General features: G+C 32.4%; 3 protein-coding genes and 2 long non-coding RNA genes across 5 annotated transcripts; 4 read left to right on the top strand and 1 right to left on the bottom strand.

Moving 5' to 3' along the window:
• Positions 1-13,867: 13,867 nt before the first annotated feature.
• LOC132748514 (uncharacterized) lies at positions 13,868-30,325 on the top strand. Its single transcript, XM_060738164.1, has 14 exons — positions 13,868-14,335; positions 14,502-15,865; positions 20,887-21,075; positions 21,225-21,726; positions 21,999-22,115; positions 22,976-23,301; positions 23,498-23,605; positions 23,762-23,918; positions 24,126-24,309; positions 24,453-26,092; positions 26,282-27,213; positions 27,382-27,721; positions 27,936-28,475; positions 28,734-30,325. The coding sequence occupies exons 2-14, from the start codon at positions 14,651-14,653 to the stop codon at positions 29,021-29,023; spliced, it is 6,540 nt and encodes a 2,179-aa protein (XP_060594147.1). The 5' UTR covers positions 13,868-14,335; positions 14,502-14,650; the 3' UTR covers positions 29,024-30,325.
• A 1,430-nt stretch (positions 30,326-31,755) lies between these two features.
• On the top strand, positions 31,756-35,353 carry LOC132748513 (uncharacterized). Its single transcript, XM_060738163.1, has 2 exons — positions 31,756-31,937; positions 33,975-35,353. Exons 1-2 carry the CDS (start codon positions 31,881-31,883, stop codon positions 34,638-34,640), a joined length of 723 nt encoding a protein of 240 aa, XP_060594146.1. The 5' UTR covers positions 31,756-31,880; the 3' UTR covers positions 34,641-35,353.
• A 2,991-nt stretch (positions 35,354-38,344) lies between these two features.
• LOC132748512 (uncharacterized) lies at positions 38,345-40,590 on the top strand. Its single transcript, XR_009628267.1, has 4 exons — positions 38,345-38,445; positions 38,816-38,873; positions 40,004-40,051; positions 40,481-40,590. It is a non-coding gene; the product is annotated as an uncharacterized LOC132748512 (long non-coding RNA).
• Positions 40,591-51,265: 10,675 nt separating this feature from the next.
• Positions 51,266-70,825, bottom strand: LOC132748517 (uncharacterized). Its single transcript, XM_060738165.1, has 10 exons — positions 70,729-70,825; positions 69,425-69,547; positions 58,894-59,030; positions 58,322-58,550; positions 57,554-57,847; positions 56,811-57,098; positions 53,271-53,573; positions 52,872-53,018; positions 52,284-52,317; positions 51,266-51,962 (listed from the first exon to the last, which is right to left on the bottom strand). Exons 1-10 carry the CDS (start codon positions 70,823-70,825, stop codon positions 51,812-51,814), a joined length of 1,803 nt encoding a protein of 600 aa, XP_060594148.1. The 3' UTR covers positions 51,266-51,811.
• On the top strand, positions 60,597-62,099 carry LOC132748511 (uncharacterized). Its single transcript, XR_009628266.1, has 4 exons — positions 60,597-60,744; positions 61,281-61,358; positions 61,526-61,625; positions 61,854-62,099. It is a non-coding gene; the product is annotated as an uncharacterized LOC132748511 (long non-coding RNA).
• Positions 70,826-72,089: the final 1,264 nt, after the last annotated feature.

The following is a 72,089-nucleotide window of genomic DNA, read 5'->3' as shown; positions in this document are numbered from 1 at the left end:
GGACGATGTCATTGTTCGTCGTGGAGATCTGGGAGTTGTTGTGACAGTATGAACAAGAGAAAGACCTTTTAAATTCTATTTTGAAGATAAGATAAAAAAAAAAACCTTCCAAGCCTTTACATTTAATATTCATAAGAAAGTATATTTATATATTAATTGCGTCTTATTAAAACAAATGCACATGGTTAAATTTAGGAACTGCTGTATTGTCTAAAATGTGAGATCTTAATGCGATTTCCTGCAATTTTTATGTTATTTTGTTGTAATTAATACTTCCGAGGGATCACCAATCTTTTTTTTCCATCTTTCTATATTTGATCAATAATTTTACTTGATGTATATAACATTAATTCATAATTTGTTAAATTCTGTTTTAACTAGCATATTCCAATAAAGCGAATGGAAATAAGACAAGACTGATATGCCCACCCTTTTTTTGATTTCGAAACAAAAAATGATACATACCCTTATTTATTAATTTAGGTTGTAGACACATTGATATAGCCCATTGTAAATCTGGAAAGAAGAGTTGTGGAGGATATCCTGACAGTATTAAATGTACGGATTGCGAAGATAATTATTACAGTGGTGGATATGGAAATGGTTGTAAAGGTAAAGATCTCTTTCCTACTGTTAGTCTTGAGATAATTGTGACTGCATTGAATGGTCATGTCTAGTTAATCATATTTTATGGATTAACTAGTTACAACCAAACATTGTGAGGCTTCCATTTCAAATGTTTATTTTTACTTTAAAATAATTGAATAATCAAGCACCAAAGAGAATGTTATCGAAAAAGTATTGTTAACACTTGATAATGAATTACGCATTCCTTCTAAAGCTACAATAGCACCATGTAAGTATATGCACTTTAGCTGAATATTGCAGTACATTGTACTTAATTTTAAAACTATAAAAAGATTCTCGATGAAGTGTTGAGACAAAACATAATTATTCACTATGTTAATAAGACGTTTAGTGAAATAAGATGTTGTATGAAACATTTGCATATAATAAGTATGGTTTGCATATAAATATTATAGGTATAATTGAATACATATTCAAATTCATATCGACGAAACCTTTGTCATTCTGATTATATACACTATAACAAATTTTCTTTTGAAAACTATCTGATACATGATAATAGTGTATAAATCCTTGACCCTGACACACTGTTACAGAAATAAAAGATATGTTTCACACTTATAGTGCAGATTCGCAAATATTATATAATTATTATGTATAAAATGTTTATATTATGATAATGTACACAATGTTTTTGGAAGTTTACTCACATACCGATTTAATGTAATGATATATTTATTATAAGAATTATAATACATGTATCATAATGTAAGGAAATTAATTCTCTTACGAATTATTGAAATTATTTTCCCTGTGAATGTCCGTCCATCTGTGTATAAGTGTATTCATGTGCTAGCACGTTGGTATAAAACTTAGGCCGTTGCAAGGAAGCGCATTACATTGTATTTCATGAAGAGACTCATACCGAATTTTTCATAGGGATCTCTCATATGTTCATATCGCGCGCAGCTAATAGAGTCTTGTTTATTTGATAATGTTCAATGGTGAGTTATGAACTTATCTATAGTTGTGGGGGAGGGGTTGTTGTTTTAATTTTATTTATTTATTTATTTTTTTTATTTTATTTTTTTTGGGGGGGGGGGGGGGTATGGAACATTTACCTTCTTATATAAAAGATGATATACTATACGATAAATAAATGCAATTAAATACATCTCTGTATGTTCATCCGCAATAGGACGTGAAAATAAGTGTACATTTGAAATTGAAAAAAAAAGAAAACAAAACAAAAAACGCGCGATGTGCAAAACGGCGTTGTCTTTTACTAATGACTTTGTTTGTTAATTTATTTTAATCAGTAAGTATCCACCATTCCATAAGGACGGGCGTGTACTTTTTGATAAATAAATGTTATTAAAAATATCTCTGCCCGTCCGTCCTTGTACGTTCGTACAAATTCATATTTATATGAGAACGGGTGTATAAAATTGTTTTTTCTTACTGATATTCAATTTTGAATTTTAACTTAAAATTTCTATATTTTTCATGATAAATTGGTTGTATCATTTACGATGTATATATAAAAATTAAATATATATCTGTTTGTCCGCCTGTACGTAAAAATTCATGCATATTTGAGGTGGGACGCCGCGCGAAGTTTAAGATCGTTTTGTGTTTAAAGTTTAAGTTTAAATATGATTTATGACTTTTAATAACATTTACTTTGGATGTGCATACTATGTAAGTAAGTCGATAATAAGATATACTATACTAAAATTTTATATTAGAAAATATTGACAATTGCTTCACAGTCTCTTTGAAAATATACAATAAACATGTTTTGTGTTCACATAAAGTAGATCTGTTATGTTTACCAAATCCTAACCACTATATATGATCACAATAGAATTATATAGTGTCATTAAATGTAACGATGCTAAAAACGCGATGTTATATCGCTTTTTATCATCGTAACATCGATATTTTACCATCGAACCGTCATGTTTTCACCATTGTACCATCGCTTTATTGCTTCATTACGCCATCGTGTTTTCACCATCGTGCCATCGTATTTTCCTATCGTTCCCTCGTGTTTTCATCATCGTGTCATTGTGCCATCGCGTTTTCACCATCGTACCATCGTGCATTGCGGGTAAGGACGAAATTAAAACACTATTGTCCAAACGAATCACCGTATAAGTTAGTTAACTCTCTAACACAATTGCTACGAGGTTCTTGAAATAACCAGCACGATGAACTTACTATAGGTAGAATAGGTCTGCCTAGTAATTACAAATCAGGATGTTTTTCAATTAAATGAACTGTTTACTTTTGTAATATGAAATGTTTGAAATATTTTGAAGTTTTAATAACATTGTTTAATTATTTTTATGACAACTTTATTCTTACAGACATTTAAACTACACATTAAAAATATTGTTCTCAAATTCCATATCTGCTGTGTTAAGCAACTGTTAACATCCTTGTTTATCTGAAGATTTTAAAATCTTATAATTCCATTGGTTGCTACAGTAGGTCAAAAGCGATATGTATTCAGCTACGTCGAGTACTTTGGATTGTTGTTTTATCCAGTTGATAATTTAACATGCACCAAAGTTCTCCATATTATTGAGGATGATATTAATCTTTCATACCATTGTTTTTACCGTTATTCTTTTTACATCTACAAATGTCGAAGCGGATTGCCCTGGAGGTGTTAGCAAATGTAATTGGGTACCCTGGGAATCGTGGTCAGAGTGTAGCAGGACTTGTGGTGGGCAGGGGGTAAAAAGGAGATCTAGAGACTATTGTTGTAAAGCAGACTTAGACTTTTATGATTGTCTTGTTAAGGACTGCGGTAATCCTTGGTACTATTTTGGTATGTACTCAGATGACATGGAATTTTGCAACAAAATTTGTTATAACGGCGTTTACTCGAATGCAAATAATAGGTGTAACTGTTATGATGGATTTTATGGAACGTGTTGTGAGAATGGTGAGCAAATAGGGCTTAATTTTAAAACTTGGTTTCCTTTAGGTTTGGAATTTCATATTTTTCATGAAATATTTTTAGACTAGAAATGAAAATGATTTAAATATGTACTTTTATTTATGTAACAATGTTCATTGTAGAATGCACATGTATAAAATGAATAATGATGAATAATGATCATTATCAGAATCCCTTTGAATCAATATTAAAATTTAAACTCTAAAAGTAACAAATAGCTTCTTGATTGTTTTTCAACGCCATTTTTTGCATGTCTTGCCATACCAAAACAATTTGCCATGGATTTTTTAGATTAATTTTGTAATCACATTTCATTATAAACTCATTTTTACAAATGTATTGTATGTAACTTATCAACTTTTCTTTTTAAACATAGTATTTGAGTCATTGATATGCTTTATATTAAAAATTCTGACCCTAATTTTAATTTTCGCTAGATCAGCGCAAAAATTTGGCAAAACAAATCAGAAAAACAACAAAATAAAGCATACACTTGAAATTTTCCGAACTGAAAGTCATCATCATCATGAGCATCATCAGCAACTATATCAACATAATAAATATCATCCTTCCAATCATCATTTTCATCATCATCATCGTCGTCGTCGTCGTCGTTATCATTATCTCAATCACATCATCATCATCATCATCAAAATCATCATCATCAAAAAAAATAAAAACAAAATAATAATAGTCAATATCTCTACCATCATTACCCCAATCGCCGTTATCATCTTAATCTATTTGCTTCATTTAAATCAGCATCATCAGAATAATAATAATTAACAACAGCATCAAAACCACCGCTACCAAAATCATCATGCCAATCATCATTCCAATTATCATACTAGTTATCATAAACTGCATCATCCTCATCGACATTATCGACATCATCTTTATCTGCATCATCAGTATCCTCATTATCACCTCAGCAGTGTCCTTATTAGCATCAGTATTATTTTTATTGATTATATTATTAGGATTGTAATTATTATAAGAGTTATTGTTGTTGTTGAAGATTTAATATTTACCATATTGTAGGAACGTGTGTATACTTTTAGAAAATAAATGCATTTATACAAACAAACGTATCGTAATAAAATCGGTGTTTATACTTATATTAAATAATAAATAATGACTTATTTATCAATATTTTTCATGACATATATATACTTAATTGCAGAGGTGATGAATTCTTTAAGATAAATAAAACATTTTTAACAAATGTGTAATGTCTACAAATATATTGTTACTAATTTGTTTCATTTGTTTATCATTACTTTATATATAAACAATTTTTCATGAAATATACACAATATTGATAGGACGGATGAATAACTACGACAAATAAATACATTGAACCGTATCTCTGACCGTCCGCGGTAGTACAAATTAGGAATAAGAACAATTCCGCCACGTATTGAATCAGGATTTTTACCAATTTTCAATTATAAATTATAACATATTCCATGAAATATTCACAATTTTGTAGGGAGATCGTATTCTTTAAGATAATAATTGCAATTAAATGCTTTTCATGTCCGATCATGGCAGTACTTATAACTACATGGATATTTGAAAACAACCTTTCAGGGTAAAAATCTAGGTGATTTTCCTTTTTAATAAAGTTAAATAAAGTCCTATTATGAATTATCTCTACAAATATTTATAAATATGTACGCGTTTTTTGCCTTCGATGTTAACTTTTGGCAGATAATTGCTTATTGGAGCGGAGTCGATTTGGTTTGGGGCGGTATAATGGTTAACAGAAAAACAAATTTTGTCGTCAGTCCTGGTAATCTTAATGTCAAAGTCATATTGACACTGTTCTCCGGCCAGTGATCTTCTTTTCTCTGCGTAAGTATCAAGATTAACTGTTACCAATTATGCCAGATCACACACAAATAGGCTCACGCAAAATACCCTCGCTAGGTACAAAGTTAACGTGATACAATGGCGGCTTGCTCACCGGACATGACTCCCATTGAGCACATATGGAATCTTCTTGGATGAAGAGCAAGAAGAAATTACGTTATTAATATAATTCGTGACAAGAATGTAATTATATTCTCCAAATTACGTCATTCGACGTCACATGGAGTTGATCTGGTTGAAAATCATTGATTTGATTTATAGAAAGGCATTATCGGTATTGAATAAATTTCAGAAACTGAAACACATTTACAGAAAAGATGACACTTTTAAACATTTTAGTTTTGATCCCTGATGCGTGAAAAAAAACAGCGGCGTTTATCCTTCATTATAATGACAGAAAATACTGAATCATGTTGGCTGCAATTATTCATTACATGTGTTGCATCTTATGTATGTGTAATTGTATACAAAAAGTAACGGCTTATGGCTTAAATTTATTGTGAAGTATGATAACATAGTTTTAACCTTTAAAGATGGTCCTATCCTCCAAAGTCAAACTAAATATCAAGACCAATAACTTGACGTAAGTGTGTTAAGAGGTTTCAATTAAATGCTTAACTGCTTGAGATTATGAGATGGCGAATTAAGTGTAAAGTTTATCAAGGACTTGGACATAGTACATTATCTTATGAAATATAACAAGTCAAATAGATTTATCATAAGACACTTAACATAAAAAAGTTTATATTTATGTTTACGTATATTAACGCTAGGGAAAAATACATTGACAATACTTTATTGTTTTTGTTAAAAAAGAGAAATTGGTTATTCTCTTGTCATGTTTATGAAATAAAGGTTGATATAATCCTAAATTAGTTTAAACATAATAATATTTTTCAGAGTGTTCCAATATTTATCAGTGTAGAAGAAGAAGATGTTCTTCATATTCGAATTCGAGGTGCATAGAGTGCTACGATAACAAGATATTCTACAAGCCTAGCTACGATGGCAGTCAATGTGAACGTAAGTTTGACATATCAAATAGATAAATATAATTTTTAATGTTTGATTGTAACTACCAGGACCGATTGAATAATCAAGGCAAAGGCTTTATTAGTGCCTAGCTTACCTCAAGTTTAAATTTGGACGATATAAAAAAATATCAAGATGGATATAGCTATGATTATGTTATTTATTCGTTTATTAAATACCGCTGAAGTTTGCCAGAACAACTAGTCTTAAATGGATTCCACTGAGGTCCAAAATCATAAGAGCACAACAATTAAACTTTCACATAATTATATCAAGTAAGACACTTTAAAACAGAAAGATGTGCAAAATATTATTACGAAATATACTTGGATATCAACAGCTAATTGTTTGGGTTTTTTAGCTATTAGTAGCCCAATTTTCATGAAACGTGTTGCAATGCGTGTTGGTCATTTTTCGTGATCGGAATAATCGGGAAAACGCAGTGAGCGAAAGAGCTGAAATTTTGCACAAACGTTATTAAACAAGATTATTTGGAATAAAAATCTCGAAACGTTATTCAAAGTCCCGTCATGTTTAGAAAATTGGACTTGTGAAATATGCATTGCTTTTATAGTAAATTATAGTAAATAAAGTCTAAGCAAATACGAATGATTAACTGCTGTCTTCAACTAAACACTAACCAGTCTTGTACTCAGTTTTGTGTAATGATGTAACATAGTAACTATGAATTTACATTTATCTTTTTAAAAGAGGTTAATTTCACCTTTAAGAACTTGAACGTACATTTTGAAGTGGTTTGAAAATCTGGCTTCGGAATTTATGACTAAAATTTCATTACATACACTTGGTAATATAAAAACGTAATATTTGCATCCTAAATATTTTTATCTAAAGATGCCTTAGAAATCATTGACAATATTTAGCAAACAATACATATATACATATAGTTCAATATAATTTCTTTAAACTTGGAATTCTGTTAGAATATGATGACAGAAATAGTTTAAACGAAAGAAACTTGGGGTTCACCTATCTCATTTTTTACTTATCTGCCCTTGAATCAGAATTATTTCCTTATTTGAAGTCATACCAAGCGCAGAACACTTATACATACGACTACAAACTCTTGCTTTTATTTTTGGGTTTCTTTTATAATTGATAATAATACATAAAATCATGAAAATCCATAAAATTATTTCTGTTTATCAGTTTGAATAAAGGGACTTGAAATTCTATACAAATATGCAGTGTTGTAAGAAAAAAATGGCACAAGTTCTAAAAAGAAAGGACAAAAACAGTCTGCTCTTTATTTGTACATGTACTTGAAATGACACAAACCGCGGCAAGCTAAATGAAAATAAGAAAAGTAAAAAGGTATTGTTTACCTTTACCGAAAGGTATCAGTTCTTAAATGAAGCAAAAATGCCCATTCAAGGGCAGATAACTCAAACACGATAATGGCGAATCCCCATCTTTCGATTAAGATGTTTCTGTTTCCATATTTTAACAACATGCCAAGTTTCAAGAAATTCTGTTGAACATTTTAAATATTGCCTATTTGTCTGTATGTAAACTCCCAAAAACGTCTGGAGCAAAATTACTGACTTATTTGTAACCAGGTCCATAATAGGCCTTTGATTACAAGGACTCGGAAGAAAATTAATTCATTTTCAATTGAGTCAACTTTTTTTCCGAAATACATTTCAGATTATATATTGAGGTGCTCTTACGCATTTATGCGATTGTAAGTGCACAGGAAATAAGTGTTTACGAGTAATACAATTACTTAATTAAGTTACATTATTGCAATGTGCAAACTTCCTGATTTCATATAGTCCCCACTTATAGAAGTGAATGATTAAAGTGGTGTGTAACACGAACAATGTGAGAACTCTACTTCATTTTAATTATTGAAATAATAATGAGCTAACATTTCACTTATAATTACAAGGCTTATTCAGAAAAATATACATTCAGAAAAATATACATACTTGATTTACACTTAATATACTTACAGACGTTGCTAAGACAGGGGATGTTTTGGTCTTCTAAAGGGTTTACCCTTAGACATAAGTTCAGTTTAAACGATGGTCACATAACGGACACTATATGCCAGTCAAAGCATATAATCTGATTTATGATATGTTTTTATGTAAACTTTATATTTTACTGCTTTTCTGGACATCAAAATTGTTAAAAGTAAACAGATAAGTAGTATAAAACACTCTGAATTGTAATTCTATGTCAATTGGTTGTTCCATTTATATAATCGTATAAACGGAACAAAGATAAGTATTTTATCACAAAATCCCCCAAACTTCAAATATCAACAATAAAGACATGTTTCGCTTGTAATCTTTGTAAATATTTTTTATAGTTATAATGTGCATACAGTTTTCAGTAAATCTAAATCCTCACACACAAAAAACTTCAAAGTTATTACATTTTAGATGACAGTGTTATTTAAACAGGTATGTGCGCTTCGAACAGTCACTATTGTTGGCCCGGATATTGCAGTAACGAACTGACGAGAGGCTGCTCGTGCGCGCCAAATTTCAAAAGTATACGGCATAGTGGGGAAACTTCCTGCCAGCCAAATAAGCTACCATCTATTCTGACATGTGGAACGGTTGTGTTTGGTCGTAATATGGAAAAGAAGCAGGCTAGAAGCAGCACAAATTCCACAGCGTGTCAATATCTTACTGATATGTATGGTAACTTCCAGCCTTCGAATTTCAAATTTGATTTTGCTGCGGAATATACCATCGATACCAGTGGCTACACGAAACCACCTTTCATAAGCGAATCCCATTTTGGTATAACAGACTTTGCAACAAGTGTCGTTAAAATATCTGTTGATGGTAAGAAACAATTACAAATAAAGTACTTTTACCTTATTAAAAATGAAATGGATATATTTTTAAGAGGTCCAAAATACCGAGGTAAACCTAATATTTTATCTTTTAAGGCAGTGAAAACAAAGCGTTTTATAAATTCTTTAAATACTATTCATAAAGTGGGGTTTTACATTTTTGTTAATTGTCTGTTATCAAAGGTTTAGGTATTAAATATTGAACTTCCATGTTTTCAATTGTTATAATCTAAGTCATTCAGAAGCATGTTCTGTGCGTTGATCCGTTTTAAAATTCTACCTACAAATATCAGAGACGAAAAATCAAACGCAACCCTGTGCTTCAGGCTAAACTTTAATTTATATTAGCTCACCTTCGGTAAAACATGTACAGAAAATTCGCTAAATAAATCTAAATATATTTTTTAGAGTTTTTATTAAGAAATGTATAGTTCATTTGTCACACTTATACAGAAGGTAGGAATACTTATTGTTATTAGGGAAACGTTCCACTGAAAGTTCCACCAATCATTTAGTGGACAGATCATCCAGCGTTTATTGTAAGCCGACACTTTTTGACTCGAAAAATGTATCAGTTTCATCTGAACTTCAAGACGGCCAAGCGTAAATATTCTTCATATTATTTTAACTATTTTATCTTTACATTTGCTTTTTTTTATATAAATCATAAAAGCAACCACAAATTTGTTTTTATAGGCATTCGTGACCGCGTGACTTCAAACCACTAGGTCTTTATTGCCTTTGGTTTAAAGTCCGCCATTGACATTGGATTGTATCATGATACAAAATTATAAAGCTAGCTTACGATTATAAGTGGTTCTACTCAAGTTCACGCTAGTGCAGTCTGGTATAATTCATGGAGAGGTAGCGTAAGTCATTCTGCACTAGTAAAACTGGGAAGTCAAAATTTGACCTTTACAGTGTGAATGAAAGAGCTTATAAAATATTCTAAGGATATAGTCGACCGACTACAAATACACTAAGAAAATCATAATAATTTATTTCTTATTCAAAGACAACACATCTAAATATTATATTGTTTTATTTACATATTGTATATCATACGGGAATATCTAAAGTAATTATAATTAATTTTGAAGCATAATAAAGAAACATACATTCAAATTTAATGAAAACTTCTTAAATGAGAAGATATTCATTAAATCAAAACAGACAGTCAAATTAAACGTAAGTGTTGGTTTTATATTTTAAGACCCTTGGGTGTTTTCATTGTTTAAATTTACGTGTACTCCTATTGATGTGTTTGCAGTTTATTGAACATGTACATTCCATGTCGTTACTGTTTTATAACTTTTTTGTTTTAGATTATGTCTTCAATTTTGCGTAGATGCAGGAGGATATTTGAAGAGCAAAGATAGGGTCTCACACCGAATTTCGTCCGCAGTACCTTATCGAAAAGTTCATAAAACACATGAGCTTTGCTACAGGTTTGACAATACTTCTCCAAAACATTGCCGAGAAAAGGCTAACTGCAGTTACGATCCAATTCAGTTTGAAAGCCGTGTAATACGATCTACAGATATCGTTGTTGAATTTAAGGGTTGGTATGATCCGGTTCCAGCTGGCGGCATTTCGAGCCAAGCATCTTCTATTGAAAGTTATCAGATCACGGTAAACGAGGTTACTATGTCAACATACAATATACAGGTCAATTACATGACAAATGTGTACACAAAGAAGGTTAATTTCAAAGAGAAGAAAATATTGTTAAATGTGACTTCTGAAAAGCCTATATTATACTGCGTGACATTAGAAGTTAAAGACGTGGCCGATAATGTAAAACAAGCAAGACGGTTCATCTTGTATGACAGTTCCTCTTTTATCGAAACCTGGGAAGAAAAACAATTTTATTTTACTTCTGCTTCGATACAAACCAATTATAAATGGCAGACTCATCATCATGACATATGTCTTAATTGGAAAGACCATTTTCTCAACCGATTCTACTTAGACAATCCTTTGCTGAACCCCATTGCATCGGAACCCCATGGATTAGTTACTGGAATTTATGAACAAAACGATGGTGTTCTCCCAGTTTCTGGTACTCCAAACGTACATGGCATTGTTAAGACCTTGGTATCCTGGACATTAAATGATGGGTCTCCTTCTGCAGAAATCGAAGTGCCAAATTTCCTAAACCAGTCTTTTTGCAATGACTTCAAAGTGCAAGATGGTCAAACGTACACAATATTTATTCATTTGGTTGACATTGCTAACAACACTTTAATTGAAAACAGAACAGTGCATATTGACCGGTCCGTACCTCATATAAACAATATTTGGCTCGTCAAGGATGGTTACAAAGTCCTGTTTGTTCATCATATGACGGATTTATCAAAAATGCAGTTGCACTTTGAAGCCTTAGACCCACACAGCGGTGTAAGACAAATAGAGTGGACATTTGGTAATAGTATTACAGAATTAACATCAGGTTCTCTGATTATAGGATCTTTTAAAGAAGTAAGTATTTTATCAACACAAAGTAATTTAGACAGAACAGACTTCCTAAATGACATCTCAAATGAAAAACGATGATGACAATATTAATACGCAAACACAATCACACATCTACATAGTATTCCAGCAAACTAAAATGTTTTGATTTTGTGTATAAAAACAAGTGTTAACAGATAACCTCAGACGAGACGAGTAAATTATATCGTGATTTAATACAGAAATTTTAAGCCGTAATTAATGAATCTCATTTCTACTTATTAAATACAATTATAATGAGTTCGATTTTTGAAATATGTTTTTCATTAAGATCAAGTTTAGCCTAAAGAAGGAATTATGTGAGTTCCTTGTCTTTAATTGTTATAGCTGGAATACAAGCCAAGTTGATCATCATTTTCTTACTATTACAGACAGCCTGCCCACAGAATGCTGAAAAATGTTACTGTCCAGATGTCGGTAAATGTGAGTTTTATAACTACACAGTACCACTTAACAAGCTAATTGCCATCAATAAACACGTGGGCAATCACAACAGAAAATACTATTTCACTTTAAAGGTTACCAACAATGCACAATTGGTTAACATAGAACGCATAAATATTTTGGTTGATGACTCCCCACCGGAAGTTGGTATTATCTTTGAAGGTAATTATGTTTTGTAGATAAATCTATTGAAAAAGTTATATGGAAATATCATTCATAATCAATCCACATTGGAGACATAACTCTTTTTATAGATAAAAACAATCAAATCCTTCAGGTCAGGTTTTTGAAAATCCAAAATTAGAAATGGGTCCCTAGATACGGATCCCCCTTGCAATTTTTCAATGATATACGAGGAAATTAAAACATATAAAACAAAGAGGATAGTAGACACACACAATTTGACCTTCAACCTCATTGTCCAACAGTGCCCTTGCAGACATTGGTCTTGTGCATGATACACGTTATAAGTTATAGGGCAAATTACTTTACAATTGCCTTCCAACCAAAAATGTCTTTCTCTTGAAGAAGATGAAGGCTTAAGTCTTGCATGCGACACAAAGTCTGACAATCCATCAAGTAATGAAAAAAATATTAGTCTGACAGTATTTGATAATTTACTACCGAGTAAAAACAATACTTTGAAGATACAAACTTATACACACGAATTCTCTACTTATTGTAGTTATGTGTACAGATTTCTTTGAAATCCCACCATGCATGGAGAAGTTACAGATAGGCAACTTAAGTTTTACAAAACCAAAATGGCAAAACGCTCCTGAAGTTCAATCCCTTGTTTTGACTTCGACCTTTACATTACAGAGTGACAAAGGGTTTATCACCACATATGTATTTTATATTGCCGGACCGAAAATGTCAAAGTTATTGAGTACAATAGTCACAAAACATTCTTCTTCAACTGATCCTAATTTTTTGTCTTCCTAGATTAAGTGGAGGCCAGCTTCACTTAGTCCGTTCCTTACTTTTACTTAGTAAATATTAAACAGTTCAAGCCTTTTATTAGATCCAAGAAAATAATAATAAGAACAGAAACTTGAATTGAAATCAATTTTTTAATAAGTTGTATTTTTCAGGACCAGCGGATGCTAAAGACATAGATTATACAAGCGACGATAACTTTTTTGTCCATTGGCACGGTTTTATCGATCATGAAAGTGGAATAAAGGAATACAAAATAGGTATTGCATCACGTTGCTTGAGCCAGAAAGAACTTTACGGTTTGAGAAATGTCTCGGATACAATATTTGTTACAAGTGTCCCATTCACTGAGACGTCCGCCCGTATACCTGCAAACTTTACGGGTAAACGGTACGTATCCCTTATTGCCTTAAACAATGCAATGGACCCATCGGCAGCAGTATGTTCTGATGGGATAGCTCGAGATCTTTCGCCACCTTCTATTCGAAATCTTACACTGGAGCATGCGACATGGTCAGAAACATTAGTGTGCCATGAAGGACAAACATGGCTATTCCATTCAACGTTATCAAAAATCAAACTTCATAATGAACCAAATTGTAATGACCTATGTAAAAACAATCAAAAACAGAATTATCTCGCGTCAGCCCTTCCAACACGGAAAAATTAAAGAAAACAACTCAGATGTATCGCATGTCATGTGTGGATCAAAGAGCTGGTACCAAAACAATTCAATAATATACCTACCAAACACCCACATAAAACTAGAATGGGACATTGAAGAGGACGAAAGCCAAATTGATGACATCTTTGTAGGAATTGGAACTGACCTTACTGAATTGAATTCACCGAGTATTGGCGCATACAAATCAACTTTAAAACGGAATTTGTTCCAATATAACCATGTAGGAATCGGATCGGATGTATTTTTCTACCTCTTTTGAAAAGTTGTCAACAAAGCCAGTCGAGAAAGTGTTTTAATGTTAGGGCCTATTTTGATAGATGAAACGCCTCCAAATTTGTAGAGAAATTCCAAAGGTTTATCATTGAAGAAGAATATATTGTTGTTGGTTGGGAAAATAACACATTCTATGACATCGAGCAGGACGAGGAAATCAATTCTATTTATTTTGAAATAGGTAAAATAGTCTTAAATATGTTACATATCTCAAAGTATCAAAAAATAAAAAGATAAGTGACATAAATATTGATATTTTATAATAGTAATCGATTAATAACTGAGTACATGTCTAACAATTTAAAACTTATATGTCTAATAATGTTTGACCTTTCTATCCAACACAGGGTATGCCAGCACCAAAGTCACATCGTTGTTAAAGTGGGATCATGAAATATCTGCGCCGTGTTCCGAATATAGTGGTGGTTGTTTCAAGTACCCTATCAAAATACTACAAAAGCAAGATAATGATCTCGGTTTGTACTTCTATATAAATATGCACGTATACAACAAAGCTGGCCACTTCATAACTGTTTCCACAGATACGTTTAAGATACCTTCAACCTACCCACCGGGTCACGGGATTGTTTTTGACAGTGACCCGAAAAATGAGGCCTATGAGTTTGATACTAATGCTCATTTTACGGCACACACTTTGTGTTTAAGATGGTACGGTTTTAAGCATCATGAGTCCATCAAAATTGAAGTCGGTATTGGGTCTAATAACATTACAGACAATGTTGTTCCTTACAGTACAATAAATCTCTCAACAAATTATTACTGTATTAAATCTTCCAAAATTGAGTTTCAACAAACGTACTATGCACTTGTTAAAGCATCTTGTACTGGAGGGTTTACTGTGTCTTCATCGAATGGAATTATGATTTTGAATGAAAGTAAGCTATTGAACTCGCTTCATGTTAATCTCGGAGAGGAGTGCTCATATGTCAATCAAGTTTATTCCAAACGTATCAATTTACCAATAGCTAATTATTCAGTGACATTTCCAGCTTATGTAGGAAAACGATATAAACTCTTTGTTTACAACAGTTCAATTGATTCAGTTGTCACTAATGACGGTATAATTGAAAACGACACGGGAAGCAATAATACCTTTTACTTTATATCATTTGTTGAATATCCTAAAGTTTGGTTACACTTTATTTCTGCCAACGGAACAACAAATCAAAAAGTGGAATTATCTATTCATAAATGTCCCTATGCCAAATATTTAACTGAAAGAAAAGGCGTCACTGCACATTGGTTTTATGACGACCATATTTCTTATGGACTGACGTTTCAAATCGCTATACTTAGAATAAGAAACGTAACTGGCAATATATCTGCTGTACCCTTCAAGCAATATGAATCAGCTTTAAATCACCAAACTTTCAAGTTTCAAAAATTTGGTTTAGAACTTAACAAGTTTTACAAACTAGCTGTTAAACAATGCACTAATGTAACATGCCTCGATCCGGTATATTCTGAAAGTTTTAGCGTGAGTCGGCCGCCAGAAACAGGCAAAATATATGTGGCCCGTCTTTTTAAAGACACTAAAACAGCTTCTGCTGAAATAGATTTAAAGTGGAATGCTTTTCATAGCGGCAACTTGATACGGTTTTACCAGTGGGCTGTTTCTAATGACGATAAAGGGAAGAATATTCTGACAGAATGGCAAACAATAAAAGACACGAAAAGAGAACTCTTTCTGGTGAGTTAGTCTGTTGTTTTAAAAACAAATGATATTACAATGTATATAATGCGAGGTATATTCAAAACGTTTGTGTATAGCGGCTCTACAGTTTATATCTGTTCATTTGCGTACACGTTTTTAAAGAGACAAACATCAAGACATGTCCTTAAAATTAAGAAAGTAAAACAATATAATATGTTGACGGGTTTTAATTCTGTGCGACCCCGTACACACTCACAAAATATCATATGGCGTCGATGTGATGTCGCATAGTCAACAGCGTCGTTGTTTTTAAAGAACTTTCCCAAGTGTTCAGTGTGTCCGGATCATGTAACCATAAACAGTTTTGGTTGTTAAAATGAAGCGAGAAAGAAAGCGGTAACCTTCCCTTTCCAGTCTCCGCATAAACATCAGAGAGTCGGTAACCCATTGCTCTCAATCGTGCGCTTTGTGTCACTTAAAATGTATATAAAATGTATAATTTATAAGATTAGTTTTGATATAAGTGTCAATTGATAAACGTCCAATTTTAAAACAATATGACTATGTAAAGTAAAGTGAAAGTACAATATCATTTGAAAACTTTTATCTTCAGTAGACACAGGCTAGCATTTATTAGGGAAATGATACTTATAATTACTGCGTATCATTATAATGTTAATTGATATTATTTATTTTAATTTGCATATATACAGGCAAATACAATTATAATATTGTTTAAATTCGATGATTGTTTGACATTAATGAGGAAACCTGCTATTTGAATTACAATGTCGTACAGCTCACGAATAGTTAATACAGTCGATTCTCTATAGTCCGATTAAAGTAAAATTTAACGTCAAACAAATTGCAACACAAGCTTTTTTTACATTTTTAGTTTGTTATACACATCATATAAAACAGGTAAAAACCCTTAAAAATCTAACCATGGCAAACCAGTAAAAAAGCAATTCAAATTTTGCATTTGTTTCGAGTTTTTATATGGCTCTGCATGTACACCATACACAGAGTTTTATACTGTAACCGGTGTCGAGGTAAACAAAAGTTATGAGGCCGCGCGATTTAAATATATCAAAATTTACACATTTACTACTTGGAGTTGGATTTAGAAGCTGTTGTGCAAAGTATGTATAATTTTTCATATTATGTTTACTTGTTTTTACAACTTTTAGCCTCGTACATGCCCAAATATCAAATACAATGAATGAATTGTAATGGGTTTTCGCGTGTATGTAAATCAGCGATTGTCGTTTAAAACAGTAAAGATTTTGCAAATTTCATGCGATATAAATAATCATTAGCCTATATATTAACATTCCTTTTGATAATAAGATGTTTATGAAGTAGGGAAAATAAAAATAAACAAATGTAAGTTTATCCTGGGTAGTTTCAAAATGTAACTACGGAAGCGTGTTTGGGTAAACAATGCACGAAATCTAGAATAAATTGTTATTAATTTTAGAATCATAAATGCATGATATTTATTAACAGATCATTAGTTTTTGGTATAAAAATGTCATTGTGTATGATAGCTACTATGTTTTCATTTAAATAACATTTGGAAGATAAGAATTGAAAGGTAATACGAGTATATTATCTTTTTTACATACTAGTGATATATGAGATGTCAGGAGAGTCAAAAACAGATACATAATTTACAATGATTATGTAATTTCAAAATTGTGATTCCAAAAAAGGGAGAAAACTTATTTTACAGTCACAGTAAGCAGTTTAAATTGTTGTTGAGCTCCATGGTTTAACCAGAGACAAAGATAACATGCTATCTGTGTCTCTGGTTTAACTTAAAATTGTTCTACAAATATTAATGAGGAGCTATATTTGCGTTTAACTGTTGCTTTGCCAGCGGTAATAGATCCCCATTTTGAGTGTTAAATTCGTTGTACAATTTTACAAACACATCAGATAAGATAGCTTCAATACAAACGTAATGAATCAGAGAAGTTTGTGCTAATATAGATATCTGTATGTCCATCTACACCGTCTGTCTTTCTGTTTAAAAACATGTCTATCTGCCTTTCTGTCCGTCTGGCTCTCTGTTTTTTGTCTTTACCAAAAAATGAAATTTGATATTTGTAAAACTTGATTCTGAGATACTGTTAACATCTGCCTATCTTTAATAGGGTTTGTCTATCTGTTTGTTTTCTTTTCATTATGCTTTTCGTCCTATATTTATGAAAACTACAGCATATGGTCTGTGAATCATATTGAAAGCATTGGCCTAAACGAACAGATAACTCATTTATATGAAGACAGTGATGATAAATAGTTCGAGTGCTTTTTTTTGATAAGCCAAAAATGAAAGCCCTGTCATACCTACAACCATGTGACCACAGGGGAAATGCCTCCTTTTATTTAATTCTGTTTCTCTCGTCAATAACAGTTACAGATGTAATTTAAATATATGGTAAAAAAGTGATCCCTCAGATGCATTAAAAAGCAAATTTACATGAAAATTGCAGATCCGGTTTGATTGAGTCTGTATATGACGGATAATGAAAAAGTGCAACATCCCTCATGCCCCCTAGCACCGGATTGAGCGGAACTAAATTCTCAACACTTTAAAGTGCTGGATTCAATGATCCCGAAAGACCAGAAAAATATAACAATACTGAAGTGAAGTACGGGGCAACTTTTTACGGCTGCCACACAGCACTTCACATCTATAAATATCTGGTAAAATAAGTGATCCCTCGGAAGCCTTAAAAAACAGCAAATTTACTGAAAATTAAAGGCATGGTTTGATTGAGTCTGTGATCATGAAAGCTGTATTTGACGTTGAACATACGTTTTGCTCTATAGTGCACCCAAATTTATTGCATTTCTCTGAAGAGGACTCCACTTTTTGGGTAAAATTTATTTGATGAATAGTATTATTTTTTGAAGACCAGACAATGTTTTTTTGTAATCTCTTTTTAATTCCATTTTAGATGACTGGATGTAAAGCCGAAATGATAGAAAAGAGTATTGTTATCATTACGACGAGAAGAGAAAACTGCAAGAGACCATAATATGATTAGAAGTTCAGAAACAAGAAAAAAATGTTGAACGTATATTTATTTAAGACAATAACTGTGTAAGTTGCAGAAAGAACCTAAATTTCGTGGCGATGTTGTCAGTAAAGTTGAAACCTTCAACTTTCATGTTTAAGTAAAACAAGACACTTTAAGCGTGAAGTAAGGTCCTAGGAAGAATTAAAGGCGTAAATGGCCTCCTGACAGCTAAAATACGTTACCACCATTGTTGTTACAGTAACAGTCATTTCAAGACGTCCTTTTTATGAAAAGTGCATACACACGACTCGTAAATCTAGTGAAAAGACCATCGAAAACAGCAGGAGAAAGCTTTTTAACCACTATGCAATACTTTGAAAGTTATTGAAAGGATAACTTTTTTTTTAATGTGACTAGGTGCAGTCGAACTAATGAGCATTATGAGAGATATAGAGATGTGGAGATCACTTAAATATCTCTTTATATAATAAGGAAGAAAACATAAATAGGTTAAACAAGATGTGATGGCATTCAATATTAAAGGTGAATTTTTTTAAAGCAACCTAAATGATACATGACATAAAATTGGCATTTTAAACATATAAAATTCTAATTTTGAAACATTACTAAAGACATAACTACAGCTCATTTTCAGCATTTATTCTTCACTAACTTAAGTGTTGTGCAATATAGATAGTTGGACCATCCTGGCAATGATAGATGAAGTTATTTCTACTAAATCATGTTAAAAGTGATAGTTTGCATAACATTTATGGGTAATATTTGGATGGATGAGACTTTGGTAATGTACAAATATGTTAAATGACACAGAAAAAGACTAAATAATGAGTTTCTTTCAGAAATTGAGTATATTACCAGATGCATTGTTTGTTGTAACTAAGTTTGTTTTCTTTATTTTTATAAATTATTCAAAAATAGTTAAAAAATGCTAGAATAATGTCAATGTAATTGATGTAACGTATGTTACATTTTGCTTAAGTGATTATGTTTCTCTATTATTTATATAAGCTTATGTGATATAAATATTACTTGAACCTCTTTTCAATTGTAAATATTAGGTATTTTTAAGACAATGCAATTTGAACGTTTTGCATTATTATTATGAGTGGGTGGGGTAATAATCCTGTGTGTCACAAGTGAATAAATAATAAAAAAGAGGCCAAACCTGTTATTATTCATTGCAAATTCTATTTTTATGAACACCAATATATGCTGGCTAAAAACTACCAATCTAAAACAGAGAAAGACAAGACAGTCGCCACATATTAAACATATTACGATATTATGTATTACGAATTTTATGCCTGGACAGGTACTCGTAAACTACTTGCCAAAAGTCAAGTTTCCGAAGGTATATTTTTTTAGGGTTTTACTACCAGGTCCATGCATATATATTGATTGCAAAATACTAAAGAAAGCTTGTGTTGCTATTTGTTTGATGTCAAGCTACATATACTCATAACTTTAGTGGCCTACTAGTGGCGCTTTTGAAATTGACGTGATTATCGTTCTGAAAATTTGCTGATTTCTCCCTGGCTCTATATTTCTAATTTATGCTTCTAACAACTGCTATTTAAAACTTGTTTCTTAAGCCATTGAATGTTGAAATGATGACGAGTTTCTGAATTATGTCAAGGAAATGCCAACTGACGTTTACTTTTGCATTTCACCCTCAAATGACATATCAATTAAATTTAACACTGATTTACGTTAAAATGATGTAAGAAACACATCGGTATACGCCGATGTTGCGTTGTATGGTTCATAATGTGCACATAAAATGTGAAAAGAAATAAACCTTTACAATGAAAGAAAACCTTACTTTTAGAAATAAAGACACCCTTTCGATTCATATCAACCAATATTGTTAATATCGGCCATGTAAACGAAGTCGGGAAGAGTCAAAGACCATTTTGATCATACCTCGTATTCATATAAGATTGTTTGCATAATTGATATTCTATTAAGAGAACATACCCTTTAATGTGTTATATTTACATAAATCAGGTACATACATCGATTGATCTACCTATGCATCTCCATTCAACGAAGTTCGGTTGTATTCGTGCCTTCGACAAAGCAGAAAACGAAGCATCCCAGTGTCAACAGATCGAATACATGGCAAATGGAACTTATATGGCGTCTACCGTTTATGATTTTGATTCAAACGCCATGGCCTGGAACAAAATTAAAAACGTAAGCTTAATTATGTTATCACTACTTGTATTGAAGTTACCTTATATCTTTAGTTGCAAAAAGTAAATATTTATTCACATTTGTTAAACTATAACTTAATTGTAAAGTGTATGTACTTTGTTATTACCATTTAGTTTCCTTTTTTAAAGATACTACACAGTTCCAATTTTGGAAGTCTATATACACTTCTTCACGACAATGAACTGGACTTTGGAACACCAGACACAGAGGTTGTTGGTGCAATGTTGTATGCATCCGAGCGGAATATCACGTGGCTTTTGATGGAAGACCCATCGTCGTGTGACTTTAGTAAAGGGTGTGTTGTTGAAAAAGTAACAAACACTGGCTTTGTATCATTTGATAAGACAGTTGTTAAGTTCAATACATTTTACTACATATGTGCTTACTCTGTTACGACATCTGTAATTAGAGAGTTGAATACAGAAGTGTTAGATGAAATAAAAACGTGTAGCAACGGTTTTGTTCTTGATAGTATTGCCCCAGTAGCTGGAAAAGTGGAAATCCAAAACAATAATGGGTTCCTTGCCAGTCTTGATGACATTGAATTCTCCTGGAATAAATTTGAAGATAACATAGATGCGACACAATTTGGATATCTAAGCAATATAGCAACATACACCTATGGAGTAGGTATGACGTTGTGGATTATATACTAATATTCAGTTCCGCTAAACAGAATTAATAACTTGATTATTATAGACTCAATTGGTCATTTCTCTTCGTAAATTTACTAAAGTACTGATGTGACGTATGGAATGAACTAAAAATCGTATTTCTAAGCTCCACAGTATCAGATTATGAAATATTTGCCCGATAAGAGTTTGTGATTGACGTTAATAACTAAACATACGAAGTACTTTTTTGCTCAATGTTTTACCACAAAAATGTATAATACGTTTTAGGAAGTCGCCCTCTCAAAGACGATATCATACGGTTTACAAATGTGGGTCACAAAACACGATATGTTATCAACAGTCTGGATTTGCATGATGGCGCATCTGTTTTTGTAACCATTAAAGGTTTGTAAAATAAAATACAGTCATCAATAATATAATAAGATGTAAAGCATCTTCTACTAATAACATTAAAACTTTTTTAATATTTTGTGTGAGTTTGTGAAAATTTAAGGCACATTATGCCTCAGAAACGTTAATTAAAAAGTTACTTCTGTAGAAAACGCAAATATGAGTAGATTATCGTTTAAATAATGGTTTTAGAGGGTTTTAGATGCTTGTTACCTGAATATAGCTGTAATTATGAAATCATTTGTCTTAAAAATAAAAACAGAAAATATAAACAAAGTAGTATGTATTATGAACTCAATACAAAATACTCAATCACTATAAATGTACTAAATCCACAAAGGCAACAGAAGAAACAGAGGGTTCAATGAATTGGCCTATAAGCAAAAAATAAAAGCTATTGAGAAATAAAAATCATTTTTAAAAAAAGCATTTTTAGACATAATGGGCCTTTAAAATTGTAAGTAATAAGTCTCAGATTTTACCTCTTTAAATGTGACACGTCATATACCGGTATGTAAATATGGTTTGTATCTATTTTAATGTAGCTACAGCTGGTGGTCTGAACCATTTTAACAAACGCATTGAAAATCAAACTGAGAACATAAATAAAATATTTCAGTTCTTTTAAAAGTTCTGAGATACTTACACTACAAGTGATGATATAAAACTATATAAATTTTAATTTCCGATTTGTAAATAATTTAAATGAACATTTTAAATGTAAAAATGGAAGAAGATTAAAATGTTAAGGAAGCATATCTTTCTCTTTTTGAGATAAGACAACCTTCGATCATCATCAATAAGTATTGAATGAATATAACTGAAGTTACAAACTTAAGGTTACATTTTTACAGCAACTGACCATGCCGGAAATACAGCGTCAGCTTCCTCCAATGAAGTTATTATCGACACATCCCCTCCTTTGAATGGTGAGCTGCAAATTTCAACAAGTGAACACGTGCAAGACACTTACCTTTATCTAACGAATAAAATGATATCAGTTCATTTATCTGATTTTAAAGATATAGAAAGCGGCCTCGATTACTTTGAAATTGGAATTGGAACTCAGCCTTTCTTTACGGATATCTTATCAACAACTGTTATGCGCGAAGAAAATTTTGTCATAAAAATGCAAGACTACGACATAACAGACGGCCACACTTACTATATATCAGCAAAGGTAAGCATATGATTTTGATTGTTATGTCTATATACATGTATATAATCAATATGGTATTAATTATCAATATTTAATCAGAAAAGTTAAAGTTTAAATATTATTATAAATGTTTGCGACATATCATTAACATATATACTTAACGATTTTTACAAATTAATTTCTAAACCAGTTTAAATTCAGTTTATATTTTCTTTAGGCTATTAATCGAGCTGGATTATCATCTGAGTTTACATATTTACGAACTATAGCCGACACAACACCTCCAAATGGTGGTCATGTTTTAGAAGGCCCAATCGGAAGTCAGGTAATTCATTTAATTTGAAAAAACATGCATAATGTCTTAATTTCTACTCCACGTTCACGTCCTTTATTTTCTCACATTGATTAGAATTAATTAAATTCTTAAAATGCAGGGATTTTCATTTAATGACACATTGAAATGTTATTTTCATTATCACAGATAGAAGAAGATTATCAATATGATATAACGGAAATAAACGTGCATTGGAATGGTTTTAGCGATCCACATAGTGGAATAGCCTTTTATAGAGCAGCTCTTGGGACCAAGCCATTTTCGGAAAACATTAAGCCGTTTGTGAATGTTGGACTTCTGGAATGTAAGATATTATAAAATCATGTTCGAATTGTTATAGAACTAATATACTTGAAATTAAAGAGATGCACACATGAATAGGCTGCTGAAATATTATAAACATCATATAATTATTTAAGGGAAAATTATAGATTTCAAACGTAAACGTATGTATAAATCACCACATTGTTGGTATAACTGTTCAATGATATATTTATTTCAATTGATAAAGATACCACGTGGCATGGAGAATTTTCTATTGGTGAAAAATATTTTACCACAGTAGAAGCATGTAACGACGCATGTCTCTGTATAGCCCGATCATCTGATGGTATTACTCTGGACAATTCACCACCAACACCAGGTTCTGTACAGATCGGTTCAGACGTGCTTCACCAGAAATATCAATCACATACGTAAGTAATAATTTGAATCATTGATAAAATATGTACATATATCTGTTACTATTGAAATCATGTACATTTTAGTCTTGTTTCCAAGCCATGTAGGTAATACGTAATATAAATGTTAAATATGCATAAATTTTATATTTCTGCAGGTCATCAGTACACGTGACATGGGCGGGATTTGAAGACCCGGAATCTAGCATTGGTCACTATGAATTGTGCATTGGAACAAGTCCAACAAATTGTGATATTTCAGAACGCACAAATTGTTTATTGCGGTCTAATATTATCAAAACAGGGCTTAGTCTTCCACTACAGACTCCTCTATTCGCAACTGTAACTGCTTTTAATAAGCTTTTGTTCAATGTTACAAAATCATCCGATAGCTTCTTTGTCGATGAAACACCCCCTCTTGTTTTGATAAGACCATTTTTTATTGTCGAGAAAAATAATAACCACTGGAAAATAGGTCAATGGGATAGATCTGTTTTACATATACAGTGGGAATTTATTGATGAAGAAAGCCCGATTGTTCGTCATTATGTTTCTCTTGCTACGCACCATGAGGGTCACACTCCCGTAGAAAATATACAACTCGGAGCCGAAAACAACCTTAAAATAACTTTGGATGGTAGGTCATGGCTTCATAATGGTGATACGTATTTTGTGACCGTAACAGGCTGTAACCTGGCTGGTCTTTGTATTTCAAAAAGTACCAATGACCTGATTGTAGATTCGACACCCCCGCATCTAGGTGGTTTCAAACCACCAATGTATTGGGAAAATTTTAACGGCTCCGTGACTGCAACGAAGTCAAATATAACACTTTCATGGTACGGTTTTCATGATCAGGAATCTGGAATTGAAAGATATTTTATCACAATAAGTAAAACATACAGCGGAAACGAGATAACAAATGGTGTGACAACCGTCAATGTTAATGTGTCTGATAGTAAAACTGAGCATACATATACATTTCTTGCAACTGACTATCTGGAAGGAGATGATCAGTTGTATTTAACAATATGGGCAGAAAACTCTGTAGGCCTTAACAGTTCAAAGGCACGGGCTTCAGTATTTGTGTTATCAAGTTCTTCGACAGCTGATGTTTCAAACCAAAAGGGTACTCTCGAACTTGAAAAACATTCCTGTGATATACATTACTGTAATAAGGATTGTACATGTGCAATTATTGGCAAACCATGTGTCGAGGTACAATCAAACTCGACTTGCGAAGAAATAGGTACTTCGTTGATAGATAAGGATGTTCCTGAAATTGAAGTTTTTAACGGACTAGATGAGAAATCCTTTAATATCACAACTTCCTCTGCTTGTCTCTCCGGAAGTTGGAAAGTAACTGATGGCAAAAGAAACACCACGAGCATATTACGATTTGAATGGAGTATGGGTTTACAGAACCAGCCTTTTGGGGAAGGGATATTTGATTTAAAAAACGAAATTCCATGGAATGACATAGGATTGCACTCACAAGTTGTACATTGCCTACCCGTAAATAGATCTTTAATAGCACGCGAAAAATATGTAATTTATGTTAGGGCTTGGCTTTCCAGTGACACTTATGCCACGTTTCATTCGGCTCCAATACTGATTGATCATTCACCTCCATCTTTGGTACGAGGCCGTACAGTTCTTGATTCTAATGAACTATGCAATGTGGATTTTGATATAATAGATTGGATGAATACAATTACAGTATGTTGGAATGGCGTCTTCTCAGAACAGCAGGGCACTATCGTAAATTATTTCCTAGCAATGGGGACGTATCCCTCTGGTATGGTCTTCTTCACTTTTGTTTATTCTTCAAAACTTGATAATAAATAACATATGAATAAGAATTTATTTCGTGAATTTTTAGATTACATAAATTCGTTTCAAATAAGTGGCATTTAGTTTTATAATGAAAAGGATTTGTTTGGATTCTTTGACATATTTTACATTTCCATATTGTGTATGACTTTAGGTGACGATACGATTCAACGACAAGATGTGGGTTTGAACTCTAGTTTCACATTCAACAATCTGTCATTGACGCATGGAACGAAGTATTTCTTCACAATCACAGCATATAATAACGTGGATTTGCATTCACTTGCTGTATCTGATGGTTTCATTGTCGATATGGACGAGCCGATCAGTGGTGTTGTCTACAACACTCCTAGGCATAGAAACGCACCATACCAGTCCTCAACTACAACCATTGGCTTATCTTGGCATGGATTTCAAGACAAGATTTCTGGAGTGCGAAATTACTATGTAGCAATTAGCGATACACGAACTATTGAAGCAGATATAAAATATATAAACACGGGACTTAGTACGAGACACGTTTTCAGAAATTTAGAATTAAAACATGGACACAAGTATTACGGTTTTGTAAAATCTGTAGATAATGTCGGACATCAAAGTGTAGTTGCGGTATCAAATGGAATAAAGATTGATAATACTCCCCCAACAGCATACATTTGTCAGACATATGTCGCTTTCAAACATGTATCAGAAGTATTAGACGTCATTGATAATGAAATGAACTTAACTTTCAATGCTTCCTTAAGCACATTATATAAAATAGTTGGCTATCTTTCGTTAGATAAAAGCGACGGAGCAAAACTTGTGTTTCATTTAGGTCAGTTTCACACGGTGCTTCCACTCATGAAATATCATAATCAAACACTATTCTTCAAGCATACCTTCTTGTCTGACAATACTGCTTATCAAACCATTTTGGTCGAATACCTCAATTCAAATAAAGAATATTTTGCTTTGAACATGACATTATATGAATGCAATAAGGCTTTTGAAAGCATTAAGGAGGCAATTAAACTCACACAGATTTCTAGGTCACAGGTTGCAGTAGAGTTGCTTGTAGCAGATAACGAAAGTCCTATAAGTGAGGTATGTGCAATTGTTTGTTTTAATATTCCATTATTTAATCATTATTTAGATAGGACTTTTAAATTTGTATTTAATGCACTTCATTTCTGAAATGTAAATAGTTATAACAACAGTAAGGCAATTTGTTGAGTGCACATTTTAACATTTATCATTGGGTTTTTTTCATAGATTCAAATAGGAGCAGGAACCACACCCGGAGGATTTCAGGTTAAATCTCTTTCACGAGTGCATCATCATAATCCTAACCATCTGTTACAAACCAACGTTCAACACAGAACCAATGTTTATGTCACAGCAATTGTTGAGAATAAGGCAGGACTAAGGACAGTATTCAAGTCAAAGCCTCTTACCATTGACCACACAAAACCTGTTGTAAAACATCTGTCTGGGAACCTGCGATATGTAGAAGAAAATGTATCGGGTATTGTTGACACTAAAACAATTGTGCATGCAGTATGGGATGTACTTGATGACGAAAGTGGAATAAGCATCTGCTATTGCTCAATAGGTAGTAATAATACATAATATACTTTTTAATGTTTCTTTTTAAAAACTATTTTCTAAGGTAAATATTCTTTTTTGTATTAAATTGTAGTTTGTGTTCCTTAAAGAATGTTCAGAATTTTAGTATTTTTAGTACTGGTAATTTTCTAATGTGTTTTTATGTAGATCTTCATTTTTCAGAGTCGAATCGCAATTTTTCTGATATATTCATATTTCAGGTCATAGCCCAGGTTTACAGAATATTGATTCAAACTGGATTGCACAAACAGAAACATCATGTGAATCAGATGGACATATTTTCTCACATGGTCAAAAAGTATTCCTAAATTTGAAGTGTTTTAATAACGCTTGGCTATCGGCTGAAGATGTGCTAGGGCCTCTGATTGTTTCACTTCAGCCATCCGACACATTAAATGCAAAATTGGCGTTTATACCACTGAGTGAGGAAGATAATAGACATTTTGCCCCTCCAGTGTTAAATTTGCCGGTACAATCAAATAACTCGTGCCTCCAGTTTAAATGGAGTGGATTTACAGACCTGTCTGGTATTGTGCATTATGAATACCGAGTATACCAAAATGAGCACGCTGTTCTTAAGGAATGGGAGAAAACTATTAAAGACATGGTAAAACTAGAAAATATTGATTTGATAAATGGGGAAGTCATTGCAGAAGTCAGAGCTATTAACAAGGGGTCATATATCAGCGACTCTGTAAATGCTTCACTTTTTGTTGCCAAGTATCCTCCCAAATTAACAGGTAATTGCAATATTCTCTAACAATCTATTAGTTTGTAAGGCTATCATTTTGAAATCAAATCTTTATAAAACAAAATAATTTACTATAACTCATATATTACGTTGATCGTTACATTTAAAACATTAACATTTTATTAAAAGTATTATCGCAATTATTACTTCCCTAAAATCTTTATTTTATTTCAAATTCATATATATACATATATATCAAATGATAAATTCAAGGGCACTTTGTAATGTCTTTATCTGTATTTTACAGGTATTTCAGTTAAATTTTGGAGAAAAGGAGCTGAGAAACTGCATTTAAGTTGGGCTGACGTATTTAATATTGAACCTAGTATTCAGGTTTCATTTAGTCTTACAATAGGTACGAGAAAAGGATATACAGATATCCTCGACATATATAATATCAGCGATGATAACATTGATGTGCCAATACCTAGATCTACGATCATTACACCTATAGTGAAGGAAGTCTTTGTATCGATCGACTGTATCTATGAGACTGGACTACGAGCTACATATGCTACTATTTACAAGCTTGCTTGACATGCAAAGACACACAATGCCAATTTTTCTTTTCCTATTTTATAAATGACAACCGTGAGTTTTTAATAATGGTTTTAGAGCATGTAAGACGCTAATCATTTCAAGAGAATAGCATTGAAAGTGTAAATATTTGTCATAAAAGTAGTAAAATGAAAACAAAATAGTAATTTGACTTCCATACAAAATACTGAATATCTATAATAAGTGTACTAATCGCAAGGAAGAAACATCAGAAGCAAAACATGATTCATGTAATTGTCCAATGATTAAAAGTAAGAAACTATAGCATCATAAAAAATTAAAAAGCTTTTGAGAAATAAAAATAAAAGCAAAAAGAACTTCGACATACAAAACAATTCATGTTCTGTTCCAGCTATTCCCTTTTGAAACCATTTGCTTTCTTCCTCGAACGATGCAAGATAGTTCTATAGTCGTGTTTTGCGTTACTTTGATATATGTATTTTCATGCTTTAGTTAATTAAATTATATCTGTTTATTTATCAAATTCAAAATTGTAACTACTGTCAATTTTATAGTTATATGTTCTTATATTATTAAGGTTTATTATTAAGGAGATGCTTAAAATATTTTGCAATCATTTTGACATACTGAACCACCAGATTGTATTCTGTGGTCTACAAATTTTTTATTTAAACTGGCATTACGCTAATTTTTACTATCAAGCTGAGATAAATAAGTTGTATATTTCAAAAGATGGACTTGATTTAATACAATATGTTTGCAGAACAGTTTTTTTTAAATATATTTTTATTTTATTTATATCCTTTGTTTAATTTTTATCATTATTATTACTCATTTCACTTTTTATAGGTTTAATTATTTCATATTAACGTATTGTTAATGTTCATTATGCTTTACTTAAAATATTCACAGTTGACATAAGTCTTTGTTCTTTTCTATCCTGTAATATATCATGATTTTGTACATAATTGTATATATTGGAAATACATGTATATGAAATAAATACTCTATAAACAAAAAGATTGACAATCATAACTGCTATTGTACAATACTTTATAGTTACAAATTTAGGATATAAACTTCCTAAAATATAAAAAAAACTGTCCAACTCTTAATTTAAATTGAATATTATCGATAAATTCCAAAGATATTAATGTGGGTCACGGGGGTCATTGACTACTCAAGTGACGTATATTATGAAAATGAAAACGACAATGTGACGACATGTTAAGTAAATTTTATTTTACCTGAACACTCACCATTTTCTTTGATAGGCATTATGTCACTTTCACTGATTAACTTGTCAATTATAAAGACTTTTAACAAATATATATGCATGTTGTATTTACGAATACCGGAAATTTGTGCCAGCTTAAAAATCATTTTTGAACAATATCAGAACTGCATTTAATACTTTACAATTGAATAGCGTTAAATCTCAAAATTTAGACATCATATTTCGTAAATGTAAAGCTGGTATATAGCATTGAGTTTCATTATAAGAAAATACAAAAAAACATTTTAGAAATGTCGGAGTTGTTATAATTTCTAACTACTTCAGTTACACCAATCTTCACAAGTATTTCGAATATACATGGTGTACTCGTATAACAGAAAAACAAATATGAATTGAAACACATTACAATAAATTGAGTCTTAAGAAATTCCTTAGATTAAGTCTAATTGTAGTGATATACCAATAATAATAATAATACATTTTAAGCTGGCTTTCTCTCACTGGACTTCCATTCATTAAACACGTTATCAGGGGATAATGTGGGAAATATGTCATCTGTCATCGTGGGAGGTCTATACAACAAGTATTAATAGATATAACATGTCCTATCCTGTAGATATAGTACTAAATTGTATGAATTCAAGAAATAATAGAGTTCACATAGTAAGATTTGCTTGTACATCTTAGTTTTATTTGGTGTTGTACTGCAAAATCATACCGTCTGTTGAGGCCGAGAATATAGAGTATAATACAACTCGGATATGATATACAATATAAAATACTGTGTGCTACAAAGTAAACTATGTATACTCTACCGTACCGATGATCATGTAATGTTCTGATAACATTATTCGTGAATGATAAATAGCCAACTTACATATATACCCTTAAATATACGAAATTGAGGCGTGTTATCATATATAAAATAAATGAGGGGTCGGTGGAAGAACATTTCATTTGAAAATTAGAGAGATTTTATTTTTTAATCAAAATCATGTGTATCCCACAATGAAAGCATAACATTGAAAACAAAGAAATTCTGCAAAAGTAATGCCAAATCTGTGTAATGTGTGACCGACGCGAGCTCAAAATGAATCTATATAATTTATAGCTTATAGCAAATGCATGAAACGAATAAGCGGCTTCGTTTTTTTTATAGTATTTCATATCAAACATTGTTGCATCAAAACTGCACATGAGAAGAAGGCATTCATTAATCCTTCATAAGAGTAGCCAGTTTAACGTTAACATGCAAAATACAGCAGGCGTTTCATTTACCAGACAAAACGAAATATAACAGACGCTAAATACTTAAATCAGACGATCTTATATTTTAATAAACGATGTTATCTATCGACTATTTAGCAAGCATTAAGTGAACTAGAATATAAACTATCCGCATCGATAAACGCAGTTTATTGTTCTGACTCAAGTGATATATAGAGTATAGCCTACACGTACTTTCAGTGTATACGATATTATGTGTGTGCTTAAAAATGACCGTGTGCTACAAAGTAAACTCTCTGTACAACGTTCGATCATTTCTGCTGAATAAAAGGCGCGCGATAGCTCGGTGTATCGTAGTTCGCTAAATGATCTTATAGCATTTGTTTTTAATTTTGGTTAAGTTAAATAAAGATGTCTAAATCGCAGACTGTTTCCATCAAGGATCTAACAGAGGATCAAATTCAAAAGGTAATTATTTCTTTCTTAACCTCTTGAATTCAAAGGGTAAAATATAATAGATTGTATTGTTAAACTTATGCTTAATAGTTCACGTTTGTTTACCCATCAGTCTGATCTTTTGTTATGCATTTTTTTAATTGCTTCTTTCGAATTAGTTTTTTAAATATTAATATATTTTTGATTATGTTAGGAACAGTTTGCTGAATTTTAAAATGCAAACATATGGAAAATATCAATTAGCCAGGTCACTGACATATCTATTGTTATTTACTCGTCTGACACATTTATGATAATAAGGTCAAGCCAGAAAACGTATAAATTAAATCTGTGACAACATGATTATTATCAATTTTATCTGGGAATATTCTTTTAAGTTTATTTATCTGAATATCTGTTTGACTAAAAGAAAGGAATTAGTCGGTGTGACATTAGTCTACATTGAATAATTTTGATTGGTTAAATTGATAGTTTCATAGTTCATTGAACGCATTTTCATTGGTTGATTTAATAGTTTTTTGTTTGAAGATTGTATTTTTGATATTGATTTTTGTTTTAATGATAATTATAGATAATCTGACTTTAGACATGAAAAGGTTAAATTTTAAATAGAAGGTGTCACAGTTTCTGCGGGGCATTTAAAATGTACACATAATAATTGCCAGTTTTATTGTTGTTATAATTATATACAGAAAAGAACTATCTTTAAACAGAAAAATAAACTACAAGCGTTATGTTATATAAAAGAAAACTCGTGGCTTTCAGATTAATATTGGATATTATAAAAGAAACACATGTCTCTCATTTTAATAGTGCATATTAGCAACCCAAGAACTGAGAAACATTTGTTATTTTTTATTTATTTTTTTATGGAAACAACATTTTTGTATAGTAAAACATATTACTTAAATGTTTACGTGAGGAAAGAGACCAGGGGAGAGAACTAGAAAATTACGTTTTGTTAGTCCATATTGATTACCCGCACCTGGGGAATATTGCAAACATTATTGACCGGGTGATATTCATTTCAGGGATGGTAAATCCAAATAATACATTGTGAGGTCACATTAGGCTATATAATAAAAAGTTTATGTAAGGTATAATTAAAATAATTATTACACGTTCACTGAATATCATGCAAAAGAAATATACTGATTTATTACATGCTTTTCGGTGGTTTATAGAAATATATCAGTGATATAAAACTGGTAATTTCACTGTTTGAAACAGTGAAATTACCACTTTGATAATTTCACTGTTTAGAATTTAAGCCCCTTACGTTGTTTCAGTGAAATACCAGCGTGCACAGAACTGGGTACCAACTTAATGACGTGACGTCGTAAATGACGTCACGTTGTATTATTATTTGGCGCGCTTTTCATTCAGTATTAGGTTAAATGTCTTTTTAAAACGTTTCTTTGCATATAATAAAAAGAAAATTTGTTTAGTTTAGTGTAAGATCTGCGCCACTCGTGAAATATACCTTTTGGTGCTCACTCGGTGAAATATATTCCGATCTTACACTGAACTAAACAAATATCCTCTATATAATTATGACAGAGAATTCCTTCACAATCCCACCTCTTCAAATTCATCAGCACCACAATAACCACATGATAAAAGAAGTTAAGCCTACCAAACTTCCTTCTAGGGCAACACTTAGGTTATAAATATGGTTTTTAACACGAGTCGAGATAGAGGAGTCAGAAGAATATTTGTCTTTAAAACTATATACCTATAATAACTTAGAAGAGTTATCAGAAACAAAAAGGAGGCATAAATGCTTCTGATGATAAATTATCATTCATTTTCAATATCCGTAAGAACCTATAAATGTAAAGACATGAATATACACGATGCCGACTTGCCCAAGACACACTGTCAAATATTGTGTAAAATTTACAGTCATAAGTCTTAACAATAAAGACCCCATGCTAGCTCACAATTGCTTTCTTTCTTCTTCATATTTATCAACAGTACGTTGTTTGCTTTGATTGTAAAATGGGCTATAACTGATTTAATTTTTAAAACATTTTTTCTTCTTTGCAGGCTTTTGAGAAAACGTTGAATCAATTTGAGCCAATTCCAGGTATCAGATTAGTCCGTATTACTGAAGAGTACTATGAAAAAGCTGTCAATTTGTGTCGTGATCATTTCCTGCCTAATGAACCACTCTCAAAATCTGTCGGTCTTACATGGAACGAGATAATAGAGGCTTACTGGCTGGAGGCACTTCAGCTCAATCTTTCCATTATGCTCGTTGACGAGAGCACAGACGAAGCTGTAGGCTTCAGAACAATTAGATATGCCCTAAAAGATGACAAATTAGAGTTCGGTGTTGAGCTTCCAGAAGAGTTGCAGATACTTCTAGATTTTACCGAGTACTGTGACAAACAAGCTGATTTCTTTGATCATTTCGGCGTTACTGAGACATTTCATTTTCTGTCACTTGTTGTTTCACCTAAATATCAAAGACGCGGCTTTGCTTCAAAGATAGTTCACGCTGCAATGGAATTGGTCAAAAACCTCGGTATCGACAATGTTTGTATCAAAGGGGAAGGTTCATCAAACTTTTCAAAAAAGATTTACGACAAAGAAGGATTCGATGTTCTGTATGAACATATGTACGATGAATGGGAGGTAGATGGTGAAAAACCTTTTTTAAACACGGGAGAACATAAATCAGTTAAAGTATATGGGAAAAGAATTCGTTAATAATTTCAAAAAGGTGAAGGCACGATGACATTTTATATAGATTTTAAAATGAGATGCGATAACAATTTGGCAAAAATATTTTTAAGCGTTTGGCATAAGATGTGACACTTTCACTATCAACGGAAGCAATGGTTTCTCTAATGTTATCATTTGTTTAAGCAAAAGATGTACATGTGTTAATATATAAATGACAACATAAATAATAAAGTTGTTCTATTTTACTGCCATTTCTCTATGATGTTTTATATCATTTCAAAGCATACTTCAAATGAAAGTCTTACTTTGTATATTTTGTTTTCTTTCAACTGATTATGGGTTCAAAAACATGTCATAAACCATTAAGTTATAAATCATAGAAGGCTACATCTAATGCTACCTTTATGTCAATCTACGTTAATGTGAAGTCAAATAGCATGTCTGTAATACATTAGAAAGTACGTTTGGGAAACTATATAATAAATATTTCTATAAATTAAACCAGAATAAAATAAAACAAGAATATAATTAAACGATGTGATTGACAAAATATTAAACTTATGATTTATATTAACGTGTACCACCTATTAATCAAATGCCACATACATGTTCAGCTATCATTTTGTTACAGCGTCAGTTGAAGAGTGTTGTTTGTAATTTAGACATTCAAACATTTGTTTTACAGAAAACGGTTGATAAACTGTATGAATAAGCAATAAAATAATCATTGATTCTTATACGCATCACTTATTTAAACCCTTTCCCTATGTTACACGAAAAATTATGACTTGATAAAGACAAGGATAAAACTGAAAAACATGACTCGAAAGTAAACATTTATTTATTTACACCTGAATTAATAATTTATAACACACATAAAAACAGGTGAGCTCGTATTAAAAATGAATTAAAAAACACCTGTATTGTAACTATCCGCCAAGATCTTCCTTAATCTCCATAGAGGTCGGGAAACATAAAACATTAAATATGAATTTCTTTTATAGATCAACGCTAGAACACGTAATAAGTAAAATCAAATGCAAAAGATATTGCAAAATATTTACATAGAATAAAAAAAAATGGTACAGGGGCGCGTTTCACTAACGTACTTATGTTATCGTAACTCGAGTTTAAACGTTTGAACTTTTTTGCGTAAGCAGAACTAAGGTATTTATTTGCATTTCACTAAATTTTCTTAGCTACGCATTTGGGTAAGTTTCAATGTTATAAAATTTACAAAAGTTTAAAAGTTACGGCGTAAATTTCACGTTCTGTTTAGTGAAACGCACCTATAGTAAGAAAGTCAAGATTTACGTAAAAAGATATGCAAAACTTGATGTTAGTGAAATGCTCGCCAGGTGTTCCACATTAAATGTTGGTGAAAATCATATTTCAATGCTTTTCAGTGTTTCATTTTTACACAATTATTGATCTTGAAAAAAAAAACGAAGTGAGTGAATAATCTGAAATTTTGCACGTAACTTGTTGACCTAGACCTTCATCCATCAAATGATACATGAATCTTGAAAATTGCCAGTTCGTTTTATCAGTAAAGCTCAATGGAGCAACTTTAACTCTCATCCAATAGCTAAACACTCAAACATGCTGTATACTAAAGTTTTAAGCTTATGTTTACATTCTAGTGACAACATTTCTTTTGAGTTTATATTGCAACTACAACATCTAAAATAAGATAAGAATATCTTTATTTAAACTGAGAAGTGTGTATAAACCATATAATTTTATCAAATAATGATATATTCCGGTCATCATTTTTTAAGTATAATATATTCAGCAGAAAGTTGTCTGAGAATCATTCATCATCAAAGTGGAGAGTTATAAAGGAGAAAATCAGTGGACTTATGATCCAAACGTTGTGGGTCAGTAACAGGCATCTCCAATATATTTCTGATTTTGCCTGATTGATACAAATGTGCAATTTAAAACGTTTTGGAAACAAAACGAGGGAAGTTATTGACATCTGAGCAGACAGTAAAAATAATGAATTTAGTTCAAACAGATGAATTTGGTGCAAACAATATATTTGTATGAAAATAATGTATAAAATTGCAATCTCTGCATTTTAAGAATATTTTATCATGCAAGCGGGTAAAAACATCCATTAACTACTAGTATATGTTAATGGAACAAAGACTTGAAATACGAGCACATGTTAAAAACCATCGTTAATAATAACCTGTTGTCGGTATCCAAGCATTACAAGGGCAAACTGAAGTTCTGTTCGCATTTAAAAAAAGCATAGTACTTAAATTGCAATTGGTTATTAATCATGATGACTGCTAAATAACCATTTTTTGAGAAATTAACAAAAAAAAACAATTAAATATATTTCATCAAAATCCATACCGTGTGTGGCTACCCTGGGTAAAGTGCGCACTCCCTGAGATGATTTTGCATCGCGTTGACATCATTAGCACCAGTAAAATGAATCACAATATAATCTTAAACGTATTAAGCTTCGCACGTTCACCAAAACACAACCAAACATCCGAATTACTTGTACGATAGGGCATCATTTGTGCTACATTCTGGTGCTATATCATGTGGACAGAAGCAAACTCGCTTCAAGACTGTAAAGAGTTGGAAGTGGTGAGGCGGTGATCTGGGGTAATGTGCACGTTCGTCAATTTTCGACTGGAAGTTCAGACATGATGACATACTAATTTTTTCCACTGTCAAGCTGAGTTAAATAAGTTGTATATTTGTAAAAGAATGACTATTATAATAGAGACAATAAATGATAATGGCAAATATTTAGGATAGTATAACATAACTAACCTTAAATATATTTGTAAAAAAACAGGCCCACTCTTTTATAAATTAACTATTATAACGCACACATGAGTAAACTCGAAATTACGATGGCGAAACGTTAAACGTACGGTCATGAAATAAGTCAAAAGTACGATTGTGAAAGCAGAAATAACGAAACCACGAAACTATTTCGTGTTTTCGCCATCGTACTTTCGACCTTTTAACATCGTGGTTACGTTATTTCGAGTTTTCATAATCGTATTTTTTATTTTTCTCACGTTTCAAGCGTTTTTGTTTTTGTTTTTGTTTTTTTTATTTGACGAAAGTCTGAAATCCTTAAATCGGTGTATTCGTATGTTAATTTTTTACTTTTGACTAAAAGGTTTCCGCTCTTAGAGTTGAAAAGAAATAATCCTCTGTAATTTCGAACGTGATTTAGACGAACGAACAAGACTCAAGCACGAAATTTTGCGCCAAAGTGCAAGAAACTTTGTAGAGAAACATGTCGAAACGCGGGTTTTACATAGGGCGCTTAGATTCAGACGGAATGCCGAAAGCGCTTTCACGTGAATAGAAGTAGAGATGTATGGGTTCCAATGTTTCCATAGCGATGTGGACACATTGACGAAATTGCTATTATAAATTATATGTTCACTTGATCACCTTTTTGTACGTTGATATTGCGCGACTGCGACCCTCTGGGCTGAAACACGGCAAATTAGAGTGGCCGGAACACGATAAACGAATTATCACAGCTTGGACTACATACATATGTTATATGTAGTGTGTAGACGCAAAAAGTGCGTTGAAAATTGAGAAAATGTCAGCGGGAATGGCGAGCGCGTACGTAAATTATTGTCAGGAAATTGATGACGTCGCTCTTAAAGTTGACGAGAGGATTCATCTGAACATTTTTTTATCTCACAGATACACATTGACTTTGTTAGTTCTATATTTAACCAGAGATAAGCAGGTTGTTATGAAATACATGTACATGTGTGACTGGTCTTTGTTATGTAGGAATTAAAGTAACAAATTAAGGATACGTTTTAGGGTTTGTTATTCAATTTCGGTTACTAATTAAAGGTGTTTAAGTTAAATACTAGATAGATGCAAACTATAAAGTATGTTGCTTAATTTGGATTATAAGATCTCTTTTTTCTTTCAATAATTAATTGATAATAGTTTCTGAAAAGTTTAGTAAATGTCATCAATCATGTTTACTTTTCGAACGAAAACACTCAAAATTTTATAAAAATAAATTCAGGTGCTATATTCAGGATGGGTGCCACTTGTGCCATTTGTTTATTGTACAATGAGCATCGACGTTACAAACGTGCAGTATTATAATATGTGACGTTTTTAATTCGAATTTTCATATATAACTGTTTTAATATGTTTAACATTTGTGTTTTTACGATCAGGAAAATATAGGTCGTTGACATACATAGGATAGTCTCAAGATGCTGCAATCCAAAATTGGTAGGATTATTAACAGTAAACGTAAAGCTATATCATACAATGATACGCCTATTGCTAACATAAGAGTGTAACGTACAATGTTCAAGTTATATATTATTTCTGTTTTATTGCTTGTGGTTACAAATATTTAGTTGTAATTTAGTCGTTTTTCGGCGTTTTCCGGTATTACAAAATAATAAAACGGTAAACGGTAAATAGTATTACATTCATGCAGGTTTATCACTATTTTTTAACTCATTTAAAGTCACTCGCCTCCAGATGATAAATTAAAAGAAAAAGAATGATATTAAATTTCAAGTAAACGGTTAATACTGGTCTTGTTACGTTTAATGTACAAATCCATTATTACATCTCAATTCAAGAAAAAATATGGACAAAAGCGTGAAGAAATCGTGTTTCTTCTTTGCATAAACTACTGTCGCAAAATAATGCAGTATCATATGAATATGAAATGTAATTGATTCAACATGGTCAAGTGTCACAACATTGGTGCATCTGGTACGCCCAGGCTCGTATATCAATGTTCGTTAATTGGCAGGCCCTAATCATATTAAATCGATAAACTGGTAATTATAAATATGATACCATTGTTCAATTATAACGTTAAGGACTACAAGTAAATATCATAATAATAGCAGTTTATTCGTTTCCCTCTATGTATTAAAATACGATCCCGGATTCCGTGCGTTTTGAAACACATGTCGCAATACATCACGTGGTGCGAGAAAAGAAAACGGATGAAATAATTCCGTATTAGATATCCTGTTTGCGAGGAAAAGCGAACATTTTTGCCAGAGGAAATGCTAAAATACGACCATTTTAAAGTGTCATTTCGATTTCTTTCTTCTTTTGAAGAGAGATTTTGAAACATTTTTACGACGGAAGATTTTCTGATATCTTCTGGAGGCGTGTTGCTTGAATAAAACCATATTATGCTCGCCAAAGGCTCGCACCTTATATTTTAAATCAGTTTTTGGGAAAACGCTATGCTATACGTAAAACATAAGAAAATCTAAACTGTAGACAGATAGTTTAGTATTAAGCCTACACTAATTTAATACCCTATATAAAATGTATTTATAATGAAAATAAAATATTGTATAATCATAATATCATATGTTGCTTTTCAGGTTTCGTGCTAAATGTTTTATTCATTGTGTATTTTACATCAAAGTCAGGTAATTGTTATCTGATAACATTTTACTGAAAACAATTATCGAAACCAATATAAAAACCATTACGTAGCCATTATCGATAAAAAATATTTAAACAAGCATCGATACCTTATCGGCACAAATATCTGAATAGGGTAAATGTTTTGTAAAGCATACGGACTAATCAAAATGCAAGAAATGTATATCTTGCAGCCGATGGTAGGATTTTAGTTTTATTTATATTTTCTCGATTTATGAAAGATAATTATTGATATAAATTACTAGCACACAGGGAAAGAAATATAATTTTCAGCAGAAGATCAGCAGCATATTAGCACAAAACTCTCACATATTTTTAAGGCAGTATTTTCATCCTTAATATCAGAGCTTGAAATAAAAAAAAATCTTAAAATTATGCTCGATTTAAGAACGTTTAATGCTTTTAATTTTAAGCAAATGGGCAAACTGGCCAAACGGTGACCTTGGCATGTAGGAGTTGCAACAGAGCTTCTAGCCTAGACCAATGTAGCGGATCTTTAACATGTGGCGTCAATGAAGTAAGCCTTCATTTCAAACCCCGATCCACTAGACAGGTCATTGTTTCGATGATAAGTGTGCGTGGAAAAGTAAATTGCAATCCCTTTTATCAAATGTGTTCCGAATGTCGGAAACCTATTGAGGGTAGCCTCTTTCAAGTAAAATGTTTACTTTTTTATATTTTATATTGTTAAGATATGCTATTTGGACGAGCTCATTACCGATCAGAAGACAGTGGTATACAATGCTGGTTGCCGGGCCATCTTCAAAATACTATTTATTTTTTTATTATTTTTCCATACATTTAAAGAAGAACATGAAGTGTGAACGCATTCATTTTTTTTAAATAATTTACTTCAACAAAACCTGCCATCTAACGAATTCTTTGATTAAGCTTGATAAAGAAATACTTTTATAAATGGTTGTATTATTTCATTACTTTCTCGATTGACCTTTGAGTAACACAAAAACTGTTAAAGTATTATGGCAATATCCACCTTATTTTGGAAAAAGGTCGAATCCGGCGATGATTGTGTTAATAAGTCTCTACAAAATGATATACACACTTAATGTACAGTATTTAACATAACTTAAAACTATTTATGAAGTACGCATACAAAGAGGATGGGTCTTATGTAATTAGAACGTTAAGCATTGCCTTCCCCTTACCAGCTCTTCAGTCATAGAGTAAGTGAACTAAAAAACAAATCTTTTTTTTTTTCAAACACGGATGCTTTTTGTTCGAGAATCTTAAAGAAATTACACATTTTAGGTGTGCAATGCTGGGAGCAGCAAACCATCAATCGTAGCAAAAATGCGAGCTTCAAAAGAGAGGAGATCTGGTTGCATGCTCGGCTTGTTGTAATAGACCAAGTTATTCCAGAGAACCAGAATGTAACACACGATTGTGTGGCATAAAATACGATGAATATTTTGGAAGTTTTATTGTTAGTGAAGATTTTAAAAATGTTGTTTTTATATACAGCTCAACAAAAATGGTTAATTCAATATATTAGACATACAGAAACTAGTGGAGATAAATGAAAATACTGAATGTTTTAATTGTATTCCTCTGCATTGGGGTCGTAATTTTATTTTAGAATGTGGACACACAAACGTGTGGCAAGAGGTTGACGTAAAGGAACATTCCTAGATTGGAGCTGTTGCGAGATATCAATTTACAAATTTAACATGGTTCAAATGATTTATGAACATCGATGAAGCCATACATTAGTAAGTACAGCTTGACCAACTACTTTTGCTGACGTACATCTTCATACAGGAACACAAGAAGAGGAGCCATTTCAAACAGCATAATAATAATGAATTTGGACACGATGTAAATATGCTGTATCTGGCATTTTTTTACTCAATTTGACACATGAATCTTATTAAGCTTATGATAACATGACTTTAAGAGAGACTAATGAAAGTACCAACGTAAAGAAAATGGAAAGGGAACATGAACTGTTTATGGTAAATATTCATGAACAATATGTTGGAAGAGAATGTGAGAAATGAACTTTCTACTGAAATTAAAATCAGATCAAACTTAGATGTTATAAAATGTGGTTCAAACTTAAAATATTGAATAAAATTCTTTGACATATGATAAACAAGATCATCAAGGAAAGGCGGCGTTCAATTAACGCAACCCCCACACGATCCAGCAACAAGAGCAAGTGGCAAGGAGCCCAGGATGACCCCAAACAAAGTCAGGACAAGACCGCCTACTTAATAAAACACTGATGTGAGTCTATGCTTGAACAAATTTGCCTTGTTTCCTAGCTTGACTTTTCTTTGCTATTTTATCAAATTCAAGAAATCATATATTTTTTCGATGGCGTCATTTATAAGGGATTTAACGTAATAGCTGTTAGTATTTAACTATGGCAAATGATCGTTGTTTAAGGTGCAAACTAAAGCAGTGCGTTCCATTTTTCTCTGTGCTTAAAGGTCCATTCTGCACAAGAATTGCAATTCCCAGAACAATCGATTTTACTCGGGTACTTTTTTCATACCTGTAATATTCACGGAGAGGCATCTGACGTCTTCCACAACCAACTAAGCTGGAACTATAAAATCAAAGATCAACAAGAAATAGCGGCATTCAGAAAACGCATCCCCCAACATAACCCAGCAACGCCGGACCACCGGTAAGGGTCCAAACAGAACAGAAACAGGAGATGGCAAAGAACGGACTGCTACTTGTTATTATAATACAAAGTATGAAATCAAAGCAAGCGACAAAAGGTATAAGAGACGATAATTAAATAATAGGACAGGAATGTCAAGAAGCATTTGTTTATCTTTATATACAATATAAAATTGCGATTTATTTATATAATAACTATCATGCAATAACTTTTATTACATGTATGTTTATAGAAAACGAAAGTAAAAATTTATATCTGTTGACGATATTTCTGATATAGTTATACTTTTTTGACTTCGGACATTCTTTTATTAATTCTGATCGTCAGACATATTTTTCAGTCATACTTTTACCAAAGAGATTTTTCAATAAATGTAAAATTGGTACATCCGTGTCTCATAATATAAAAAGTACACCGTCCGTACTTTCAAAGATGATTATGAAAAATCGTCGAGGCCATCAGATTGGATGGATTTCGTTCTCATGAATTTCATTTATTGTAATGTCTTCTCATTAAATACATGCTACATAATCGACATTAAGTGGTCCACAAAAACCTACATATTCTTATTTTAAAGCAAACACAAATACGAGCACGTGCTATTCATGTGACAGCAGTTCATCGGGTCAGGGTGATGTACATGAACCCAAGGATTGTATATCGCAGTCTGTGTGTCAACCAAACGAGGTATGATATTTAATTGTATATCTAGACAAACTCCGTCAGTTTTGTTCTATTAAATTACGTTTAACACAGTTTTGCTGGTCTTAGACCGCCGTTTGACTTAAGAATAAAAGTAATAAGCTTTCAATCCATACTATCACTTTTCAAATACTTGTATTACATGAAAACATTATTGTGCTTGTCTGGAAAAAGCTTGAGACTGGCTAGATAAATTTATGTTTACGGAGTATGTGAAATAGTTTCTGTTTGTCCTGCTGGCTGGTGTTTCAACAATGTATACATTATGCTATTACTGTAAGTCAACCAAGGTCCTGTAAGGCTTTATATGAACAGGCTCAATCAAATAGAGCCTGCAACTTTTTCATTTTTTGTGCGTTCTTTACGGATTTTTATTTTTCTCTATTTTACTGCTGACACGGTCCCGGTTGCTTTACTGCTTTCACTTATAAAGTTCATCTTGGCTCTTCTGGAATAGACTAATCTAAACGTATTCATGTCTACATTGCACAATTCAATTCTAAAACCAAATAAAAACCTCCCGCTGGACTGAGTCACCCACTAGGCTATGCGCTTAAGCAAACTTTTGTCATTAAACATGTTGTTTCTTTACAGGCATGTGGTGTACAAAGATACGATTATTTAGGGTCAGACAGTCATCGATATGTGTGCTTACCAAAATTAGTATGTATAAATATCTATGAATTAAGTCATCTGTACGCTTACTTAAAAAGATACACTATATGCATCAGACGAGGAAATATAGATTGCAAATATATTTAAGGCAAAATATAAAAACTTGTAAATACAAGTTTACTTAATATAATATAGTATGTGAATTCTGAAAAAAAGAAAAAGGGGGATGATCCAAGAAATCAAAAATTTAGGCTCGTTTATGAGATAAAAAGTACAACATTTCCCACGTGCTCTGAACAGTGTTCAATATTCAATATTAAATTCTTAATTAAAACAAAGGGTCCATGATGAAGAAATCTGTCTCAGATTTGTACTTTGCTGACGAAAGACTTTAAACAAGGGTGCCATAGTCACAAAATACGCCCGTTTACGAAAAAGCTTTAGATGGAGATGGGGGCATTATGGATAAGTGTTATCTAGCAAGCAAGTTTTTATTCTTGGCACTGTGTTGTTAAATGAACCTTAAAACAAATCAATAGGGAAGATATGCACAGAATGTGTGACCTTGACCTTGGTCGCAGGGACCTGAATTTTATGCACAGCACTCAGCCTCACAATGATGAACATTTGTGCCAAATTATATTGAAATCCCTCTATGCATGTAGAAGTTTTGCTCCAGACAAGTGTTTTTCTATGAGCTCTAACTGTGACCTTCACCTTTGACCTAGAGACTTGATTATGTGCAGGGCACTACGTCTTATGGTGGTGAACAATTTCTATAAAAGTAACATTAAAATTCCTCCATGCATGTAGAAAATATGCTTTCCGGACAACATCTGGATATTTAATCATCTCCAGTGACCTTGACCTTGCAAATATTAACCTAAATTAAATGTGTAACACCTGTAGTCATGATAGTTACCATTTGTGCTACAATCCATCAATAAATGATGGACTAAATGGTCCCTATAATCCATCTTCAAATTTTTATCTGAACTTTGACCTCTATGTTGTAACCTTGACTTTGGTCGCAGGGATCTGAATTTTTGCATGCGACACTCAGCCTCACAATGGTGAACATTTGTGCCAAGTTTATATTGAAAACCCCCTATGAATGTAGAAGTTTTGCTCCGGACAAGCGTTTTTTCAATGAGCTCTAAGTGTGACCTTGACCTTTGAACCTGGAGACCTGGATCATGCATGGAGCAATACATATCATGGTGGTGAACATTTCCATAAAAGTATTATAAAAAATTCTTCCATACATGTAGGAGATATGCTCCAGACAAAATCTGGATATTTCACCATCTTTAGTGACCTTGACCTTGCATATATATTGACCTAAAGTACATGTGTCAAACAGCCTTAGTCATTATAAAGACCATTTGTGTTACAATCCCTCAATAAATGATGATTAAATCGTCCCTATACACATTCTTCATATTTTTATCTTTTTTTAACGGGGCGTATAAAAAGTACATGTAATTTAATAACTAAAAAAATTCTGATTTTAGATTTTATTCTAGGGAAATACATTTCATTACAATTCTTAATTCTTTGAATGAGCTGAACTGATATTTACTTGAAAATTAAAATATAATTAAATTTTATGAGAAAGTATTTACATTTGATAAGGGTAATTACTGGTATGATCTTTATGAACAAATAGCCAAGTCTACAGAACACCATAGTTTATCACAGTTAAGAATCTTGACCAATGAATGAAAATGTGTAAATAAATGTTACATTCCCTTTAGAACATACTCAAGTCCAAGAAAGAGGATTAATTTTTCATGCCCTTTGATTAAATTCCTATTTTTAGAATTGAAAGTGAAAATATTTCAAGGGGAGTAATTGTGTAAGTCATTTATTGAACATGTAATAACTTTGTTGTCTCCCTTTGAATTAAATTTCCTATTTACAAATCTGGGATATTTCATCATCTTTAGTGACCTTGGACCTTGTATAATATTGACCTAATTAATATGTAATCACAGCCATTAGTCCCTTGGAATAATGAACCCTTTGTTGTTTACAAATCCTCAATAAATGATGACTAAATGGTCCAAATACACATCTTCATATTTTTTCTGAACTTTGACCTCTAATGTGTGACGCTTGATTTTGGCCGCAAGGACCCTGAATCTTGCACGCGACACTCCGCCTCAACAATGGTGAACATTTGTTGCGCAAGTTAATAATTGAAAATCGACTTTCTTTATACAATGTGAAAGGGTTTTTTTGGCTCCGGACAAGCATTTTTCAATGAAGCTCTAAAGTGTTGACCTTGACCTTTTGACCTAGAGACCCTGGTTCAATGTGCCGCGACACTGTCCTCATAGTGGTGAACAAATTTATATGAAGTTTCATTAAAATCCCTCCAATACAATGTAGGAGATATGCTCCGGACAAAATTGGACGCCGCCCGCCCGACCGCCCGCCCGACCGCCCGCCCGCCAGGGGCGTTCCCATAATACGTCCCGTTTTTCAAACGGGCGTATAAAAAAATGGAAGAATGTAGGCAAAGTCGTGATAGCAATATATTTGGAAATGTTGGGAGACGGTCATTAGTTAACGTGTGTACCGCATGTTGCGGAAATGGACTTTGTAATACCGGCACTTGTGAACAACTTCTTAGTAATCCTGTGTATATATACCTTTTTGTTTCAATGTTTATTCACAGAAAAGTTCGGATGTGTTTTTAGGAAACCTACACTAAGCAAACTTACTTGGACTTGAAAATACCTAGTTGTAAAAAAGACTAGAGCTTAAATTCTGTAACAAGCCGGTCGGGCATTTGAACTTCCGTTTCAAGAAACCTTAACAATCACCTATCATGTATGCATATAACACATCCATGACATATTTCGCAATAGTTTTATCTTATTTATTTCTTTCGCTTTTAATTTTCCATTCATATGTTAAAATAATGCAAAGTATAACATGCATTTAACATATTTATGCATACATGTTAAAATGGCTTAAATACTGTATTAGAAGCTTATTCGATAGGATCGGATCCTGAAAAAAATATTGGCGACCATTGCTTTTGAAGCTGTACATACAGTAGTAAAACCGGCAACCCGAAAGGCCACAGAAAAAAATGATTATGTTGAAAGCATGTTATTAACCGTAGCGCAAATTGCCTACAACTGTCACCCTCCCCAAGGTCTGGCGTTTCAAAGGCATTTAAATAGGGAATATTTATTTTTGTATGCGATAATTCTGAAAATGAAAGCAATGTTAAAACAATAGTAAATTGAGAAGCTTTAAAATCGACAAAACGTCAAAATTGAAAATTTTGCAACCACGATTTTGTTCGTTTTCTTTAATTTCCTTGTCAGTTACTATTATTTCATTTTAAGTATCATTTATATTAGTATCCTGTCTGTGCTCTGCCTTGCACCGTGCCCTGTTTTTTGTTTGGGTCCTCCAGGGCTCCTTGTCGCTGGTTCTTGTTGCTGTGTCGTTTGAAAGTTGCGTTCATTGGACGCCGCCATTCCTTATTGATCTTGTTTATCATATTTCATTGGGCCTGTTCAGTAGCAGTAGTGTATGCGATATACCGGCTACGTTCACTTGCACCATAACACCATCTTAAGCAGAACTTCACATTTTACATAGTTACATAACGTTCTCTTTTCTTACTTGAATTCTTTCATTAAATTGTCATAATTCTTTAAAGGATGCTTATGAACTATCTCATGTTAATCTTTGAAACAGATCGTATATACAACCTCTGGAAAGGCGGTGCCCTTGACCTTAATACCCTTCAGTTGAAACAGACAACGACACGTTTATGTAGTTATTTATACATAGATACCTACGAGGGTTGTTCGGAGAATGTTGATATCAATTTGCAATAGGTCTTTCAATTACCGGTACCTTCCCCTTTTTGTACACAGATACGCGAGATTCAAATGAATAATGGTAATACGAACGTTTTAGATAGTATGCTCATTCAATGGAATTTCTATCAGTATACTTAAAGTTAGAATAAAGTAAAAACGTCAGATTGTAAAGTGACGTTAATGGATAGGCCTATACAAGAGCTTACAAATTCCATTACGGATTCTCTTGATATACAAGAACTTAAAATGTTATTAAGTTTATGGATTCAACTCTTAATCCATTAAGCATTCACACAATCGACAAGCGCATTCAATTATGGATTCTCTTAATCAATTATAGCTAACAAATTCCAAATATGCTTACAGACCAAAACGTTAGAAAAATGTATATTGTACGCAGTGTTATTTATGCTATAATCATAAATTTCTTATTAAACCGTAGCCTTTATATGAGTAAATGTTAGAAATAGAGCATGAAACAGGTAAATAGTTGGCTAATGTTGAGTTGAAGTTACATAGTTATTTATTTTATTTCTTCTTATTTTGTAGAGACCTTAGTCTTCTTAACAACAGTTCGTCAACAAACAGCAACATGCTCACTTTAACATACTATATAGAAACAAATGTTTAAAGAAATCTGGAAATGGAGTGATCCTTCGGAAGCAATAATCACAACGAAATTACATGAAACATCAGACTCAGTTTGATTGAATCTATACATGAGGGATAATTAAACATGAAACATCCCTCGTCCATTCAGATCTAGGCCATCATTCTTTATCGTTAAAACAATATAAAATAATTAAGTAGCAGACTATTAATCATAACTGACCTGCGACAGCAGCGGATATGCTTGACTGCCTTGTGGCGGCGGATATGTTTGTCTGCCCTGTTTAAAAACTTACACTCAAGTAACGGGGATGTAAGGGATGTTGCATTCTTTAATGTTCCCCAATATACAGACTCAACAAAACCGAGTCTGCAATTTTTATGTAATTTATGTTGTGAATTATGCTTCTAGTGGATCACTTTTCCAAATCGTAATAAATCGTTAAGAAAGAAAATAAGTTTGCATTTTATTGACTTGTACAATTTTTATCTTGAGATCACTTGTATCAAAAACAGTAGATGTATTGAAAAAAAATAGTTTTAAAGTCACAGTTGACGAACAGTTATTTTGACAATGAGAACATTGTGTAAGTTACTGTTTACATTAGATGGGTTCCGAATATTAAAATATTTGTTATTTCCGTTTCTGTTATTTGTAGTTATGTCTCCTAGATTTCTTTTATTTCTTATATATTTCTCGTAAAACCATGGAATTGTGTATACTAAACGATCGATATTGCAGCTTAAACGCTCTATATACTTTTATAGAGAGAGAAGCACTGGTGAAACTTTTAAAGAGTAGAAAGTTTCAAAAATCGTCTCACCATCAAGGAGAGCATAAATTATGCACTTTCAAGCCACCAGAAACAGGCACAGCCAATTATTTAAATATAGAGAGAAAAAATTTTTAGCTTTGCTAAACTTATCTACAATTATATAATATGAAATTTAAAATATATTATTTCAATGTTTTAATTTAAATTTGTTCCTTAGAAATAACCTTGAAGAATTTAACATTATAAAGATATTTGATAAATGGTATTGTCTTCATTCAAATATGAGCAAACCCTCCTGTGTATACGAGTAGTTTGACATGTTGTTACAATCAGCGCGTTAATAATATTTCATTTCCCTTCCTTCTGCATCGAATAAGTCAACCGCACTATTACAATTGTCAAACTGCATATCAGCTTATTATATAAAAACCCACTTCGCATTAATTCACTTATATTTAATGCGCTTTACTGAAACATACATATGCAAACTCTTATAACTATTTTTATTACTTCCGTCGGTTCCAAGGATGTCGATGGAAGTCATTTATTCTACCTCGAATGCATTTGTTAGTTACTGTAGCAAAAATGTGTCAGTTTTATTTCGAACATGTAAAAGAATGTTCGGTGTAAAGAATATTTGAATATTGTTTTGTTCTGTCAATATCTTATTTGAAAGAACAGTTTATTATAAATAACTGATAATGAAATGTTTGAGTATAGGTCTGAGAACTTCAAAGTGGTCCAAATGTTAAACATATTACAATAAGAATTGTGTGAAAATGTATACACAGTGATTCATAGAGCACATTTTCGTACAACCCAAGAACCAAAACATTCTGTTATACATCTCGGGTCTTCTCGACATAACAATTGCCAATGAAGTTTCAACAACCTCGAGTCTGATATGGTTCTGGCAAAATGCAAATACTTACAATGAATTATATCGCTTTAAAGAAAAACATTTGAACAGTTACTAATATTGTGAGAGGGTAAACGGGAGGAATGGCTGATCATACAATTATCACTTACCGTTCAATTTAAAGCTATATTATGCTCGACTGTGGGTAAAATACTTTTATTGTTAAAAGTATTGAAATGTACGGAATTCTTACTGGTTATGTCAAATCTAAATAAGATAATGTACAAACTATATTTTCGAAGCTGCAATCCTTATTACTGGCTTGGCTAAGTTTGCTTCTTTCTTAAATTTACGTCCTGTTTTATAATATTTTTACCTATAGCATACAGAATTTAAAATGTAACACATCTTCTCCATTTTAACTTTATCTAAAATGCTTATTTCACATTTGAAAAGAGATAGTAAAGCAACTTTTTAGTATTTTCAAATATCAAATTTGAACATAATTTATCTGTAAATCAATTCCGTTTTATTTCATACGTTGAAATGTTGCCTACTGTTGAAACTGGTGTCTTTTGGTCGCATCTTGATAGTTTAGCAGCATACTGTTTATTCATGCTAATTTTGTATGAACTATTGAACTTCATGTTATGTATCTATTATGATTATAATGAAAACAATAGAGCACATTTTTTATTAATGTATTTTTTTTCGCCTCTTGCTATATAAATATATGCGTTTTCTTGCAGACCAGAAAAATTAAACAACACATACATGATACACGAAGCAATTAAGTACAACTGCAAGCAGAGTGTCCGTGGGTTGATGACAAAGGACTTTTCATACACGATATTTAGTCTCTGAATTATATGAAAAAAGAAACGCATACACAATGCAATATTAAACACGTCTGCTTATTTAAATCATGTTGGAGCCCTTGATGAAAAGATTCCCATAGCAGTCATCATAGATACTTTCAATGACTGTGACATTCAATATATTAAATCTTAGCAGAAACCCTTCTTTTGTAACCATGGCTATGATAACACCATATTATTTTAATTTGTGAGTTAATGTTGTATGGCTATATCATTATTGCCCTTTTTGAGATTATACATTTTTATATATATGTGTCATGAATTTGTAAAATCACTTGTTCTTGAAAAGTTTGAATTTTCCAATGATGTTTTTATGCTTTAAGCAGATAGAATTATCTATGCAATATTATGCTATTAGGTATTAGTTAATTTAATCTGTATGAAATGCCTTCGTAATGACTTTGCGCGAACACTTTTTACACGCTTACACACTTTCAATAACAGCACTCCGTTTTCATTCGTTTGGTTTTGATTTTAAACAAAACCTCCTTTCTTAAATAAAGGAAATGCTGCAGTAACTCATTAAATATGACAAATTCATTTCTCACTAAAGGTCAACATTTAAATGCTTTCGCAAAGCAATTAATCAAAAAGAATATTCCGTACATAAAATATGTCATTCTCACTTAGATATACGAGTAAGGATATTTAATTTTAGGACTAAAACCACCCGACAAGTTTAGACGACACATACAAGGTGATCACACGATCAATAGCAGCTTAAGCATTGGCTATATTGGGATAGTGGTAATGTTATCTCTATGATACAGTGTTTAAAGACATTTCTGTACTTGAATGTTATTAGCTTTTATCTATAACATCATATGTTGTCATGTCGTCTGTAGAAAACGCCCTTGAATCAGCATGTTGTAACGATAGATTCTCGTATACACGTCCGGTACATTGCTGCATTTCGGTTTCGTATGATGTATTGTCAAAGCTACCAATTTGGCTTATGAAAATACAAAAACAACAACAACAATGTTTACGTTATTGATCGTAAAGTTATTCAGTTTAATATGCATATCGTCAAGTAAAATCAGGGATTAGTAGCTGTTCCCTCTTTTTTCTTAGACGATGAAGATGATGCAAGACTATTGACCTTCTGAAATTTGTTTTGACGCGCGTAAATATAGATATATGTATGTATGGAAGTGCTTCACTGAATTGTATTTACTTAGAACTTACCATGCTTCAACAGTTTAAAGTAAAACTTGATGTGATAAATTCAAGATATGAAACTATTTATCAAAAACGAAATGGAAACACATACCTTTGATGCGACGATTTAGTGCATGATTTTCTATCTGCAATGTAGAGGATTTTCATATACATGTATTTGCATTTTGTATGCAACAAAATGAACACATCAACAAATTGTATCGAAGTTTTGGACATTACTATTTTTTGCAAGTTATGGTATACTGATAAACATATTAAACTTAAAACCTTAACATTAATGTGAAATGTATAAATGGCATTAAAGATAAATGCTTTATAGGAATTCAACGACTAAAACATAATAGAAGGCGGTTACTTTATCACATACATGTAATAAATGCTATTTAATTTGGACTTCATTATTTTTTATGATTGCAGTAACTGTTTAAATCTTTCAAACTGCCAAAAATGTAGACATACATGTGCATCTGATTTTGTTTTATTTTTGGTTGCGCATTTACATAACTTTAGATTTATAGTGTGAACAAAATATAATACAAAATTATGTGTCTACCATTGTCAAATCATAATCTGGATTAAAACCTAACCTGTTTATATACAATGATACTACCGGAATTGAAAATATAAAAAATAGATATGATACAGATGGCGATCATCAAAGTCGTAACGACATAGTTACCTGTTCCTTTGGCTTTTCGTTTAAACCAAATCACGATGCCAGCTGAAGTACCAGCACATATAACAGAAATTATTGCCAATACTATTGTGGCAGTTTTGAAATTACTACTGACCATAGTTTCTATGCCAACATCAACACTGGGGTCATCTAAAAAGTAATTGTTTATTATCGAATAAATGATATTTTCATACATGTTTATACAAATGGATCAATAAATCTTCAAGTTGCCAACGTTTTGATGATACGTATTTGCCAGTGATACTCACCAGTAAATTGCTTTACGATTTTTCTTCTACAAATTGTTTTGACAATTATTCAAGGAAAACACATTAATATGAAAACAATACAACACAGTACAAAATAAAACATCGATAGTTATACAAAAATCATGAAACCTACCTTTTTCAATAAGGAAATAATACTGGTTATATATTCCGATGCTTTTTTCAACTGTTAATCGATATTGGCCTGGGTTTGCCTGCGTTACATTAAAAATCTTTAGGTTTGTTTCCAGTCCTATTACAGATATTTGTACATCCTTATTACTTTGTAATGGTATCCATTCATTCGAGATTTTTTGGTACCATTTGAAACCATCAGAACTTGGCGTTGGATATGCACTAGCAGTAAATGTTAATGTAACAGGCGCGCCAATAGAGCAAGTTGTATTCGAAATTGCTTGCCAATCAAGCCGTGGAAGACCTTAAATAAAGAAACACTGTTTTACTCTTATTGACAGCTAAGCATTTCTATCGATGCATAATGTTAACGAGAAGAATTAATCAAAGGCTAAAAATATAATATAGTGTGTGTTTCTTCGCACGCTGATAAATTGGGGGTAATATTATCTATATTTATTATTATTATTATATAGGGTTAACGCACGTTTTTCCGTGTTATAACGTCTGCAGAGTCCCGAGGAACGGTTGGTGCCCGAGCCCGGTAGGGCGAGGGCTCCAACAGTTCCGAGGGACTCTGCAGACTTTATTACACGAAATAAACGTGCGTTGACGCTATTATAGCATAAAATTTTCAAACAGATTCGTGATGTATAGTTTATACAAAACACAATTACATTAAATTCTTGTGCTTGGACGGTATTTATCCAATTCTATGTTTTACGTATGCGTTTCATTTTTCCGGGGCCAACCACAGGTGCTAGTTGCATTGATTTGACCTAAAATGTGTTTGACCTTGTTATTTATACATCTGTAAATAGTAAATTGTAATAGAAAAATATATTGTGCATTGATTCCATGCAAAAATCCGACGATATTACCGCCCGGTGAAAAATTTTAACACAGATAACCGGCGTACCCATAATTTTCGTACCTGAATGTTGCATACCTTGTCAATAATAATATAACAGTGAAAAAAAAATTTTTTTTTATTTTTTTTTTTTTAATATATTGATATTTTATTGTATAAATAACAAGGTCAAACACATTTCAGGTCAAATCAATGCAACTAGCACCTGTGGGGCCAACAACTTTCTCGGAACCGAACGAAATTTTGAATTTTAATTGATTTAACAAAGCTTTGCCTTTGGAGATTTATTATCTCAAGAAAAAAACAGGTTACATTACTCTACCCTCTACCCAAGACAAAACATGACCCTCATAAATTCTTAGAATGATTTCAGATTGATGAGTGACATCAGAATCGGTTTATTTTTTTCAAGCAAACAAGTTTATAAAAAAATTAGGCACTAAGCATTATTCTCTCAAAGAAATATAAAGAGCATTTATCAACATTAACATAAATAAAAAACATTCTCTCATATTAATTTTGTGTTATCTAGTTTTGTAAGTTAATCGGAGTTTTAAACTGAATGACAGGTAGATTCTACTGTACTGTATTTGTTTACATTGACAACTGTCCGTTTCTTAGAAAGGGCGACAACCAAGATTAGCACCGATGTCTTTACGCCGTTTTTTCCGGCATATTTACTTGAATATGCGACTGAGGCCCTCGAATCAATAAATTTCAATATAACAAGAGCGCATGACTCTTTGGCAAACAGGCAAAATCGTCATTTTTTGTTTGTTTACTGGGCCCTGTATGTATTGCGCATAGGTGAAACCGGGCTATAACAAGAGCGCGTGACTATGTTAACACATGGTTTTGGTCCCGTTATAACATGGGCAAAATAGGGGAAAATAGCCGATTTTATGCTATAATTATTATTATTATTATATACCACATTTCTATAGCACTCTTTTCATAAATAATAAATGTTCAAGAGTGCTTTACATAAATCCGATAAAACATAATCATATATATATAAGACATAATGTACAACATTAAATAAGAAAAACTATTAAACAATAATGATAATCTAAAACCAGTAAAGGATGGTTAGAAATACAGACACATTTAGTTTAAAATCAAGGCTCAATTAAAATTAACACTGATAATATAGCAAAAGTAGTACATGTATGATGATTCATGAATTAACGTCCATAGAACTTTATGAAATAATGTGTTTTGAGAGCTCTCTTAAAACATGGCAAGGTATTACAGTCTCTAATGTCAGGTGGTAACGCGTTCCATAATTTCGCTGCGGCTGTCTGGAAGCACCTGTCACCATATCGTACTGTCCGAGATTTAGGCACAACTAATGTCATTGAGTTATTCTGGGACCTCAGATTTCTGACTGGGATGTACACGTCTATCATGTCCTTTATATAGGCTGGTGATTGATCGATGAGGGATTTATATGTATAAGTCAAAATTTTATATTCGACCCGATACTCTACCGGAAGCCAGTGAAGTTCACGTAAGATAGGTGTTATGTGGTCATATTTGAGTGTTTTGGTCACAATTCTAGCTGCTGTATTTTGAACATGTTGTAACTTGGTCATTGACTGCTTAGAGACTCCATATAACAGTGCATTACAGTAGTCTAACCTAGAAGTAACAAGTGAATTTACTAGAGATTTGGTTGCTTTAACAGTAAGATAGGGTCTGATGTGACCGATTTGTCTTAATTGTGCATAACAGTTCCTACAGACATTATTTACATGTTGTTCCATCCTCATGTTCGAGTCAAGAAATGCACCAAGATTGCGCACACTAGATGACTGGCTAATTTTCGAACCGTCAACTGTTACTGTAACATCTGAAACAGGTTGTGCGTTATGTTCAGATGAGAAGATGATCAACTCTGTTTTGTCGCCGTTTAGCTTCAGCATGTTGGCATTCATCCAACTTACAATATCTTCAAGACATCTTTCAATACGGTTTATCTTCTCTTGAATTGAAATATTAGTCACTGGTTTGAAGGATAGATAGAGTTGTGAGTCATCTGCGAAGAAATGGTTGTTTAGATCATGTTTACGGCAGATTTCTCCGACAGGTTTCGTATACATCACATAGCTCTTGGGTCCCAGGACAGACCCTTGAGGTACACTGTATTCCATGTGGACTGGCTGTGATAGTTTGTTGTTTATGCATACAGTCTGGTATCGGTCGGTCAGGTATGACGTCATCCATGCGAGTGGCTTGCCTGTAATTCCAAAGTGTCGTTCAAGGCGGCGAAGGAGCGTTCCGTGATTAATTGTATCAAAAGCAGCAGACAAATCAAGCATCACGAGAATAGTCACATTGTTATTATCCAAAGACCGTGGAATGTCATTTTGAACTTTTAACAATGCAGTCTCGGGCGAATGGAACTTGCGATAAGCAGATTGGTTGACCTCGTGTAGATTATTTGTCTTCAGATGGCTCTCAATTCGTACGTCAACGACCTTTTCCAAGATTTTAGACAGGAATGGCAAGTTAGACACAGGCCTATAGTTTTTCAGTTCGTTAGGATCTAGATTTGGTTTCTTTAGAAGTGGTCTTATTCGTGAGTGTTTGAACATTTATGTCTCCTATATACCCATATATTTTTACTTTAAGCAGTATTTTATGATGTACACAAACAAATGTACTTACAATTGACAAACAAATTGAGTGTTTTATTTGTTATAACTCCCAATTCATCTTTTCCTACACATATATATTCACCCCTGTGGAAACAAGCCACTCTGTGACGAACAAATCTCAATTCGTTTATGTTAGCCTTTTCAATTAAACTTTTCTCTTCGAACTTAATTTCCACACTTGATGCAGGGTTACCGCTTATGTTACACGTAAGTTGCAAGTTAACGTAATTCTCGTCGATCGTAACGTTTGTTTCACCAACATGTTCATCAACATATAACGAATGCACTGACGCACGCTCTAGATGAACGAAAATGCATAGATGATTGTCATGTAATATATTTCCATTGAATATTTTTTCAATAATTCAAAATAAAATGAGCCGCGTCATAACAAAACCAACATAATGGGTTTGCGACCAGCATGGCCCCAGACCAGCCTGTGCATTTGCGCATTCTGGTCAGGATCCATGCTGTTCGCTATCAGTTTCTCTACTTGTAATAGGGTTTGTAAGGGAACAGCATGGATCTTGATCAGGCTGCGCGGATCGCAAATGCACTATGTTGGTTTTGTCGTGACGCGGCTCAAATGTGTTTCAATCGTAAAACGTCATGAAGCAACTTTTCAAATTTTGTCAGGTTATACGAAATATTGTTGTGTATTTATTTCTTTACAGACATAAAAGTATAAACATATAAAAATATATAAAAGAACAATAATTTATTATACCTAAATAGATACATAATTGCATTTACCTTTAACATAGAGAGAAACTTTGTTGGAAGACAGTGCTTCATTTTCTGGCTGAATATTGAAAGCTTTGCAATACACTTCCTTGCCACTATCCGTAATACTAGGTATGAATGCAAGGGTTGATTCCGTACCGACAACTCTTTTCTTTTCTGTCTGTCCTATATGCCATACAATTGTAGGTAATGGTCTGCTATCGCTAGTTGTACATTTGAATATTTCCGAAATACCATCGGTAACGTTTAGAGAACTGACCCTAGAACTATTTCCAATCTTAAGCGATACCTTCGCCACTCTAACTGTAAAAACAAAGACAAAACTTGTATGAATTTTACCATAGTATATCAAAATATAATCAAGATTACTTAGGAGTTATAGTTAAGCTTATAAACAAACACCAGTTCAATAAATATTATACTATAAAGAGAAGAGTCCTTTAAAGCATCAGAAACAAAGCAAATGGTTGACAATTACGCACTCAACTGAATTAACGTCCTTCATGGTATTCAGTCCATAACACTGAAAGTACTGGAATAAATAACATGAAGGATACACACGTTTTTTTCCACTGCAATACAACACCAGTTCTGGAAACGGTAGATCCTTCGATAACAATAAATAGGACAAATAAATAAAGCAATCATGTAAATGGAAAATTGAAAGTCTCATGATCTTGTTAAGCTCTTACAATTCCTTAAGATGATGGTGTACAAACAAATATATGTTACAAAACAGCGGCACAGGCGTAAAATGCTAGCATAATAATCATTTACCGGCAAATCTGATATTTACAGATGAATGTGTTTTAACTTCACCAGAGGTACCATTTATAATCGTTGCACCACATTGGAACCTGACGGTATGGTCAGTATTGTCATTAAACACCGTGTATTTTCGAAGTACTAAAGTAGAGGTGAATATCTTTTTTGATTCTTTACATTGCCCGGGCGTTTCTGTGACAGGCTCTGAATTTGACCATTTAGATCCAGATTCATCGGACGACTAATAAATAAGAATATAAATTGTAACAATTTTCAGCTATATAGAATTTGACATGAGTTACTAAATTTATCATCAGTGTGCCCAAAGCACGTGTTTTTCTCGTCATTTTATGATAATAAGATAAACGGAAATAAGATAAACAGAAAGATATACAAACCGCTTAACTCAACTCTCAAAATCACTTAGTATATACGTTCATTATCTTTTTATCAAATAAAGGAAAAAAAGAATATCATAAGTGCCTGGTAATTAGTGTTTTTCAAAGTGGATCGTTCTGGCCCAAAAACGAGAAAATAAGAAAAAAAGAAATCATAGTTTTCCCGTTTTCTCGTGAATATATTACCTGCAAATAATACCATATAAATGATGGAGTTGGAAAAATACACCCAGTAGTACACTTTAAAGTAACTGCATTGTTAGTTAGATCTTGGTCTTTGCTTGGTGAATTTTCTAGAAGTAGTGTTAAATTCTGAGGAATTGCTGAAATACAAGTATACAGATAAATTTGTTTTTAGATTTTAAATAGATTTTAATTAACAAATTACTGACTGTTTGAATGAAATAATGTTTCTTAAATATGAACTTTAAATATGTGTCAATATATCGATTTGACAGTGTTTTTAGTTATGTCCACATGACATGTGCATCGCCTGATTTTATAGCTATTAGCTTTTTGGGGTAATTTAAGCAAATACATCAGTTATGTATTGAGCTCTACCAAAGATGTTTATTTAGAAAATATATAACAATTTTAAAGCCGGTGTAACGTTGTAAAGTGACCCCCATAGAATAATGAGCCCCGGTCATTATTTTATATAAAATAGTGACCCCTTCTTTAAAAAAGTGACCCCCTTATATATAAAATAATGACTCCCTAAATATCGACTCCCACTTAATATAATCTGAAAAGTCAACGTCATATTACAATTGCGTGTACGTGTTGTTGCTGTTGTTGTGCCTGTTGCAGCTTCTGGTACTGGTGCTGCTAAAGCCACGAGAACAGCTGACAAAACAAAGGTCTAATTCAGAGGTCCCGCTAACAATAAACGAACATCTAAAAAAATGAAATTTAAAGTTTAAAATGCTTAATGCAAAATTCTCCTATCCGAAAGAGTGTTAATTGTCAGTGAGAACACAGAGTTTCGGTAAAGAACGAGTTCAAAGCTCAGAGCAAAGAAATCTATTTTTCTTTTTTTGTTCTACATATTTTGCCCGTATTTAGGCAATTCAGCTATATATAGGCCATCATCTTTTTATAGGTAAAAAGGTTTTTTGACTGAAAGAAATCAGTTCTATATCACTTAATTCTAGAACTTAATGTAACACAATCCGTGCATATTAAGCAAACATTTATCACCTGAATATTTTCTACGAGCAGCACTCTTACTTAATTATATATGCTTAATGGCGCAGTGATATAGCGTTCGTTTTGTAAATGTTCGGATCTCGGAAAAATAGCTTTATCACATATTTATAGTTGTTTTGCTTCGTTACATTTCAATTAAATGAATGTTATACGAGTATTTCATTAACATAGAGCTACTTAAGAACAAGAAGTTTTTCACTGAGTTGTATTCAGCATAATTCAAGTCAGCTTAAGAAGATAAATGACTGATCATTACCCAGCAGGCACTCGACGTTGTTTCAACTTTGAAACAACGTTGAAATATGGTCATGACGTTGTTCAACCAATATTCAACTATGGACGACCATACGGATATATAGCCAATGTATATACAACGTTGATTCAACGTTGTTTATGGTCGAAGTTTTACATTTAGTGTAATCATTATATAAACTTTTATACCACTAATTTTGTGTTATTATTCCTTTATTGAATTAGTCTGTAAGTGATTTTTGTCAGGAAAATTTGCGTTACAATCTTTTTCCGTATATTCAAAATTAGCGCTGAAACAAATAAAGTTGGAAATAATTTTTCACTTTCTATTAACGCTTTAAACATTAGTTAATATGTTTTGTTGTTTGTTGCTTTATTTTTTATGTCTTTATGAATAATATTAATTAATAAATTGATATTAGTCAAAATCCCGTTTATAAAATAACGCTTGTCAGGGGAAGTAATTGTTGCAGTCTATACTTTTGGTTGTTGTCTATGATTATCGTTCGTGCAAATGGTGGCGCTGTTTGGAAAATTTGAAAACAACACGATTGGCAATTTATTTGGATTTTGGAGGTATTACCGTAATGTTTAACTTTAGTTTACTGATTATTTTCTAAAATATTATTATTTTTTCTTAAAATTCTACTTTAATTTATTTTATGAAATAAATGAGAGATGAAAACACATGATTGAGTTGATTTGACACGTTTTCGCGACCTAATTTTAAGATGATCGGTAGGCCTTGTAAGCATGAAGTTATTGATGTCCTTGGCAATTTATGATTTTACAAATCTTGTCTTTCTTTAATTTATTTTTCATATTTTTAAACAATTGTCTGTACTATATCCTAATTAGAATTTAATCAATTATAAAATTGAAACCTATAAAGTAGTTCGGCCCACATGATTTACGTCCCAAGACGATTCGTCAATATATCCTTGTTTATTTTTAAGTGATAGAATAATACAGTGTTAATTAGTTTGAAAAAAAAACATTATTATTAAGTTAAATAACAAATTTGAGTGTTAAACTTTAAAGTTTAATAGTCGTAAATTTTTGGGGAATGAGAAATCTATTTCTATTTTATTATATATTATTTTATATTCTAGATCCTGGTCCTGGTTGAAATTCAGAGTATTGGAGCTGTAGCCTGTATACCATACATTCAACATTAAAAGGACTGTCAGGTTTGTTAAATTGAAATTTATTCTTATTAATTTTTATATTTGAATTTCTTTACTATACAAAGTATAAATTTTTCAACAACTGGATATTATTTTGTCTTAAAATATATTATTTTCGGAATATTCGTGTAACATTATTTATATAAAATTTACATGTTTTTTGATTTCAGGATGCTGCATAAAATGGTCTTAGCTAGAGCTTAGAATGTTGATTTCTTGGGAATATGCTGCAAGGAACTGACGGGGAGCAGTTTTTCTTACCAATCATAGGTGAGACTTTTAAATAGCTGCTTTTTAAAAAAGATTTTGTTGTCTTATATACAGTATTTGCTGTCAATAAGAAACTTAGCTATGTTTCAATTTCTATGCTGTTTTATGATGTAAATCTTAGAGAAAAGCATTTTAAGATAAAAACAAATCACTAAGTTGAGTAATTATATGTATAATTTGAGATTGACCAAGTCACTTTTAACTAAAACTTCTTATTTTTATTTGCAGAAGCAGTAAGAGACAGCCAAAGAAGTACTCAAACACTTGACATACCCAGAAAGATCTAGAAGAAAAGATTGGAACAGATTGTAGTTTAATTGATAAAACTATTAAAGTGAATTTAAGCTGCACTTGAACTGTATTTTTGAAATAAAATATCTGAAGTATTTAATATTGTCTTGATATTTTGTTAAACTTGGTTACTTTGCTTTATATCCAAAAATTAAAGTATGGTGGGTTTCAACGTTGAAATGACATTGAAACTACAACGTTGTGCCAACGTTGAAGCTGCAACGTTGTATCAACGTTGAAATTTCAACGTTGTTTCAACTTTCAAATCCGAATATAAATCCAACCTTATATCAACGTTGAAATCTGACCATAATTCAACGTTGAAACAACGTTGATGTGCCTGCTGGGTAGCAATTAAAGAAAAACATTATGTGTAGATACAAACCAAATACAAATGTGCAAAAATGGTTGGTTTGACGTTTTGTTATTTAAGAAATATTCCAACACGACCCGCATTTTTTAACATAGAAGGTTTTTATGCAATAAAATCACTGTTGACGTCCTTTATTTAGACATTTGACGTAACCATTAGACATGTCAGTAAAAATGCGACGCACTGAAAATAAGTACGGAAACAAATTGGACCCAATTTAGCTTTATATTCGGTACGGCAGCATTTATTTCTTGATATCGTGTAAGAATCGAAATAATATATCCAAATCTGTGATTTTATATCCCTTGATAAAATGACTGTCGTTCGTTGTGTATGGTGGCTGAATTTTGCCATTTGTGTTTTCGCTCCGCGACCCCGCTCAGCGAAAAGTCGAGAATTAACAAGATAAAATGGCGGGGCGCGGAGCGAAAACACGCTAAGTAGTGGGGGCGCGGGGCAAAGTTCAATAAAATAACTTAAAATATTTAAGAAATAAAACGGCGGAGCGCGGAGCGAAAACATGCTGATAAGCAGCCCCGCTAATTGGCGTCTTTTCGCTTCGCGACCCCGCCATTTTAACTTGTTAATTCTCGACTGTTCACTTGGCGGGGTCGCGGGACGAAAACATGCAAATAAGTGAGGGGGGACAAGACGAATTTTTATTTATTGAGCTCCGCCTCGCGAATCCGCTAATAAGCGTGTTTTCGCTCCGCGCCCCCGCCATTTCATTTCTTAAATCTCGCTCCGCACCCCCGCACCCCCGCGCCTTCGCTAATTAGCGTATTTTTGCTCCGCGCCCTCGCCATTTTCACTTGTAAATTCACGACTTTTCGCTTGTGACACAAATTAGTGGCACAAACACCTCATTATGTCGTTTTTAGTTTTCCACCGTAAAAATCGTCTATGGTTCTTCTCTTGCGAACTTTTAAAACCATTTAGTGTACGTCATTAATAATGACATTTCGCCTTACATGACAGTCATGTTACTTTAATATCTATGTTAATGGCTCTCAAGAAAAATGCAATATCTGAGTCGCACAAAATGAAGGAAAGTTGTCTAACCATCAGTGCAAAAAAATTCTAATGTCGGTCTGGCAAAATACCGTCATACAATTTTCTTTGAAATGCGGTTACATAACACATCTTTTAAAAATGAAGCAATACCGACTTCGGTTGATGTTATTATTGATATTTGCTTCTTCATTAAAAGGGCATATTAGCATTATATGTATACCATGTGTGCAGTGAAATGTAAGCATTCTGAAACTGGAAACGGTGATTTGGTCTGAAATGTAAAAAAAATAGTTCACGGTCTCATTAAAAAAAAAGATGTAACTGACAGCAAATATTTCATTTTTATTGTAAAAAGGCGATCGGGGCATAGAAAAGGACTATGTTTAATGACAGCTATGGAAGTGATGTCAAAAATTCCTCTATATTTTTGTGACCAATAAGATACTCATATATACATGTACCCCTAAAATTAGGCGCGAAGTGATGAGATGGATTGCCTAATAGTTTTATAAATTTTGAGAAGATAAATCATAAGTTAAAAACAAGAGTTGTCACAGGAGACAGCGAAGCTCGACTTTATTAAATACTGGACGCAGTAAGGAAGACAAAACTATGAAAGCAAAATCAATTATGATATAAATATCTCTCTGTATCAGTATCAAGAGATAGTACTCAAATGTTCTATGATTTTGTACAGCATATGACCGTGTCAATAAATGTTAAACAGAATTTTCTATGCTTTAATGGAAAAGACAGCAATTTTAAATCTGAAGCCAATCCCTTCAAAAACAAAACTGATAAAAGCAAAAAGAATTTGATGTTTTTAAAGTAAAATTATAAGTTCAAAGAGGAAATAGCTCTTGAAAAAGATGCTAGAGTTATGAACATTGTCATGCATGCATGATGTGAGTAATGACAAAGAACAAATAATTATCTTGAGTCCAAAGTAAATACCATTTATAATAACAAAGATAAAACTAAAAAAACAAACCATTTACAATTGATTTCTAAGTTCAAAAATGAAATGGAGATAATTCTGGGAATACAGGAGCTCGAGTTTTATAACTCTTATTCATATGACAAGAAGTTATAGTAAAAAATAGCATTTGTAAATTTTTATTCCAAGTTCAAGGGGGAATAATTCTGGAAATAAACACGGTAGAGTTATGAACCTTATCAAACAACATGTGGGTAATGATCAGAAATATAAATTTGAAGTTTGAAGAAGATACCTTCAAAGATAAAGAATTTATAATATTTCTTTAAGAAAATTTTAAGTTTAAGGGGTGATAAATCTGAAAATATTGCTTCAAGAGTTTTGACCCTTGTCACATTAGATGTGGTTGATGATAAGGAATATGAGTTTGAAGTTTGAAGTAGATACCTTTAAAATTTAACACGGTAAAGAAGTTATAGTAAAAATTAGCATTTTCCAAGTAAAAAAAACTAAGTTCATTGGGAGATAATTCTTGAAAAACTGGTGCTAGAGTTATGAACCTTATTACATAAATGTGGTTAATGATAAGGAAACTATATTTGAAGTATGAAGCTTATTCCTTAATTGATAAATAAGTAACAATAAAAGAAAATATTTCAAGTTCAAGGGGAGATAAATCTGAAAATATTAGTGCTAGAGTTATGAACCTTGTCACTTAAGATGTGGCTTATGATTGGGGACTTATATTTGAAGTATGAAGTTGATCCCTTAAGAGATAAAGAAGTAACAGTAAACAATAATAGTTTTAAGAAAAATTCTAAGTTCAAGGGGAGATAAATCTGACAATATTGGTACTAGAGTTATGAACTTTGTCACGTAAGATATGGTTGATGATAAGGGACATATATTTGAAGTTTCAAGTGGATATCATAAGAAATGAAAATTATAGTGAAATATATTGTACTGCACTAAAACTTTAATCTTAAATCTGGACGCCGACGTCGGGGGAGTAGGTCAGCTCTCCATATACTTCGTATAGTCGAGCGCATAAGAACAAACAAGGACTGCAGTCGAATGACAAATCCCTAAACGTTGTCATTTTGTCAAAAATGCAGACTGAGCCTGGCTTCGATTGTAGTAGCTATCCCCGAGAGTTTTAAACAATGTCGAAAAGATTTGGTCGAATCGTTGCCCGGTCGCACGGACACACGCACGGACAAGTGACATTACCATATTTCTCATCTGAGATAATTATATTGACAGTGTTTCTTGAAAGAATCAAAATAAGGGATTTTTATTGTGGGTTTGGGGGGGTCATTATTCTACAGGGGGTCACTATTCTATGCGAGGGTCATTTTTCTACATGTAGGGGAGTCATAATATTATGACTCCCAGGTCATAATATTATGACCGGTGTCATTATTTAAAATATTGACCGGGGTTATTATTTTATGGGGGTCAGTTTACAACGTAACACCGGCGTGAATGATTAATTACAAAGCATTTGAATGATTAATCGAACATTTCTACACTACAATGCACAAACAAGGGGGTCATTGGCCCAAAGTGCTTACCTGAGGACAGACTGTTATTTGTGAAAAAACAGTGAAAGGAAGTGTTTTCAATTTCTCAAAATGTCCAAATGTTATAGCTGTACATCAAGAAAGAATGTCACTGTGTCATCTTAGGCAGGGCCAAAGTTTGACCCCAAGGCTTAAATCAGAAAATTCTTGAGACAAGTCTACCAGACAATGTTTCATATAGAACATCTAAGCTCTATCATTCTTCTTTAAAATTTCAGAAAACTTTTTTGTTTCTGTTTAATGATATAATTAGAAAACTCATCACCACCAGGGCGGAGTTCCATAGGGCCATAACTTGTGAACAATCTTTATAGATGTACACAATGTTTAATGCCACATATCTAAGCCTTTGTAATTACATAGAAGATTTTTTACGTTTTTACTTTTTCATATCAGGAAAACCTATAACCCCCGGGATGGGACCAATTTTACTTAATTATAGAGACAAAATTTGTACAACATTGATAATTGACATTGACGATGTTTCATGCCAAAATATGAGCTCTAGTCTGTGTCAATTCAGAAAAGACGATTTGTTTAAGTTTCTACTATATGCATATTATGATAATAAATGATTCCCGGGGCAAGACATGTTTTGATCTCAGAGCTATAATTGTTTCACTCTTGGTAGAGATCTACTTATACATACAAATATCTAACTTCTAGTCGTTGTCTTTAAAGAGAAGAATATATTTAAGTCTTTCCTATATACAGATAAGGAAAACCTATTAGCCAAATTAGACACTAGAGGTAAAATTGGATCAACTTTGGAAGATGACGTACAGACGATATCATTCAAGTACTAAATACAAAAGCTCCGTGCCTTGTACTTTCAGACAAGAAGATATTTTAATTTGCATTTTAGTAGCTTCTTTTCTGGCCCCGTCACCTACTTATGCAACAGACCGGAACTATTTGAAAAGAGACCACCCAAGGATCATTCATGTAAAGATTGGTTAATGTGTAGTCATTGATTTTAGATGAGATGTTGTTAAAAGAAATTGTTTACGATGCATGATACATGACGTACGACGTACGACGACTGACTACTGACGCAGGGGCATCACAATAGCTCAAAATAAGACTAAAATATGTTTTCCTTGTAAAATCGACTTACATCAAACGATATCCGGTGAGGAGCCAATTTTGATCAAAAAGCAAGATTGATATATCTTTTCTAGTGTTCAATTGCACTCAATAAGACTTTCGTTTATGATTATACATGTATATAGATTAATATCAAATTACCTCCGTAGCGGGGAATATTTTTGGCTTGCGGTCACGGCCCCAAGCCATTTGTTTTGGAAAAGTTGTTCCGGTTAGGTGGTTTCCTGCTTACATTTGTTAGTGCATGATTGAACGGGAAACCAGTCTATGTTTCCGCTGCAATCGTGTCAATCGCAACTTTTCGGACCTTTCCGCCACTCCTCGAATTAAGGTAATAGCCGAGGCAGTTCTGATTGCAATCGTGACAATTCGGGCGATTGCGTCATACTGCGGAATCAGACGAAGTAATATTACGGAAATATAAGCTATTTTAGTTACTTCGGCAATCCCAGTTTGTTTATATAAATATGATTTCTATTTTTACTTGATTTATCGGTTTAAAGCGTACGTAGAAGGAAGAAATAAATAATAAACGAAACTGTTCCGTTTCAATTCTTTTTCAAGACGCAAAAGTTAGTTTCTTTTATAATTGGTTTTTGTCTTTATTAGTTTTATACAATAGAGAATGGTTACCGTAGTAGTATTCCGTCTCCAAAGGGTGGTCCTGCTTAAAACAGATCGTGACCGAATCACACAGAATATTAGTGCATGATCGAGTTATATTTAGATCTACTGAGTCTTTTATTTAAACGCAATTCTAACGTAGAGTTTAAACGTCTTGGTGAGGTAATCTAAAGATAGCCCATGCTTATCATTAACCTTACCACGTGCTGATCTACAGATAGCGCATCCTGTGTTGTCGGTATATCTGTGATCGTGTAACATAGTTGATACATGATTATTAATTGGTACACGTAACGAAGTCTTTTAGTGAATTTACTTGTCTATAAAGCTGCTACATAAATGAAATTAGCAACTGCCAAAACGAATGACTCTGCGAAAAAAGTGGAAATGAAATGCGCACACTTGTTTTCCTTTCCTTCAGTATGATAGATAGATCTTACTTGGGAGAGCCAATGTTATTATTTTTACGATTGTTTACTTTCTTTATTAGTTTTATACAATAGAGAAGAGATTTCAAATCGTTTTTGACAAAAAAATATTCGTTTTTACAAAAAAAGTTGTTACTGTTATCTTCAGCATGTTTCTGTTCAGTTATAATCAGTGGACTTCTGGTCCTTCTTTTGTCCAAATGTGCATGCATAACGCTGGTGCTCAAACAAATGGGCACAGGTGCTCGTCCAGTCTTGGGCTTACCCTACCTATCCCTTTAAAAGTGAAACTTTTTTTTTCGAAAAAAAAAAGAAAAAAAAGAAAAGAAAACTACATAAACCCTTTATGATATACAATTACCGTAATTAAAAAAAAAATGTGTTAATAAATTGAAACAAAAAAAAACAAATTTTAAAGGGATGGAATGATGGCATAACTGAGCAAGCCTTTCCTTTTAAAAGGAAACTTTATTTAATTTGCAATCTAGACATTTTTCGGGCCTATAAAAACAATCCAATCATTTCCATATTGCGTTGAAATTAGGCGGATATATATTTTTATTAACATCCTTGGTCATAGAACTTTTGGATGCCCAGCATGTGACTCCGTTTAGTGTCCATGTTATAGAAAAATAATAGGGTCGGGGATCTATCCTCTATTTCACTTACAAGTTTTCCAACAAGCAATATATATGGGTTTGCGACCAGCATGGAAACAGACCAACTTGCGCATCCGCGCAGTCTGAACAGGATCCATGCTGTTCGCTGTCAGTTTCTCCACTTGTAATAGTGTTGGTAAGCGAACAGCAGAGATCCTGATCAGACTGCGCGGATGCGAAGGCTGGTCTGGATCCATGCTGGTCTCAAACGCACTATGTTGGTTTTGTCATGGCGCGGCTCATATATCATGTGCCTCCCCTAATAAGAACTTAATGTCACATAATTTTCCCATGAACTATTAAATACCAGCAAAGAGGCATTAACATGATATATGATATTGTTTTTTCTAATTCAAATTAAAAATGTATACTGTTTCGAGACAGTTACTTTTACCTACTACATATCATAGTTTTAATTCAATTTTCACGGATGCGTCTCGTTTGTTAACTAGGACAAAATGATCAACATTTGATGTATTTATTCATTAAATATACATAATATACAATATCATTCTATATATTTTAATCAATCATATGTTCCACCATTACCATAATTTTAAATTGATATTTCTTTTGTTTCAAAATAATTTACTCTATCAATATAGATGCAAATTATTCGGGGTATTAACAATTATTCTCTTTCTTTACCCATAAATGTAGTTACATCATACCAGGATTGTTTTCAGACATTTGAAAGATGAATTTATGAAGAACTTATATTATGACAATTGTACATTTATACAAAAAAGAACAGTTTCATTTCACTTATGTGCAACAACTTACGTTCACATTTTGTGTCGCCCTGTGTTTTCTTGAACAGGATTTGATCATAGTTACACTCAAGGCACTTAGTGTTCCATGATGAACTGCAACTTCTCCTCTTACAGTGCTCAATATGCGGGCACTCTGAAAATATCAGTTTTCAGTATGTCATAACATCACATATATTTATCATTGAACAACATGTATGCTTACAATATCAATGTTCATTATCGCCAAATAGTCATAAAACAATACAATGTATATAAAATCAAATGTATCAGATTAAAAGAACACAATGAGATGTAAAATTAATTTCAATTTACAAATGGCAAAATTGATAAAATGATAAACCATAACAACACGTCCCGTAAAATGGCACTGACTATTTTTAAATTGACATCCATTTAACAATATGTATTACATTTTACTTCTTGACGTAAACTGCCATTTCAATACTCAAGTCGTCTAAACATTCATCAAAATTATAATCACTATCGCAACAAATCGAACGAGTTTGATATCTGGTTCCTCCACCACAAATACAGGAACAAAAACTGCCCACGATATCCATTTGTTCTAACAAATGTACTGAACCAGCCGAAAGCACATTAGACCCAACATGAATTTTGCAAGATCAATGCATAAAGGAAACTTGAGCAAATTATCACGATCACTGATATATAAAATGATACGTTTGTAGCAACAAATGAACTTGTCAGAACGTTAAATGAATCCTGTCATGCATACATCTGCTGTGAGTTCATGTCAACAAACATGTCAGACTTATTAATGGACACTATACAATAACACCAGAATTGAACTGATAAAGATCATTTAACAGTATGTTAATTTAAATTCAAAAACATATTAAATTTTCCTTTCGCTACTATAGTCATAATTTAATGTTATCTTTTCAACGATACATAATGTTGCTGTGTATGGTTTTTATTTATAGATTAGAAACGTTTATTCTCCAAGTTGTGATTTGGCAGAAAAAACCTGCTGAGATTTTCAAGTATACTCCATACATTTACTGCAATATTTCTGTTATAAAAATATAATTAGACAAACGTATACAATGGTGTCTTCATCTGCTATGATGCGTGTGTTAAATGAATATATAATAGCTTTTATGTGATATTATGATTATATTTCTATTGTCAAGGTGAGATGGATTTTATATTATATTATACATGTATATTTCAAAACATTCACTGTTACAACAGTGATTGGCCAACTGATGATAATGAAACAAGATTAGGACAAAATCACTATATTTAATATTATTTATGAATTTATAGCTGAAATACTTTAGATAGCACAACGTTCGGGTAGCCTTTGTTCCTCTGACATCATCTTCCGTTCTTGCGTCTTTTCCCCGTCTTTTCTTTCTATAAACTTGTCGTCAATTGAACATTGCATTATTATAATTTCGTCAATGGATATACTTGGAATATAGCCTGTATCATAGCCGTGTATGTGTATATAATTTATTGCTGTGTTTTGTTCTTAATGGCATATTTCAGGTGGCACATACTTTTACTTCAATTAAAACGTTATAAGTTACAACACAATGATGACAGAAAACTTGAAGCACATTTATTGGCGCAGCGATTGCGTCGTTGTTGAAAGACTTAAATAATCATCATACAGCGCGCAATTCCTGCACTTTCCCATGCCTAAGGCTGTTTTATGAACTTGTTAATTAGGATTTGAACCACTTTGAATTGCTTTTCAACATTAAATAAACAATAAAAATTAGCCTTAGTTACATATCTTTACTTTTCGACTAGTGTTTTGGGTCATTTTTTATCTCATTCAAGCTATATTCTCCGATATATGCGGTACGAACCATGCATAAATAAAAAATGTACTTTATTTACCTTTATGTACAAATCAGATAGCTTCGTGTTTCGATGCTCTTTCTATCACTTGCTCTATTGTTGTGTCAGTCTCGAATCCGAGAAATCAGTGTTTTTCATGAGGTATGGTTTGAAGTATCTTTAAAATTTCAGTTTATACCACCCTATGCGAAAGATGAGACTTTTAAACTCAGAAAATAAAAAAATCGGCCTTTCAACAGAAACACGGAGTGACGTACACAATGAAAAAATATGATATAAACAATTTCTTTGGAATGTTCTCTTTTTTCAGATTGAGTTAAGCTTTAAAGAATCAATGTTATAATGCTAATAAACCTCGTCAAAATCAAAATAATGATAAGAAAGACTTAGTGTCCAATATATTACAATCATTTTTTTTCAGAAGAATCAAAATCAGTGAAAACTAAACATTTATTTCATTTTTTTACATCTAGATCTATATGCAAAATTAAGATCTTGTCTGCAACTTGGAGTTTGCAGCCAAATGCAAGGGAGTTAGCTATATGGAATTTACCTTGTAGCTATAAGTCAGTATATTATTTGTTAATTTAGTAACATTCGTTCATCTTATATTCATTTCAAATTGTGTAGAATAGTTTGGGCCCTTTGAAACTTTGCAGCGAACCATTGCCAGCATCTATCGTTACAAACCGTACTCAACTTCTGTTTATTTGACCGTAAAATGAATACATGTATTTACAAAATATATCACTACAGTAAGATGTTTCTACTGTATTAATTTATTGTGTATAGAAATAAGTTGCATACCTCTGCAAACAATGACATATATAAATTCTTTATTA

This window comes from Ruditapes philippinarum, unplaced genomic scaffold (genome assembly GCF_026571515.1).
Source record: "Ruditapes philippinarum isolate M1 unplaced genomic scaffold, ASM2657151v2 ctg8615_1_1_1_1, whole genome shotgun sequence".
NCBI classification, from domain to species: Eukaryota; Metazoa; Mollusca; class Bivalvia; order Venerida; family Veneridae; genus Ruditapes; species Ruditapes philippinarum.
The sequence above is the reverse complement of the archived record's forward strand: the minus strand, read 5'-3'. Positions and strand labels throughout refer to the sequence as shown.

What these genes read in the sequence shown, in the direction of transcription:
- LOC132748517 (XM_060738165.1), bottom strand. Translation starts at nt 70,825, where the DNA reads ATGCAATGTTCAATTGACGACAAGTTTATAGAAAGAAAAGACGGGGAA. An exon ending in GGGCGACACAAAATGTGAAC is followed by an intron (nt 59,031 to 69,424) that starts GTAAGTTGTTGC and finishes CTTGTATTTCAG; the next exon opens with CAATTCCTCAGAATTTAACA. An exon ending in TTATTTCCTTATTGAAAAAG is followed by an intron (nt 53,019 to 53,270) that starts GTAGGTTTCATG and finishes ATTACTTTTTAG; the next exon opens with ATGACCCCAGTGTTGATGTT.
- LOC132748513 (XM_060738163.1), top strand. Translation starts at nt 31,881, where the DNA reads ATGTCTAAATCGCAGACTGTTTCCATCAAGGATCTAACAGAGGATCAA. An exon ending in CAGAGGATCAAATTCAAAAG is followed by an intron (nt 31,938 to 33,974) that starts GTAATTATTTCT and finishes TCTTCTTTGCAG; the next exon opens with GCTTTTGAGAAAACGTTGAA.
- LOC132748514 (XM_060738164.1), top strand. Translation starts at nt 14,651, where the DNA reads ATGCACGTATACAACAAAGCTGGCCACTTCATAACTGTTTCCACAGAT. An exon ending in CGAAAAGAGAACTCTTTCTG is followed by an intron (nt 15,866 to 20,886) that starts GTGAGTTAGTCT and finishes TACATAAATCAG; the next exon opens with GTACATACATCGATTGATCT. An exon ending in CAGAAATATCAATCACATAC is followed by an intron (nt 24,310 to 24,452) that starts GTAAGTAATAAT and finishes ATATTTCTGCAG; the next exon opens with GTCATCAGTACACGTGACAT.